This window comes from Hibiscus syriacus, unplaced genomic scaffold (genome assembly GCF_006381635.1).
Source record: "Hibiscus syriacus cultivar Baekdansim isolate YM2019G1 unplaced genomic scaffold, ASM638163v2 tig00000757_pilon, whole genome shotgun sequence".
NCBI lineage: Eukaryota > Viridiplantae > Streptophyta > Magnoliopsida > Malvales > Malvaceae > Hibiscus > Hibiscus syriacus.
Genome location: NW_024061817.1, coordinates 9,428 through 77,773, shown reverse-complemented (window position 1 = coordinate 77,773; position 68,346 = coordinate 9,428). Strand labels below are relative to the sequence as shown.

General features: G+C 33.7%; 4 protein-coding genes and 3 pseudogenes across 4 annotated transcripts; 4 read left to right on the top strand and 3 right to left on the bottom strand.

Moving 5' to 3' along the window:
* Positions 1–2,659: 2,659 nt before the first annotated feature.
* Positions 2,660–4,178, bottom strand: LOC120214154 (annotated as a pseudogene).
* Positions 4,179–13,694: 9,516 nt separating this feature from the next.
* On the top strand, positions 13,695–14,468 carry LOC120214145 (cytochrome P450 86B1-like). The gene has a single exon (XM_039212114.1). It carries the CDS (start codon positions 13,695–13,697, stop codon positions 14,466–14,468), a length of 774 nt encoding a protein of 257 aa, XP_039068045.1.
* A 3,475-nt stretch (positions 14,469–17,943) lies between these two features.
* LOC120214135 (alkane hydroxylase MAH1-like) lies at positions 17,944–19,461 on the top strand. The gene has a single exon (XM_039212105.1). The coding sequence runs from the start codon at positions 17,944–17,946 to the stop codon at positions 19,459–19,461; it is 1,518 nt and encodes a 505-aa protein (XP_039068036.1).
* Positions 19,462–22,980: 3,519 nt separating this feature from the next.
* LOC120214195 lies at positions 22,981–26,964 on the top strand (annotated as a pseudogene).
* Positions 26,965–28,046: 1,082 nt separating this feature from the next.
* On the top strand, positions 28,047–34,186 carry LOC120214164 (sodium/hydrogen exchanger 6-like). Its single transcript, XM_039212133.1, has 22 exons — positions 28,047–28,298; positions 28,374–28,425; positions 28,546–28,605; positions 28,721–28,745; positions 28,845–28,930; positions 29,020–29,131; positions 29,536–29,598; positions 29,702–29,721; positions 29,802–29,899; positions 30,792–30,820; positions 30,916–30,947; positions 31,042–31,089; positions 31,181–31,241; positions 31,323–31,420; positions 31,532–31,607; positions 31,714–31,733; positions 31,866–31,963; positions 32,038–32,147; positions 32,877–32,960; positions 33,286–33,383; positions 33,478–33,560; positions 33,658–34,186. The coding sequence occupies exons 1-22, from the start codon at positions 28,130–28,132 to the stop codon at positions 33,702–33,704; spliced, it is 1,569 nt and encodes a 522-aa protein (XP_039068064.1). The 5' UTR covers positions 28,047–28,129; the 3' UTR covers positions 33,705–34,186.
* An 880-nt stretch (positions 34,187–35,066) lies between these two features.
* On the bottom strand, positions 35,067–39,443 carry LOC120214185 (annotated as a pseudogene).
* Positions 39,444–52,065: 12,622 nt separating this feature from the next.
* On the bottom strand, positions 52,066–57,255 carry LOC120214174 (UDP-arabinose 4-epimerase 1). The gene is made up of 10 exons (XM_039212140.1): positions 57,191–57,255; positions 56,478–56,652; positions 55,953–56,077; positions 55,443–55,556; positions 55,232–55,339; positions 55,025–55,116; positions 53,955–54,096; positions 53,691–53,785; positions 53,206–53,335; positions 52,066–52,816 (listed from the first exon to the last, which is right to left on the bottom strand). Exons 2-10 carry the CDS (start codon positions 56,536–56,538, stop codon positions 52,445–52,447), a joined length of 1,239 nt encoding a protein of 412 aa, XP_039068071.1. The 5' UTR covers positions 56,539–56,652; positions 57,191–57,255; the 3' UTR covers positions 52,066–52,444.
* Between the last annotated feature and the right edge of the window lie 11,091 nt (positions 57,256–68,346).

The window sequence follows — 68,346 nt, the reverse complement described above, 5'->3', positions numbered from 1 at the left end:
GCACATCTTCGAGGTCTACTTCAGTTACAAGTCTCTGAAAATGGTCGAGGACTGGGATGAGACTTCCCTCGAGCACTTGCTGGAGAATTCGATCCATATACGCTGCAGATTTCTTGTTGTATTTTAAGAATGACAGGTATGCCTTCCTTTGCCTCTTCCATACATGTGAATCTGAAGTAGCTATTCCTTCATAAGGCTCGAAGATTTGCTCGACCTCAGGGCCTTTATCGTAGTTTCCATGGTTTTTGCAGAAAATGTGGTTGATGTTCAAGGGGTCGGCAGTGAGAGGAAGTCGGAGCTTGCAAACCAGGGTCTCTAGATCTTGAAAGTGCCACCGTTGGACTTAAGCATATCAGTGAAGAATTCAAGCAATCGATCTGCATTGGAAACCAGCGCAGGCAACATCCCTACAACAGGCCAATTCCTGACGGTGCAGTTTCTGTTCTTATACCTATGAACAAGAAACAGAAAAGAGACAATCAAGAGAAGTGCTACAAGCATGTCGACAACCATAATTGTTTGATGTTCAGTGGGGGTTAAGGAAGATTCCATCTTTTTTTGAAATTGATTATTATAACTAAAGTATTATCTGCTTCTAACAACACGTCTTTTTATAATTTTTTTTTTCTCACCAATAATATTGATTATATTAAAAAAAATAGTAAATCATCAAAACCAGTGATTGCATAAAGTACAAAGTCTCCATCAAAAAAATTCAGCAGATACCTTTAAAACGAGAGGAATCAGAACAACAATGAACATATTCTTGAATTATGAACTTCATTCTAAATTTATCCCTGAAATTTTTAAATATCCAATTTTATATTTAAATTATGACTATTATTATAAATTTGTCCTCAAACTTTGGAACATTTTAGTTTCTTCCCCAAACTATGTCTTTCATTCTAAATCGGTCCCCAAACTTTTCAAACATTTCAATTTCATCCCAAACTATATGTATATACTAATCACATCCCATGTTAACAAAATCGTTAGGCCAATCTATATTATAGTATGTTTGAAAAAAAAATAAAACTGAACTTAAAATATGGTTGTAACTAAGTAAATATTTGGATGGATTTAGGGATGAAATTGAAAGATTTAAAATTTTGATGATAAATTTAGAATTATTGTCATAGTTTAGGGAAGAAAATGGAATTTTAAAAGTTTAGAGATCAATTTAAAATAAAGATCATAGTTTGAGGACATATGATACAATCAACTCTAATTAATGAGTCATAATATTTTTGTTTTTAATTTTTTGAATTCAAACTTTTAATTATAATGATAAAGTGATTTTGTTTTGTTTTGTTTTGTATTGAATACAAATATAAAACATATATAAATTACAAACTATCACCTTCATTTGATTTTTTAAATATTTTATTATTTATTTTTAACCTTTACATTTAAAAATTAAAAATTAATTTTAAAATATTGGTCATTACTTAGCGTAAATAAAAGAAAAAATAATAAACCTTTTTACATTAAGATAAATAAGAAGTTTGGATTTTAATTTGTATTGGTACGGCACATTGTAGTTTGGATGATGAATCATTTTACATGCTAATTCATGTCATTTTAGTTTGGATTCACATCAGTAAATCAGAGTTTCAGACATTTTCTTGGATAGATTTGAGGTGTTTGTTCCAAAATTCAAATGGTGTCAAAAGAGGAGTCGGATCTTTAGATAGATTTTCGTTGATTTTAAGTGGATTTCATAGAAAACTAATCCGAGGAGAAGAAATATGATTGAAATGTATCCTTTTGGTGTCAATCTAGTTGTGAATGTAGACCGGTGACGTTTGATCAAAAGCAACAATCAATCGGTGACGTTTGATCAAAAGCAACAATCAAAAGAGTTGGTAATTGTCTACAAGGGCCACTATGAGTGAAATTTGATCCTAAGTTGAAATAACTAAAACAATCAAAAGAGTTGGTAATTGTCTATAAGGGCAACTTTACCTTTCTAATCTATCTCAGTGAAAATCTGTAAAACTTTGATGTTCTCAAAACGCCACTACAGCCTGCTGCGCCTTTTTTTAAGCTCCAACCACATTGAATTTTATATACCCTTCCGTAGGAAAACACCAGAAAACAGAACACTACGGCTGCTGCATGATAAACAATTTAGCAGAAATTATGCTTTCATTTACTGCTTCGATCCAAAACGAACGAACGCACTTTTGTATAAAAATTATATCCTACAGGGTAATGGCTTTTGCTTTGAAGGCTTTCTCGTTTCAAGCAAGCTACAGGCTCCAAATTGCAGCACCAACAGTGATTAACCACACTGATGCTGAATCATTTAAAAAGCTCGGCAATGAAGCCACAATATTGCCATGGGATAGCCCACCACCTAATAAACCTTTGCCAATAGCATTTTATGATCCAGTTCTGATTAGAAACTCCTTTGTGGGACTTCTACCAATTTTCAACATCCACGAGTGGGATTTGACCTTGGGTACACACGAGTTGAAACTTGCGTAGCTAAAAATAAGCTCATTAGTACATTCGATAGATGAATTCAAGTACATGAAAGGGAAAACTACAACTTTTATTCTTTGTTCTTATTGGAATATAATCATATTATTGAAACCACGAACACTTTCCAAATCCAATTTCAATTGCGTGTGAAGATCGATTGTTTATCTTAAATTCAGAGTCTTTTGTTGAGTTTAACCTTCAAACCATTTTGAGTGGTAAGTGCAAGGACTTTGTTGGTCATTGCAACTTTCTGATTCTCCACAACCTTAACCTCGTAATGCCTAAGAACATTGATGGCCACTGTATTCATCATTTTCAGACTCAAATCCTTGCCTACACAAGCCCTCTGTCCAATCCCGAATGGCAAATACAAGGATGCTGGCTTCTGGACTAACTCTCCCACCTCTGATATCCACCTTTCTGGTTTGAATTCCATGCAGTCCTCACCCCATATCTTTTCACTTCTTCCCATTGAATACAATGAGATCAATACCCTTGTGTTGGGACCGATGCGATCCCCGCTCGGAAGAACGTCTGGTCCGATCGAAGATCTGAAGTCCACTGGTACTGATGGATACAGTCTTAATGTCTCGCAGAATGCAGCACGCAGGTAAACTAACTTGTTCAGCTCTTCCGCAGTTAAATACACCATCGCCCCATCATTGCTTTCTGGACAATTGGCTTTAATCTCTTCCAAAATCTTGGTTTCAACCCATGGATGCGTCGCAACGAGCCACAGAAAACATGTGAGGCCAATAGTTGTAGAGTCCTTTCCAACTGTTAAGAAATCGTGGACAACGTCTCTTAGGAACTTGTCTGATTTTCCCAGCTCACTCATATCTGATCCTTCTTCTTCCACCATGAAAGCTGTCAAGGCGTCGAATTGATCATCATCCAAGGCCTTGGATCTTCTTATCTCATCTCGTCTTGATGAAATGTGTGTGTAGGCAAAATCATCCACCATCTCCAACCCTCTGCTCAGCTTTTTCTCTTTTCCAATTTGAAGCCATTTCTGCAATTTCCATATCATTGGAGGCACAATCTTCCTATGAACCAAAGCGTCATCTATGTGGCCCAAAGCTTCTGTGATTTCAACAACCGGCAATTCGGCGGATAGAGTTTTGGGGTTGACCCCGAATCCCCAACAAGCACATGTAGTCATAGTTGAACCGACCAATCACATCTTGGAGGTCGACTTCAGTTCCAAGTGTCTGAAAATGATCGAGGACCGGGATGAGACTTCCCTCGAGCACTTGCTGGAGAATTCGGTCCATGTAAGCTGCAGATTTCTTGTTGTACTTGAAGAATGAAAGCAATGCCTTCTTTAGCCTCTTCCATACATGTGAATCTTGAATGATTATTCCTTCATAAGGCTCGAGGATTTGCTTGAGCTCGGGGCCTTTCTCGTAGTTTCCATGGTTTTTGCAGAAAATGTGGTTGATATTCATGGGATGGGCTGTGAGAAGGAAGTCGGAGCTTGCAAACCAGGGTCCATGGATCTTGAAGGTGCCACCGTTGGACTTAAGCATATCAGTGAAGAAATCAAGCATCCGATCGGCATTGGAAGCCAGTGCAGGCAACATCCCTACAACAGGCCAATTCCTGACAGTGGAGTTTCTGTTTCTATACCAATGACCAAGAAACAGAAAAGAGAGAACCAAGAAAATTGCTACAAGCATGTCGACTGCCATGACTGGCTTATCTTTTTCTCAAACAAGACGTTAGTTTGTTTCTTTTGGTTCTGCTGTTCCATGGCTTGTCGAAGCTGCTCCTTTTATACAAAACCCGAAAGGGTCTCCTTATTTTATGAAATTGATTATTACAAATAAATTATTAATTACTATTAATAAATCACGTGTTACGAAAACTGATTTGTAAATTTCACATTAAAGTCCTTATTAATCCAACCGCCCATGCCTTGTAATATTGTTTCTAAAATAATGATTCATGTCCCACTCAATTAATTGCAGTCTTGTGTAAGTACAATGAAAACGTATTCATATTGTTTCTAAAATAATGAAAAGGTTTCTGGAAACTCACATTATAATTAAATTCAGATGTAATTATATAAATATGGCATGTTTGACTAACCATTGTGAATTGTAAGTTTCGTTGAACTGAGTGGGATTGGAGGTCTCCGCTTACACTCTTTAATTACGAGAGGAGAGGTCTTCAACCTTATAACTTATATTAGGCTTAGCCAAAAAATAATGATTCAAACTATACTCTTTATTAATTTTTATGTATCTAAATATTTATTTTACTTGTTTAACGTTTTCGATGTTATCTTTTTATGCGCTTGGTCTGTCATGACCGTTAAAAAATCATTTATCTGACATGTGTCATGCTTATAAAATTTTTATTTTAAAATAAAAAACTTAAAATTATAATTTATTAAAAAATCTATTTTTTCTTAAATCTAAAAAAACCCAAAACTTTAAAAAAAAACTAATTCCAAACTCCTTCACCCACGTCACCCACCGTTGATATCGCACTAGTCGTTACCCTTTGATGTTGGCCACTTAATCTAACCGAATTTCAATGTACGATAGGAGAAATCGTCGCTTGACTTGCTAGAATCGTCGCCCTTTGTTAGAACCACTTGGTCCTAGCAAGCGTCCATTTTTTGCTGTAATCATCGCTTGAGTATGGGATTTGGCCGTTGGATGTTCGGGCGGTTGTGCAAAATGATTCAATCTGTAAAGTTTAGCTAACAAATTAGAAAAATTAAAAGTACAGTGAGCAAAATAGGATACAGTGAGAAACGGTGTAATTTACCCCTAAAAATTTATAATTCCTTGTAATTATATGAAAATAATTACTAAGATAGTAGTTATATTCTCATACAATTACACTACAACTTTCAAACACACCCTTAGAATGAACTCTCTTCCAATAAAAAGTAAAGGTTTGAATATACTAAGGATCCAAGACCTATTTTAAAATTTAATCATTATATTGTAATTCTTTGACATTAAATCCTTGAACTATTTTTAATTTGAAAACTCCGTCCCTCACTAACTTTTCTCCACATTACTGGCCTTAATATTTAAAGTAGACAATTTAACCACACTCAAACTTACACTAAGAACTCATTTTACGGGTGAATGAAAAAAAAAGTATAAAATCAACACTAAGAATTCACACTCAAATGATTTTAAATAAATCAAGAATATATAATGATACCAATGACCCCCATACTCTAGGATTATTTCAAATGTGATATATATATATTTTCAAAATATTCGACCTAAGACTTAAAGTTTAATATAATATTCAATCTTAAGGATATTAATATAATGTTTCGTTCAAGGGTTATTAATATATATATAAATAAAATACCTATTTAGAACTTCTAGTTTTAATTTAGTTTGATTTTATCGCTTCCAATTTCTATTGTTAATTATACATTACCTCCTAAATTAATATCATAACTTCATTCCTAAATGTGACACATTCATTGATAAAATTATGTAAGTGACATTTTTAGGTCGTCATTTGCAATATCACTATCCTCTTTAATAGCTTTAAGGACCAGATATTAATTTTTGTGATAGCATTAATATGTATATATATATATTTAATAATTTTATGTTATTATAAATTTTCATAAGTTCAAAAATAATTGTACGTATTAATGTTATGAGGTTCTTGAGCTCTTTAGTTAAAAGTCAACGATGTGACATTAATTATCACATGCCACGTGAACAAAAATATTAATAATATCCGGGTCAAATATTAAACTGATATATAAAATTAATTTTTTTAGTATGAAATTAAATAATTTCAAAGAAAAGGTACCACACTAAAATAAATCCTTAAATATAAGGGAAATTATGCTATTATCCCAAAAAAAACTGCATGGGGTTGATGAATTTATAATAAAACATAACCGAAACTATAATTATGTATTGGAAGATTCTTACCATAATGATTAATTGGGTCCCATGGAATAAACAACTGCACACATGTGTCTCATTTCCTTTGACTGTTAAATAAAACATGAATTAGGTTGGTTGTTTAGTTGGAACAGTCGGTGTTTTATTATTTCCGCGCATCTTAAAAATCAGTACAAAATTGATTCAATCAATAAAAGTGGGGCAAAAAGATTTTTTTTCCTAAATTATTTTTAGTAAAATTATTACAGATATCACTGAATTTTATCCGTTGACTCGTTTATACTATTAAATTTTTTATTTTATAAATTATAGCATTGAACTTTAGTTTTACATTTAATTATGACACTTTGTTGATAAGTCACTAACGAGACTGTGGCATGACTAATGATTGTTGACGTGGCATGTCACACCAAAAAGACGTCGGTTTTGGTGTGGTCGTTCTGATACCTAAAACGACATTAGTTTAGATATTAAACTTTAGGGGTGTATTGATTTTACCGTTGAACTTTTAAACAATTTACTTTTTTGGCACTACACTTTCTGATAACCATCGACAACCAATTATTGCATGTCACCGATCATCTTTCACAGCAAAATGTTTGCCTTTCACTCATCATTTTTCTCGTCTAATTTACTTTTCCACGAAACCCATTTAAAATTGACAAAATGAAACAAAAGAAATCTATCATTTTTTAGATGTTCGGAGACTTTCTTAGATTTATGAGATTTTGGGTGTTTGTTCAAAAATCTGAACTGTCAAACCATTATTTCGAGAACTCGAACAACATACCTCAAAGGTAGCTTCATCGGACGATCATTAAAAGAGATTGGAGTATTAATACGTCAAATTTTTAAACGGATTTTCGTCGATTTTGAGTAAGTTCCGCGGAAAACCAATCTTAGGAGAAGAAAATGGAATGAAATACGACCATTTTGATACCGATCTAGCCTTAAAATATGATTTTTGACGGGCGGTGCTTGGTGATTGAAAAGTCTAGTGCTAAAAAAGAAAATTGTTTAAAAGTTCAGTGACAAAATCGATACACCTCTAAAATCTAGTCTCTAAAACGACGTCGTTTTATGTATTAGAATAGCAGCACCAAAATGACATCATTTTGGTGTGGCATGTCACGTCATTAATTGCTAGCCATGTCATCATCTCGTTACTATCTTAACGGCAGAGTGATTGTTAGCCATGTCCTCGTCCCATTACTGTCTTAATGGCAGTGATATACTTGAATGTAAAACTAAAGTTTAGTGTTAAAATTGACAAAATTAAAAGGTTTGTGGTATAAACAAATCAGTAGACAAAGTTAGTGGTATATGTAGTAGTTTTGCCTTATTTTTATAGTTGTAGAATTTTAAAGGTTTATATTTTTTTAATTATGTAGTTAGTGGTATATCTTTTTAGAATTTCTTTTAGTTTATTGACAACGTACACACCCTACATATATAACTATCTGAACTCTAATCTTTTATGATGATAAATATTCTCTTTTACTACTTAGATCACTCAATGAACTCAATTTTTAATAGTATATCAAAATAATAAACATTTTTAATATAATAAAAAGATATGGATGCTATTAATTATTAGTTTAGTGGGATGAAGTGTTAGGATCCTAACTCCTAAGTAAAGTCAGAAATTTGAATTCATGCTGAAAACGTAAAAAATTAAAATAAAAAATTATCCTCGTAATAAAACTATGTAATATCTAATTTAGATTAATTAACTCATAAAAAGATATGGATGATATTAATTATTAGTTTAGTGGGACGAGGTTGCAGTTATATGATAGAAACAGATAGCGACCGGTCTTCAAACTACACCTCAATATTCGTTGCTAACTAACGTTGCTTATAATAATCAATTATATTATTTTAGAAACAATATAACAAGTCATGGATTGTTGGATTTATTTATAGAAATAATAGTTGATTTAGTCTATAATATGCTTTAATTATTTTTAACAAATATGATAACAATAGATAGAATAAAATAATTTTGGTTTTGATGTCAAATAACGTGTCGTAAATTTTGTTGAGAAAGGTGGATTAGGTTTGTTCAAGAGGAAATAGCCAAGGCGGGATCTGATGGCAGCTTGTCTATTCCTGATTGATTTGGCTGATAGTTGACATACGGGGGCTGTTGCTTCGAGATTCAATTTTCTGTCAGGGCTGTGTCTATGTAGCATTACAAAGGGATTGCAGGAGCTGCCAAATTCGGACATGTAGAGTTTTCTGATTAATGGCTCTCCTACAGACGTTTTCAGCATTAGGAGGGGGCTAAGACAAGGCTGTCCCCTATCCCCTCTTTTATTCAATCTAGTCGGGGAAGCTCTCAATGCTCTAATCATCGTGCCATGTCTATGGATCAATGGTGTTCTGGTTGGTAACAATGGGCTTCGCATCTCTACCTTCAATTTGCCAACGATCTAGTCATCTTTGCGGAAGCAGAGGATGTATAAGTTCACAATATCAAGAGAATCCAGAGAATCTTGGAACTAGCTTCAGGCTTAAAATTAAACATAAAAAAAAAACTCTGTATGGGGTAAATGTAAAGCTTACAAGAGTACACCTGTCCGGTCGAAAATGATTATTACAAATATAATTAACAACATGATTAATATTTTATTGAAATTTCACGTACCATTCATATATGTATGTATCAATAATTTGTTAAAATATCTTTATAAAAAATGGATGTTATAGTCTATTACTTTGACTGTTGAATAAAAGAAATATATCCTAATACGTGTAAAAACCTTAGCGCCGCTTTCCTTTTAATATGACACATTTTAATCCAAACAAAAATACAAAATAAATTAAACTTTTAAGTACGAATTTAAAAAAAAAAAATTAAAGCTAAGACATCACACTAAAATAAATCCTTAAGTTCAAAAATCATGTTATTATTAAAAATAAATAAATGAATGAATGAACATATGTTTCATGGAGTTGATGAATTTATTATAAAGATTTAATGCTTAACATGCCTTGAATAATACGAAAATGAATCATTACAAATATAATTAACAAAATAATTTATTAAATAAAATTTTAAGTATTATTGATGTATGTGTGTAGGGATGAACGAAATTCGACTCGATTTAAAAAATTAAAATTTTCATTTAACTTGACTTAAAAAACCTTGATTTGAGTTAATTCGACTCGCAATTTTATAAATTTGACTCGAATTTTTTTTAAATTCAGGTTGAGTTATACAAAATTGAGAAACTCTACTCAAACTTGAAAATCATTACACTAATTACTAAACAATTTGAGTCACTTGAGTTGTTATTCGAGTTCTATTTTATAACTCAACTCAAGACCTCTAAAAATAACAATCATATTTTTTTTATTAAAAAATAACTTGTAAATAATAAAATCATTCTAACTCAAATATGAAATGTTTTATCAGTATTCTTAACAATCCAACGAAAGAAAAAAATATTGAAGTTTATCGTTACAATTCAACAAATAAATCATCTATGAATATTTAATTCAAACATTAAATTTATAATTATAATTAAAAAAAATAAAAAATATTAAAAAACTAAATAGAAGGACATATTCCACCTGCTATTCAAATTTTAAAATAATTTTTATGTTGTTGTGCTCAAAATTTTCTTATTCAAATCTACCTTAGAACACTAAAGCAGAAAATGGAGTAAAGACAACAATTGGGTTGATGCGAGTATTCACTAAAATGAGTTCCATGTGAAATAAACCCGATTCAATCTTAGTTTAAATAATATTATGAATTAATTTTTTTAATCAAAACATTAATTTATTATCTGATGGAACTTCATAATCTTATTCAAAATTAGTGACCCGAATTAAATAATACAATGGCTAAGATAAATGTTTGAAAGGGATGATCAATCACTCATTTTCTTTTCTTTTTCTTATTATGAATTAAATATGGGAATCTTCCGGGGATTTTGTTTTTGTTAAAGATATTTGAACAAACTATTGACACACATATATATTAATGGTACGTGTAATTTACCCTACATGTAACTTACTTTATACTAATATTAATTGATCTAAACGAAAAATAATGATTAATAAAATTATTTGTGCAAGTATTGTAATAAACATGTAATGGTTATTCAATTTTACATGTAAGTAATAAATTGGTATAAAGGAAGATTTTTTTTTTGTTTGCTATGTTTTCAATATCAGTGTTTGATTAATACATCAAAATATCATTTACAAGTTAATATTTTGTTCAAAGATAAAATATTAATGGATGTATGGTATTTTGAGATTAACTTTAGGTGTCTAAAGAATTTTTTATTAAAAATATGTGTCTAACGTTTTCTCTATTACACTTTTAGATGTCTATGCGATATCGACCGTTAAAAAATCGTTAAGTGGCATGTGTCACGTATATATATATATATATATATATATATATATATATATATATATATATATATATATATATATATATTAAAAAATTATTTAAAAAATGAAAAAAAATCATATAAAAATCATTTTTTTTAAATTCCCCCGCGCAAATCCTTCTTGCTTGCGCAAAGTTCCCCCACCCCCGCATGTGAAAATCTCCCCCTCCGCAGTTCATGCGCGCAGAAACTCAAATATGCACTTAACTCAAATTTAAGAATATTGATGAAGTTCAACCTAGCCTCACTTGGATGGATGGTAAATCAAGGTTGTATCTTTGATTGTTTCGATCTAGGAAAGCAACAAGGATCCTGCACAAACAAGAAAGCTAAAAAAATAGTTAAATGGAAGTAATGAAATGGAAAGATAAATATGGCAGCGGAAAATATATATAAGTTGGTGATATGTTTAAAGGAAATGATGAAGTATGATAATGGAAGTAGAATGAAGGTGATGGAGATGAATATGAAAAGTAGTATCTTAAAGAAGACTCAAAGAAGAACCAATGTTAAAGAACAAAGACCCAGACTTTATATTGCTTATTTAAGGATGGTAAACAAGGACTGTGACCCACTATCTATAATGAGATAGGAACCAGATGTATCAGGGTGAAATAGATAGGGGTGACGCCACAAGCATAAGTTTGATAAGTCAATAAAGTTCACTTAAGAACTAAAGAGAGAAACTCTCACAAATATTTGATTAAACAAAGTCAATTGGTTCTTACAAATGAAATGGAAAGCTATTTATAGGCCTAAGAGATGTATAGGATGCACATACAAGATTTAATGATTGAACATTCATGGATGAATGTTCATCCTTAAGTAGATACAATGTACGTCCCCTATGCAAGTTCATGGACTAATAAAATAAATGAATGTTCATCCATTTAAGTGAATACATCTTCATAGCCGAATTCATCCTCTCTTGATGTGAACATGTTGGTTCATTTCCTTGCATGAATTTGGAGGAATGTTTCATTGTATATTCGAGGCCCCTTTGGAATGCATGCACCAAATGTGAACGTGACTCATAGGCTCCCTTCATGCACTTGGATTTGGTGAATGAGTTTGAAAATAATGCATCCATCTCCCTTAAATGTGAACAAGACCTTTAGCCTCATTGTATGATTGTACACGCCATAAATGGATTCATGAAGGTGGAATTGCATCAGGTGTGAACATGGCTCTTCATTTGGTTGTAAATCCCGTACTTATTTCCAGCCTGTACTGTCTTAATTAATCTGGGCATATATTGAGCTCCCTATATCATATTCATACGATTCAAAGTGCGTTGGAAAGCTAAGAGATAGGGGATTAAATATTAAGAAGACTTCATCACCCAAAGATGCAAGGAACATGTTCAGAAATGGAAATCTCTATGAGTGACGTGAATCTGTCCATTGGATTGCCTTGAATGTACATTGTACTAAAGACAAAATGTATGCAAGTTACAATGCTCAAGGTAATGAATAAGTAATAAGTAACATTATAATGTAACACGTGATGCCATAGATAATATAATAATGCAATTTATATGATAACATAAGTAAGGAATGTGTAATATATGCATGAAACAAGCTAATTAAAGATGTGACATGCATGAATATCTTATAGGATGCAAACATAAGACAATATATGAATATTCAAGCATAGTTTAGAATGTCAAAGCACGTATATAACACATATAAAGCATAAATGAGTAAATAAGTAATAAAATATGGAAGAACTCCCTTAGAATCATCTTGGAAGAACTTCAAAGTTGTGAGCATGTTTTGTTTGAACTTGATGATCAGTAGGATCACATCAAATATGCATAATTGGTGAGAATGAAGATGGTGCAAATGATAAATTTGATAGTATGGTCGGAGATTTCGGTATTAGGTTTAGGGATTTTTGGATTTAAAGGAATTGAGACAACGACAAGAGGGATGGTTGGCAATAGAGACCCAACGACGAATGAGTGGCCGTTCGACGATGAAGAAGGCTACCGATGATGGCCAATGACAACTGATAATGGAGCTAGAATAAGAGAATTTAGAGTTGCAGGAATTTTTTGTAATTTCAGAAAAATTAGATTCTTTTTTAAAGAAATAATAATAACATTAATTTTTTAGAAAAAAAATTCAAAAAATTATAAACATAACATGTCACTTAACAGTTTTTTTCACATAACACGGGAAAAACTTTAGGCATGCTTTTAACGAAAAAATATTTTGGCACCAAAAGTTAACTTAAGATATAATTTGAGCACTTATTTTTACATTAAGTCTTTCTTTCAAACATCTTTATCTTTTAAACATCACGTTCGAAAGTCTTAAGATGATCTTGGAGATATTAGCATCGTGTCCTGAAGATCTTAAGGGTGACCCGAGCTTATTTTAGTTAAATGATTATATTATTTTTTGTAGTTGAATCACACCTAAACTAACAGACGACAACTATGTATTTGGTGAAATCAGAACCGTTGTGACAAAAACAATATAAAAATAACGTGTCCGCAATTTTATTACTTTGTAAACAATATAACTAGGCATGAATTGTTCATTATTGGATTCATAAGGACTTTATGTGAAATACACAAATCAGTTTTTGTAAACAATATAACTAGGCTTGAGTTGTTATTTATTGTTGGATTCATAAGGACTTTAATGTGAAATACAGAAATTAGTTTTCGTAACACGAGATGTATTAATAGTAATTAATAATTTATTTGTAATAATCAGTTTCATAAAACGAGGGAATCTTCCTTAGCCCTTTGAAAACAAATTGTTTCATGGAGACCCCTTCGGCTTTTCTATAAAAGTAGTAGTTTGGATAACCCATGGAACATCAGAACCAAAACAAACAAACTAGAAACCTGTTTGAGAAAGAAAAAAAAAAAGACCAAACAGTTATGGCTTTCGACATGCTTGTAGCACTTCTCTTGATTGTCTCTTTTCTGTTTCTTGGCCATTGGTATAGAAACAGAAACTCCACTGTCGGGAATTGGCCTGTCGTAGGGATGTTGCCTGCACTGGCTTCCAATGCCGATCGAATGCTTGATTTCTTCACTGATATGCTTAAGTCCAACGGTGGCACTTTCAAGATCCAGGGACCCTGGTTTGCAAGCTCCGACTTCCTTCTCACTGCCCACCCCATGAACATCAACCACATTTTCTGCAAAAACCATGGAAACTACGAGAAAGGCCCGGAGCTCAGGCAAATCCTCGAGACCTATGAAGGAATAATCACTTCAGATTCAGATATGTGGAAGAGGCAAAAGAAGGCATTGCTTTCATTCTTCAAGTACAACAAGAAATCTGCAGCGTACATGGACCGAATTCTTCTGCAGGTGCTCCAGGGAAGTCTCATCCCGGTCCTCGAGCATTTTCAGACACTTGGAACTGAAGTAGACCTCGAAGATGTGCTTGGTCTGTTCAACTATGACTACATGTGCTTGTTGGGATTCGGGGTCAACCCCAAAACTCTATCCGCCGAATTGCCTGTTGTCGAAATCACAGAGGCATTGGGACACAGAGATGACGCTTTGGTTCATACGAAGACTGTGCCTCCAATGATATGGAAATTGCAGAAATGGCTTCAAATTGGAAAGGAAAAAAAGCTGAGGAGAGGGTTGGAGATGGTGGATGATTTTGCCCCACACACACATTTCATCAAGACGAGATGAGATAAGAAGATCCAAGGCCTTGGATGATGATCAATTCGACGCCTTGACAGCTTTCATGGTGGAAGAAGAAGGATCAGATATGAGTGAGATGGGAAAATAAGACAAGTTCCTAAGAGACCTTGTATACGATTTCTTAACAGAAAGGACTCTACAACTACTGGCCTCACATGTTTTCTGTGGCTCATTGCAACTCATCCGTGGGTTGAAACCAAGATTTTGGAAGAGATTAAAGCCAATTGTCCATAAAACAATGATGGGAAGATGGTGTATTTCACTGCGGAAGAGCTGAACAAGTTTGTTTACCTGCGTGCTGCATTCTGCGAGACACTGAGACTGTTTCCACCAGTACCAGTGGACTTCAGATCTTCGATCGGACCAGACGTTCTTCCGAGCGGGGATCACATCGGTCCCAACACAAGGGTATTGATCTCATTCTACTCAATGGGAAGAAGTGAAGAAATATGGGGTGAGGACTGCATGGAATTCAAACCAGAAAGGTGGATTTCAGAGATGGGAGAGTTCGTCCACAAACCTGGATCCTTGTATCTGCCATTTGGGGTTGGACAGAGAGCTTGTTTGGGCAAAGAATTGAGTCTGAAAATGATGAACACGGTGGCCATCAATGTTCTTAGGCATTTCGAGGTTAAGGTTGTGGAGAAGCAAAAGATTACAAAGACCAACAAAGTGCTTGCACTTACCACTCAACATGGTTTGAAGGTCAGAATCAAGAAAAGACTCCGAAATTAAGATAAACAGTAACCAATCTTCCAACGGAATTGGAATCCGAATCTGAAAGGTTCGTGGTTTCAATTATACGATTATGTTTCAATAAAAGCAAAGTAAACAGTTGTAATTTCCCCATTCATATGTCTTCGCAGTCGCTGTTATGTTTGTCTTTTCGAAAGCATATATTCTTCAAATTTTTAAATAAACTCTTAAATTCGAGAAAGTCTACATACTCTGACGGTTAAAGAAAAATAAGGCGAGTCCATCACTATTTAGCACGACCACAGATACTAGAGAATGACTAATTTTCGGTGGCGGTTAAAATTAGGTGAAAAAAATTATTAACTCTGACGAAGAAGATGAATTAAAAAATATTCTCACCATAATGATGTAATTGGGTCCGTCGAACAAACAAATGTACTTATGGGTTTGATTTTCTTCCTGTACCGAACAAAAGATTTTCTTTTAAACAAATATTTTTACAATTTAATTGTTGTATAAAATTCATTAAAGTAATATTTATTAATAAAAAATATAATTAGTCGATTTAATTTAACGAAAGGACTCATTAGAGTAATATTTGTTGAAATTTCGCATACCATTAATATATGTGTGTATCAATAGTTTGTTCAAATATCTTTATCAAAACTAAAATTATAAATAATCATTTGATTTAGTGGATGAGGTATAAGATTTTTGAGTAAGATCAAAAATTTAAATTTTAACATAATGAATGAAGAAAATTAGGTTAAAAACATCTCATAATAAATCTTTACAATATTCGATTTGAATTAATTAATAAAAAAATAATTAATCAATAAATTAAAAATTAATGGCAATACAAAAAATCAAAAATGAAATTAGTAATGTGATCGCATGTTATTTAAACCTGTGACTTTGACTATTGAATAAAAAATGAATTAGGTTGTCAGGTTGATTGGATTAATTAATTTCATACATATTTAAAAATTAGTGCAAAATCGATTCAACCTTTATTCATCACTCTTTTAGTTGTTTATACTTTTTATTATTTTATTTTAGGTTAAACTACAAGAATTATCATTTACTTTTTATATTTGTACACTTTTACTCACCAAATTAAAAAAAACTTAACTTTTGATCATTTACGTTCTCGTTTTATTAAATTTTGGTCACTGAGACGTTAAATGCTGTTAGTTAGATGATGTGGCATGTTAGTATCAGAGTTTAATTTTTGTTTTAACCCATGAACTTTAGATGAAATTTTAACTAAGGGTCTTTTGTAAACCTAAAATAGTTTAGGGATAAATTTTGAGTTTTCCCTTTTTTATTAATATGCTTTTCTTCTTGCCGAAGCCCTGGCTCTCCCTCCCCCCCAACTTGCACCGCACACCCCCGTCTTGCTTTTTTATACCTCAAGCTGGTCACCAACGTTGACGACGACGGATTGTTTTATTCGAAGTGTTACAAGGTTAGTTAAAAACTCTTGCCATTGATAATGTATGCTTACGATTTTTTCAATTATTCTCAACCATTCACCCGTGACTAAATTCAACCACCAGGCAGAGATGGATGGGTAGATATGAAGCTCATCTCTCGGACAACAGTTGCAAGAAGGAAGGGCAAACCAAGAATGGGGAGCAAGGTTTGTTTAGAGTCAAACCATAGACATTTATTGTAACCAATTGGATGTATTCGTTCTTTTGACTGCAATTGTTGGTCCATCTATCTTAATGACCTTACTCGTGTCATTAATTCCTCCTTGTCATGCTCGTACTTCTCGTTGAAGCTTTTTGAATCAACTCGTGCAATTTCGATTTATCTTGGTAAGCATTTTCTTGATCGTGGATGCTTATCGTCGCCGGTTTAAGGAGGGGGTGTGCGGCGCAAGGGGAAGCTATGGTTTCGGCTAGAAGAAAAGCACCTAAACTTATCGTGCTTGATCATTAACTTATTAATAAAGTAAGCACCTAATTGAAAGAAGCTAAACTATTAGGCTGAACTATTATCTAATTTAATAAACTAGGCACCTAATTAAAAGAGACTAAACTTATCAGGTTTAATTAGGACATTTAAGGCTCAAATACAAACATTAGGACTATCTGCAAGCCTTTGTACAATTAATAGATTTCTGTTAGTGTATAACAGGTAAATGCATTAAAGGTATTGCTAACTTTATACTAATAAACTATACATTCAAGTTACCGAACATGTGTATTCATATGACTTTCTAGTATTTGAACTTTGATTCATACAATGATTTCTATAAACAATTTTACTCTATTTATGCACTTATTTTATTTGATATGTATGTCTTTAAAGTATTGGACATTACCGATACAATATAGGTGGTTAAGTAACGCGATGCATATATATAATCATTAGTACTTGCTTATTTGAGTTTCAATAATAAATGTATTAAAATAACATTTCCAATACAATAAGTACAAAATATAAAAAAAGACACGAGTTGTTGGAAGCAATATAAAAGTAATGCGTCAACAATTGTATTAGTTTAGAAACAATATAATAAGGCATAGGTTGTTGGATTTGTAAGGACTTTAATGCGAAATTTGCATGTGATTTCTTAATAGTAATTAATAATCAATTTCATAAACCGAGGGAATCTTCCTTAGCCCTTAGAAAACAAATTGTTTCATGGAGACCCCTTCGCCTTTTCTATAAAAGGAGTAGTTTCGATAAGCCATGGAACATCAGAACCAAAACAAACAAACTAGAAACTTGTTTGAGAAAAACAGATCAAACAATTATGGCAGTCGACATTCTTGTAGCAGTTATCTCGACTGTTTCTTTTCTGTTTCTTGGTCATTGGTATAGAAACAGAAACTCCACTGTCAGGATTTGGCCTGTTGTAGGGATGTTGCCTGCACTGGCTTCCAATGCCGATCGAATGCTTGATTTCTTCACTGATATGCTTAAGTCCAACGGTGGCACTTTCAAGATCCACGGACCCTGGTTTGCAAGCTCCGACTTCCTTCTCACTGCCCATCCCATGAACATCAACCACGTTTTCTGCAAAAACCATGAAAACTACGTGAAAGGCCCTGAGCTGAAGCAAATCCTGGAGCCCTATGAAGGAATAATCACTTCAGATTCAGATGTGTGGAAGAGGCAAAAGAAGGTCTTTCTGTCATTCTTCAAGTACAACAAGAAATCTGCAGCGTACATGGACCGAATTCTCCAGCAAGTGCTCGAGGGAAGTCTCATCCCGGTCCTCGACCATTTTCAGACACTTGGAACTGAAGTAGACCTCCAAGATGTGCTTGGTCGGTTCAACTACGACTACATGTGCTTGTTGGGATCAGGGTTCAACCCCAAGACTCTATCTGCCGAATTGCCGGTTGTTGAAATCACAGAGGCATTGGGGCACATAGATGACGCTTTGGTTCATAGGAAGACTGTGCCTCCAATGATATGGAAATTGCAGAAATGGCTTCAAATTGGAAAGGAGAAAAAGCTGACTAGAGGGTTGAAGCTGGTGGATGATTTTGCCTACACATACATTTCATCAAGACGAGATGAGATGAGAAGATCCAAGGCCATGGCTGATGATCAGTTCGACGCCTTGACAGCTTTTATGGTGGAAGAAGAAGCGTCAGATATGAGTGATCTGGGAAAATCAGACAAGTTCCTAAGAGACGTTGTATACGATTTCTTAACGGTAGGAAAGGACTCTACAACTATTGGCCTCACATGTTTTCTCTGGCTCGTTGCAACGCATCCGTGGGTTGAAACCAAGATTTTGGAAGAGATTAAAGCCAATTGTTCAGAAAGCAATGATGGGAAGATGGTGTATTTCACTGCAGAAGAGTTGAACAAGTTTGCTTACCTGCGTGCTGCATTCTGCGAGACACTAAGACTGTATCCACCAGTACCAGTGGACTTCAGATCTTCGATCGAACCAGACGTTCTTCCCAGTGGGGATCGTATCGGTCCCAACACAAGGGTATTGATCTCATTGTACTCAATGGGAAGAAGTGAAGAAATATGGGGTGAGGATTGCATGGAATTCAAACCAGAAAGGTGGATTTCAGAGGTGGGAGAGTTTGTCCACAAACCAGCATCCTTGTATTTGCCATTTGGGGTTGGACAGAGGGCTTGTTTAGGCAAGGATTTGAGTCTGAAAATGATGAACACAGTGGCCATCAATGTTCTTCGGAATTTCGAGGTTAAGGTTGTGGAGAACCAAAAGGTTGCAATGAGCAACAAAGTCCTTGCACTTACCACTCAACATGGTTTGAAGGTTAGATTCAACAAAAGACTCTGAAGTTAAAGATAAACAGTCCTCAATAATTAATAATATGGTGAATGATGAGATTATTGTTAGCTAGGCAAGTTTCAACTCGTGTTTTTCGTGTCAAGAATGTCATATTTTATGTGTTTCTAGTTCTGAATCCTTGTGTAGCCTGATAGATTTGTTTCGAATTGAACCTTTAATTTATCTATTTATGGAATTGAATTTTGATTTTAACTTCAATTAAGTTAGTAAGCCATTAAATTTTAACGAGGCTATGGCGACGACATGAACAAAATGACGTCGTTTTGGTGACAATGCCTACAAAGATATCATTCTAGGCATTGAATTATAAGTGTGTATCAATTTTGACACTAAACTTTTAAGCATGTCCATTTATGGCACCGCACGTTTTCAACCATTACCAAAAGCTAATCATCGGTCGTCTTTCACAACAAGATTAATATCAAAATGTTCGCATTTCATTTCTCTTTCTTCTCCTATGATTGGTTTTCACTTAAATCCACTCAAAAACATTGAAATTTTATTTAAAAGTCTGATGTGCATGATCTTTTTTATAACCGTCCGATGAGACTCATTGTTAGATATGTTGTTCGTCTTTTCGAAATAATGTTTCTCATCGTTCGAATTTTCGAACAAATGTCTCAAGTCTCTCAAATCTAAGTAAGTCTCCAAATCCCTAAAAATGATATTTTTTTATTTAATTTCGTTGATTGTGAGTGAATTTCGTGAAAAATAATCCTAGAAGAAGAAAAATGAGTGAAAAGTGAACATTTTCATATTAATCTCATCGTGAAAGACGACTGGTGGTGACATACAATGATGGGCTGCGAAAGTTGCTAAAAAAGTACAGTGTCAACAATGAAACTGATTAAAAGTTTAGTGACAAATTTGATACACCCCTAAAATTTAATACCTAAAACGACGTAGTTTTAGGCATCATTAGTCGTCACCAAAATGACGCTTTTTGTCAACATCATCATATTGTTTAGGTTATTCAGTAACATAATTAAAGTTAAAATCAAAATTTAATGTTATAATTGATGAAATTGAAAATCCAATACTCTAAATGATATACCACCTAAAGTCCAATGATAATGGATGTAGTTTACCATATCTTTTATTCACTCAAATTTATAATTGCGTTGGCTTTTAAAAACAAGGCAAGTTGCTGATGACGTTTGTGTAAAGATTACAAGCCTTGCAATTAAATTTGTTTACAATAATATTTTTGTTTAACAATGAAAATAATACAAAATTAAGAATCAGTGTTCTTTTATCTAATATTATGTCAATTTTTAAGTATTTCTATTTTTACCCCTCATTAAATTATGAATACAACTTATGGTATATAATTTCATAACACTTTAATACTTATGACACGCGTAATATAATTGGTAACTTAATTTTATGTCATACTTTTTGTGTCACTTAATTGGTAGTTTCACCTAACTCATTTTTGGGATAAAACTCATATTTGTTCCGTCTCAACATAAATACATATAGAAAATTTTATTTTTGGCAGATAAAATAGGAATCTAATTGAAAAAATATAGAGATATTATTACAATTATCACTAAATATATAATAAATAATTAAATATTTATCTCGGGTTTGATTGAAGAGTTTTCACCCTAAAATCGAACTTGATATGACCAAACCTTATACTTAAAAAAAACTTGACCCAAATCCAAAATTTTAAAAAAAATACGATTCCATAAAACTAGATCATAATCCGTCGAATTTAAATCATGTGATCATTTCTAATTATAATATCTATTTTATTATAGTTTAAAAAATTTCATAATCATTTTATAACTTTAACAAATGATCCTTTAAATATAATCGTTTGATTTGAATCTATCAAGCGATCTCAATGATAAAATAAAACATTGTTATCTTTAGAGGTGTTGACTCCAAACAATTAGGTTTGTTGAATATGTATTATCAATAGATTAAGAAAATTCTAAATAAATATTATCTTATAATCACCCTAATTCAAATAATTAGGTTTGTTAAATATGTATTGTCAATAGATTAAAAAATTCCAAATAAACATTATCTTATAATCACCATAAATTATTAAGAAAAAATATATAATCTTTTATTTTTCAACTCGCATTTGGATATGCAAACTAGTTGTATTCTTTAAACTATTATTACGTAGTTAACTAAATTATACTACACGCATTGATTATCCCAGACGTAGACGCATTAAAATTAAGACCTGCACTCTATCCCTTTCTTTTCTTTGCTTGTCAAGGACATTATTCCATAGCTGGCTTTTAAATTAAATTTGATTAGTAATTTTGGGATAAAGTAACTTTCAGCCTCTGAATTCGAGATTTGTTAAATTTGGTCCATTATCTTTTTTATTCACATTAGTCATTACACTTGAATTTTAGTCATTTTGATGAATGCAAAGAAAAATAACTATTAAGTTCAAGGGGTAATATGGACAAAAAAAATTCAATGACTACATTGAGAAAATGTCAAATTTGGAAATTAAAAGATTTGAGGTCATCCTTCCTATATAAAATAAAATATTTTAAATTCCCGTATTCCTAAATAACTATATTATTTACGGAAATATTTAAATCCACTCGAACTTACAATCTTCGAAAACATGTAATAGTATCGTTATCAACTGGCATAAATACACTTTTATTTTATCTGGTATGCTCAATTTTCAAATTTAGTCCATATACTTTAATTTTATATAATTTAGACTCTTTAGTTTTATAATATCATTTGTTAATCTAAATATTTAACTATTCTAATTAAAATGTTGCCTGGATTTTTCTTTAAAACATCCGTTCCAACATAGAGGAATAATCCACGTCAGTATGATGAGTTAGAAAATGTATATTTAAGGGGGAAATCAACTTTTGATGTTAGTTATTGGACTAATTAATAAAATTATAAAAATAATTGGACCATATTATGTTAAATTAAAGTATACAATGACTTAATTCCAAAGTTGATATCAGAACTAAAAATTTGGCTCTTTTTTTCCTAAAGAGTTAATTACATTATACATCCCCAAATTATAATTCTCATTTTAAATTGATCCTCAAACTTTTCAATATTTTAAATTGATTCCCAAACTATGACTCTCATTATATTTTGGTCCACAAACTTTTGAATGCTCCAATTTCATCTAAACTTTTGAATTATTTTTGGAATTATTATTGGAATGTTGAAAATTTTGGGGATCAATTTAGATTGAGACATAGTTTGGGATGTAATTAAAATATTTAAAAGATTAGAGATCAATTTAAAATGAGTCATAGTTTGAGGATGTGTAATGCAATTAACTCTATCTTAATTGGAAAGTTAATTTAAACCTCAAATTAAATAATATTAGGATTAGGATTAGGATTAGGATTAGTCTAATAAATACGAAAATGAGGGCATAACTGTAAATTTGCTTCTTCCTCTTATACGTCCCATGTTTCAAGCGTACCAGTCTCTGCCAGTATTGAATTGAATGCTTCTTTATTTCATCTTTCTCCTCTGATTCGGTTTCCATGATTGGTTCATGTTCCAACGGTTTTCTTATATATATTATATATAATTAAACAAGGGAATGTTCGAGATTCGTGTAGTGGAAATTTGATATCAATTTCTTTGTTTCATCGCCATTGGGTGCCGATCGAAGATTTGATATCCATTCAGGTAAGTCAATATACTATATTGGTACATTGTTATTTGTGGTGTGATTGAGATTGAGAGATGGAATTAGGTGGAGGAGCGAATGAGCAGCAGTAAGCGAAGAACAAGGGAGGAGAAGAAGAAGAAAGGGATTCTGCAATTAGGGAATTACGAGTTGGGGAGGACGCTCGGAGAAGGAAACTTCGCCAAAGTTAAATTGGCTAAGAACCTCCATTCGGCTCTCCCTTTTTCTGTTAAGATCCTTGATAAGTCCAATCTTATTCAACTCAACATCACCGATCAGGTCTTCTCTAATCTATTTTCAAATTTTCGATGTATATGTGGTCTCTTCTTCAATTGATTTTGATTTTCTTAATGGTTTTTTGCAGATAAAGAGAGAAATCTCCACCTTGAAGCTGCTCAAGCATCCCAATGTGATTCGTTTACATGAGGTATTCTTCGAACATTCGAAAATCAGAATTTAGTGTTTCTGCTTGTTTGCTTTGAAGATTAAAGTCCATTTGTTAATGGCGTTAATAGCAAATTCATCAATTAGACTTAATTTTGCTGCAGTTAAAGTAGAGGGACTAAACTTCATGTGTTTTAAGAGTAGAGGGACTAGATGAAAATTAGACCTTATTGACTAAGTTGTTGTCTATACCAATATGTTAAGAATGGTATTGATGCTAATAAAGATAAAATATTTGAATTTGAAAGATATGGCTGTCTTTCATTCTCTTTCTTTTTATGGACCAAATTTTCTATATCAAGTTTAGTATATACTTTATCTAAGAAGGAAAACGATGATCTTGTTACAGTTATCATTTGAAAGTTATAATCCAATTAATAACACTGTTACTGGACTTGGGTTAAATTTGAATATATGTTGTCAATTAGACTTTCTTTTGTTGAAACAGACAAGTAGAGGTATAAATTCCTGGAACTAAAAATATAGAACTGAATTTCAAAAGTCCAAAGAGTATAGGGACTGCATACATAATTATACCAGGAAAAGTGGTTCATAAGTTCTCACACCAGTTGACACCTCTCAGCACTAAATTTTTTGCATATATATATATATATCTTCAATTATTGTGCTCTATAAATCTGGTTTGGTGTTTTATTTATTAGAATGGGACCATTTCTGACTAATATTGGCCTGGCCTGGCTTGGTTCATCCACCCTTTGTGCGTCGGGGCCACAGCCGGGATTTAAATAGCAGTTTGCTATCGGAATCGCAACAGTTATATAAAGGTAATGGCATCGTCCGAAACTGTTATTACATGACCGTGATATCCACAATACGTAATGCGACCGCAACTGCAATTTAAATCCCTAGGCACAAGCCATTGAATCCCACATGTCACTGCTAGATTTCACGTGATAACCTAACTCAACTTGAGAAGTGTGGTATCTTCTCTGAGAAAAACTAAAGAACAAAAAAGGAAAACAACGAGAGAGACGAGATTGCATCGTAAAATACCTGCGAAAAGGACCGAATACTATTTTTTTTTTATAAAGATCGAATACTATATGTGTAGTGCAAATGGGGATGCTTCATGCTAGTTGTTCTGTTGCATAAATGGAGTAACTGTACTTGTTATTGAATTGTATAGTCTGATAACCAATACAAACTACTATTAGTTCTACTTGAGATTAGCAACTTTTGATAGATCATATATGAAGAATGCTAGCATGTGCATGCATGCTCATCTCCAGCTGAGTTGAAATCAGCTAATGACTCGTGCAATGCGTTTATTATCATGAACATATATGCAGGTGTTGGCAAGTAAAACCAAAATTTACATGGTCTTGGAATATGCAACCGGAGGGGAATTGTTCGAAAAAATTGTAAGAGACTTGAAGTTCTGGGATTTCTTCTGAAATACTTAATTACATTGATTAGCTGCTTCTTGTAATACAGACTTCCGAAGGGAAGCTTTCTGAAACTGAAGGGAAGCAAGTTCTTCCGGCAGTTAATCAATGGTGTTGGTTACTGCCATGACAAAGGTGTTTTCCACAGGGATCTCAAGGTCATTTCCGTGTCCTTCGAATATCTTTTTGATATGTTAATGTAAAAAACAAACATGTTATATGAATTTGATGAAGTTAATCTGCTAAAATCCGTTCTTTTTATGTTTCAGCTCGAAAATGTACTTATCGATGCAAATGGTAACATAAAGATATCTGATTTTGGCCTCAGCGCATTGCCTCAGCAGTCAGCATATTAGGGTATAGTGCTCTTCTAGACAAGAAAATCATGAAAATGAGAGTGCTTGTTCTACTTTTGAATTCGATTTGAAATATCAGGAGGATGGCTTACTGCATACAACATGTGGAAGTCCTAACTATGTTGCACCAGAGATTCTTGCTAACAGAGGATATAATGGTGCCGCCTCAGACATATGGTCATGCGGCGTCATCTTGTACGTAGTTCTCACAGGATATCTCCCTTTCGATGATAGAAATCTTGCAGTTCTCTATCAGAAGGTATTTGAGGACTATATTTGGTGGTTTCTCTTGTCCTTATGGACTCCAATGTCTAATCTTCTAGTGAGATTTCAGATTTTCAAAGGGGATACTCGGATTCCTAAACGGTTATCATCCGGTGCCTGGAACATGATAAGGAGGATTCTTGATCCGAATCCCATTACCAGGATAACGATGGCGGAAATAAAAAATGATGAATGGTTCAAGCAAGATTATACTCCTGCCGTACCTGATGATGAGGAAGAAGATACATACATTGATGATGAAGCCTTCTCAATGTCTGAAGAGGTATGAGCTTCCTAATAATGTGTTTAACGAGTTCTTCGCTTGGAAATTTTGAACGTAATTGATAGAAGCATTATTTTTATTTTTATGAAGGCGTATAATGGAAGTACGAGTCCTGATCACCTACTTTGATTAATGCTTTTCAGTTGATAGGCATGTCCTCCTTCCTTGACTTTTCTGGTTTCTTTGAGGAGGAGGTAAGTAGTGTAATCTGTATGCAGTATGGTCCCAGTTTTATCACTCCGATTCCCATCCTTTTTCCGAATAGCTTATCGTAAATTTATCCGTAGGATGTCTCTGAAAGGAAGATCAGATTCACATCCAATCATTCTGCTAAAGATTTGCTTGCAAGGATCCAAGACATTGTGACGGATATGGGATTTCGAGTCCAAACGAAAAACAGAAGGGTTAGTACATTGTGAAGTCTCGCTTAATGCTTTAGTGATACCGATACACACACACAGGCGCTCAATTGGTTGTAACATTCTGGTATGCTGCATAACAACAGAAACGTATAGTGCTAAACTTTGTGTATGTTCCTTTTATTTCAGTTAAAAGCAACACGAGAACACCGAGGCCACAAATGCGTCGGCAGCCTTTCAGTTGCAGCCTCGTCAGCTCTGACTTGAATTCTGCGTGCTTTCAGTCGTTTCTAACTAATCGAACTATCTTTAGTAAATAAATAAACATGTACATGTCACTGTCAGGTGTTTGAGATAAGTCCATCATTGTATGTGGTTGAACTAAGAAAATCGTACGGTGATTCCACGGTTTATAGACAGGTGCACCATTTTATTTCCCGTTTTCCTTCGCTCGAGAGCTCCGATTGTCTCGTCATACCGTTTGTTATTCCGGTTGTAATCGGAAAAAAAAACGATGTACTTGCAGTTATGTTCAAAGTTATCGAAAGACTTGGGCGTTCCTCGGTGTCAAGGCCAAGGCTTGTGTCCATAGAAGCCTGATGGACTGGTTGCTGGTTCGGCTTAGCTTGCTCAAGCAAACATATCTTGTAAATAATATAAACTTAGGCTATTTATTGTAAGTAATGTTTTTCATATTCTTTTTAATTAAAATAAAACTTAAGCACATGATATGTTGAGGAAGCAACACTCTAGGCATATACTTTTTTATGAAGCAATATTCGATTAGTTCGTATTATTAATTCAGTCAGAAATTTTATAATAAGTCTATATAATTTGTTGAGTAATTATTGATGGAATTTATACTAAATTAACTTGTGATACTAAGTCAACTAGAGATTATATATATATATATTCTCTTAAATTAAAAGCAAATGCCCTATTTTTATTCATTTATGAAGCAACATTTTAGAAGGGCTTTCAAGCAAGGTAAATATTTTACGGGGCCGAGACACAGATCGAATTTTTGTGACCTGAAAATTTCGAGTATCCATCATTTTTTGTACCTGAAAAATGTGGGTACTCGAATTTAAACATCCATAATGATTAGATCTTAAACTTTATAACTGTTAGATTAGTATTTAAATATAAATTAAACTAAAATAGAGATAATTAAACAAGATGTCCCCAGACTATGACCTATGTTATGAATTGATATTTAAACTTTAAAATATTCTTTATCAATCTCTAACCTATTATCTATTCTAAATTAATCCTTAAATTTTAAAACATTATATATAAATTCTCAAATTATTAATATCACTTCATTTTAATCTTTATGTTAATGTGAAATTAAATCTACTCTAAATAATTTAAATATTTTGTTGATGTATAAAGAGTAAAACATAGATCAAACCGATTAATTATTAATTCATTATGGTTGTTGTTACAACATTCATGATGATATAAATTCAAACAAACTTAATTATACGTAACTCTTCGATTTAAAGTTTTTTCTTTATTAATGATTACATTTAATATATATTTTAAAGATTTTTAATTATTTTATAATAAAAATTTAAATATCTTTACAGTTAAATAAATAATAGAGATCGAGTCAAAGTCGAATTTAAGTTTTAACTTTAGTTTTTTAATATATAAAGGAAAAGGGGAGTGAAAAGTAAGCGGCATCGAGTATCACGTCTCTTCTTATTAAACTAAAATTTATTAGTATTAAAAATTACTTAACCTAAGCATAAAAAGACGAAATATTAGTAGAAGTCGAGTATCAGCGTCATCGGAAAAATTCGCCGTCGCTGAGGCCGTTATCGCAGGTATTCCTCGATCGTTTGATCCCTGTGAATCGTCTTCGTTTTCTCAAAATTGTAAAGATGGAGAATTCGACGGCTGAGAAAGGGATCCCTGGACAAGAGCAGCAGGCCGCCGGAGTTGGGATTCTGCTTCAAATTATGATGCTCGTTCTCTCTTTCGTTGTCGGCCATGTTCTTCGCCGTCACAAATTCTATTATCTTCCTGAAGCTAGCGCTTCTTTGCTTATTGGTTAGTCAATTTTTTTAAACTCGTCTTTCAGATTTCATTAGGTCAGAAAAAAAGATATATAATTTTTTTTGCCAGGTTTGATTGTTGGTGGACTTGCTAACATCTCCGACACTGAAACAAGCATCAGGTCTTCCATTTATTTTCCTTTTGTTGTGGTTATCATTGTTATTATGTCTTTCTCAGTTTTCCATTTTGATAAAATTGGGAAAACCCTGATTTCATTTTTGGTATTTTATAACCTGGGCAGGGCGTGGTTCAATTTCCATGAGGAGTTTTTCTTCCTGTTTCTGCTGCCTCCAATCATCTTATATCCTTTGCATTTGTATAGATAATTGTTGGTTTGCTTCCTACTTTTTCCTTTTTCAACGTAGATGCTTCCCCTGATATCGAACTGTTTCCCCTTGACTTATCCTTTTCGCCACTCAGTCAGGGTTCAGCTTATCACCTGTAAGTATTATTAACTCCTATTACAGATAACATTATGTTTACAAGCTCTGTTATTGGTCTTTCCTGTAATTCTCATATCGTTTTCTCTTGTATTGGCAGAAGCCCTTTTTCTCAAACTTTGGAGCCATTGTCACATTTGCTATTCTAGGAACTTTTATAGCTTCAGTTGTTACGGGAGTTTTAGTGCGAGTATTTCTTCATTACAAAAATATCAGTTTTTTTCTGTTCAAGAGTTATCTTTTTCTCACTACTTGTTCACCCTCTTATGTTACAGCTATCTTGGTGGTCTGATGTACCTCATGTACAGACTTTCTTTTGTTGAATGCCTAATGTTTGGTGCTCTTATATCAGCAACCGACCCTGTTACTGTTCTTTCCATATTTCAGGTTTTTTTTTCTCCCATCTTCGCTATCTATTGTTGAAGGGCTAAGGCTAATCAAAATCATAAATATACTAATAGTTAGGGCATACATCTCCAAGACCAAATACTGCAAACAGTATAATCGTATTCCCTCAATTCTCCTGCTTTCCCATTCATTAGCTGCTTAATTTTTGTAAATATGCAAGTCAATTTTAACTATCTGTTGCAAGTGGTATTCAAAGAGTTTTTTCTGTTACTCTCTGCTACTGGTTCTTCCACTTAATTTAACAAAATGTCAAGCTGTAGGTATAGCGGTTGTGAAAAATCAAAGTTCTTTTCCCTCTTTTACCTTTTCAGGATTTATAACACTAGTGTTTAAGCCGTAAACATATGAACTACGTGATCAATGTGTGATGATCTTAACTGTAGGAACTTGGCACTGATATGAACCTTTATGCTTTGGTCTTCGGGGAATCTGTCTTAAATGATGCTGTAAGTTTTTGTAGCATTCTATCATTGGTCCATTCTTTCATGTTTTTAATATATTTTGCTGTGCATGCACATTACTTAATGGGTGAAATGGTTCTTTATGCAGATGGCAATATCTTTGTACAGGTAAATTGGGTACTGCATTTGTCCTTTGTGGTGAGAATGGTTAGTTTGGTTTTTAAATAAACTGTTTTTTCTATATGCAGAACAATGTCTATTGTAAGGAGTAATGATCCATCTGGGCAAAACATCTTTATGGTGATTGTTAGGTTTCTTGAGACTTTTGTTGGCTCTATGTCTGCAGGTCTGTCTTAACCTTTGGTCTTGCTGAGATTTCGTATATCTTTGTTATATTGAAACTTATATCTACATTAATGGATAAAGAAAAGAAAATTTTGCTAAGCTTCATCTTGCAAGTGAATACATGGTAAATTGCTGTCCTTTTGCCATCCTTATTGTTACTTTATTTTAGGCTTTTTACGTCCTAGTTACCAATGTATTGTTAATCATTTTAGATGTGGCCTAAATGAGCAGTGTTTTTCCTTTTTTATGGTAGCCTTTATATATACATGCTTAAAGTCCTAAAACAGGAAACTGACACTAAGCATGAGGTGTGTGGCTAAACAAGGCTTTTAGTGCTAGGACAGCTGCAAATAAACAATCCTTTCTCTCTTGTAGTAGTGTACAGCCAAATAAGAGAACAAAATAAAAAGCCAAGCTCCTTTGAGGTGTGTGGCTAAACAAGGCTTTTAATTCTAGGTCAAGTGCAAATAAACTTTTGGTTTATTTCTGCTTAGGTCCTTGAATTTAATCGAACAATCAGATTAAATCTCAAAGAAGTCTTAATTACTTCAATTGATTCAATCTAGTAATGTATTTTTTTAATTTTATTAGTGAAGACTGAAGAGACTAAAATGTGTTTGTATTGTTATATAATTTTTCATCCCAAGAAATACAACAAACAGTAATGTTGTTTTTCTTTTTGATTAACTAGAAATCTAGCAGAGTACAAACACACCTCAAGGGAAAAATGGAAGATTTTTTCTAAACCAAAAAAACGGGAAAAAAATGAAAGAAAAATGCTTTATCTCAATTTCCCAATGCAGTTATTTTCTGTTACCGATTGATCTTCTACCCATTCCATACTTTTATGCACTTTTAATCACAATAACTGAGATTCTTTCCATGGTGTGCAGGTGTTGGAGTTGGATTTACTTCTGCTCTTATATCCTTCCTTATCTGTCTTTTATATTTTTATAAAATGTTTTATACCATCAACTCGAAGTTGTTTTGTGCTTTGAAAACTTTAACTCCTAGAACCTCTTTAAGTATGCTGGATTAGATATTGACAAGTAAGTACTTGATGTCAACCTTTTGGTTCCTTTATGAAGTGTATTTTGATTCTGGAAATTCCTGACTGGTATATCTCATCATTACTGTTTTCAGTCTTCAAAACATGGAGTGCTGTCTTTTTGTTCTTTTTCCTTATTTCTCGTAAGTAGTCTACCCTTTATGATCTTTTTTCCCCACCTTTTTATTGTTAATGAACCCATTGGGCAGTTAATTATGAAAATATATCTTCTAGGTACATGCTTGCGGAAGGTCTCAGCCTTTCCGGTATTGTGTCAATATTGTTCACTGGAATGGTAAGTGAACTTACAGTGCTCTGATTGAGTAGTAGTAAATTAAAGGTTGATGCGACATGATGGACTTTTTTTTTCTTTTAGGTGATGAAGCACTACACATACTCAAATTTATCAGAAAATTCCCAACGTTTTGTATCCGACTTTTTTCACTTAATATCATCACTGGCTGAGACTTTCATGTAAGAAATTTACCCAAGGGAGTTATCTTTGTTGAATGGGAACTGATTTAACTTCTTGTCCGTGCCATGACTTTCCATTGTGAATCAAGATTATTTTGTACAATTTTGCAGATTTATATACATGGGTTTTGATATTGCCATGGAAAAGCACAGCTGGTCGCATGTGGGGTTTATCTTTTTCTCAATTGTATCCTGGCATTATTATTATTATTATTACTTTTTTTGTGAACCTAGATTTGGTGCTAAATTATGGTCTCATAGTTATTCCTTGACTTCCTCCATTATCATGTCAGTTATTTATTGCAGTTGCAAGGTAAATGAGCTATATATGATGATATCCTGGACCTTCAAAACAAAATAACTATTGATCATTCAATTTTTGAACTATTTGTTGTTGATGGATCTATATAGAATAATCAATGAGATTGTATATTTAAATCTTTAGGGCTGCCAATGTCTTTTCTTGCGCGTATCTGGTCAATTTGGTTCGTCCTTCACATAGGCAAATACCTTTACAGCACCAAAAAGCACTTTGCTACAGTGGTAAGAGAAATACTAGTTTCATCCTAGTTGGATATATACCTTTTCAGAAACTAAACTACTATCTTCTCGACTAGGACTTCGAGGGGCAATGGCTTTTGCTCTTGCTCTGCAATCTGTTCATGATCTTCAGGATGGACATGGTCAGATTATTTTCACTGCAACAACCGCCATAGTTGTTTTGACGGTATGTGAGAAAATCTCTACTCTAATTTGAGAATTATATGCTGAAAATTTATTTTGAATTTTAGCTTCTCTAGGTGATATATTTTGTTATTCATTCAGTGCTCATTGCTTAGACATGAAGGCAATATTAATTTGCTTGACTCTGCGATACCATTTCTATCTTTTGAAATTTTCGGCTTCTAGTGGTAAAGATAACTTGAAGCATTGGTTCTGTAGTTCTATATGGTCCCCGCCCCCAGGCCGCGGTAGCTTGGAGAAGAAATTGGCATTTAGTGTGGATAATGAAGTGTATAAGTTAATGTTGACACTAATTATGCTACCTTCACTATGCATCTAATACTAATATGGTAGTCGCATCTTATACTAGTATCATTATCAAGAGTTGTTGGCATAACTGGTTTGTATATTAGTGGTTTCCATTTGAATTAAATTTGGTTCTCAAATTCATTCTACTTCCAACATGCATTACTGATTCACTAGAAATTCAGTAACTTGCTTTTCATTATAATCTTTATCCTCTGGATTAGATAACCCACAAAAGACAGTTTTTTTTTATTAGCTATATGAGTGTTAAACTAACGTGAAACCTTGCATGTCCAATGGTATGTAGATAATTGCATCTTCTGCATCCGTACTTATTTCAAGAGTTGTAAAATAAATACATCATGATCTTAGTGTGGTTGTTGATGCTTATCTTTGTAGTAACATTTTTTTTAAATAAATGTGGCAGGTATTGCTAATTGGAGGTTCAACAGGTACAATGCTAGAAGCTCTGCAAGTTGTGGGGGATGGTCATGATGCCCACTTAGGAGAAGTAAGTTCCACAGAAACTATGCTATCTATATTAAATTAATATTTTACGATAAACTCTCCCCTGTTGTAGATGTTTTTACGTCTAGGAATGTGTGCGTGTCTGTTTCAGAATAGGGGGAGGCTCCACTGCATCTTCCTTACCTGATTGATCATTTCAGATTTTGTCTGAACTGCTAATCAACGAGAATCAAGTAAAAATGTTGAATTAGGAAACTGCTGCTGCCATCATGATGATGGCCGTGTTTTGTTGTGAATATTAAAAAGAAATTGATGAGCGTTTTTTAGTGGTTTTCGCATAAATAACAGAAAGCAATAATTTCTTGCAGGGCTTTGATGGTAATAATGGATATATTCCTACAGCTTGTGATGAAGATGGAACACCGGGGAACAAGATAAGGATGAAACTGAGAGAGTTCCACAAAAGGTTATATGTCGATATTTTTGCCTTTAATCATGATCAAGGATCTATCAATTAATCTTCTAATTTTTTATATTGAAAACCATTTTGTACCCTGCAGTGCGGCATCATTCTCTGAATTAGATAGGAATTACCTCACCCCATTCTTCACAAGCCAGAATGGAGATGATTATGATGAAAAGGGTAAAATTTGCTTTTTCCTTTCTTCCATTGACACTGTTAATCAGTTGTGTGCATTGTGGTCCATTTCTGTTAATGTCGGTCCTTTGAAATTTATCAGATGACCCGATGCCCAGTTCTAGAAGTGGGGGATTCCGAGGACAATAGCTAATCCTACAAGACAAGCAGATGATGACACATAAGCTGGTACATGGAACTAACTTTACAAAATACTTTACAATGGATTTCAATGCACTGCGTGTCCGGTTTGGGGGATGTACATATAATTAAAGATCGCCTCGTATCCGTCCTACATTATAGGGTAGTACTTTGTTATATAACGAAATTTTTGTTATGAAGATGGATCTATGGCATGCATTGTGTTGTATCGGTGCCATTATTTTCCGTGATGTCGGTGAGGGATTACGGTTATAACATGGTGTGATTGTTCCGGAGTTGGGGAGTTACGTAGGAGATAATAGATGTTAACAGTGATTCTCGTGTTGATGAAAAGATGGAAATTCATTGTGTGACTTGTAAACTAACTCGGTGTTCGAGATATGGTAGGAAGTGTTTTTCTTAGAAATAGAAACATATGATTTGATGATTTATTGTCTACTCTGTATCTGCATGTTATATATGCAACTTAACAGCTTTTCTCTTGAATTCTGTTATCAATCCTAATGGACGTGTTAAATTTCGAAAATTCAATACATAATCAACCAATTAGGTAACATATAATGGCTTCATAGCATAAGTTGTTTTATTGACATAAACATTACACAGCACAACATCCCTTCGTGGCCTTATACATCATGGTACACATCAAGATTAGAAATAACACTGGCAAGTGTCGCAGTTATACAACATTAGGACCTTGCTCTATTAACAATGCAACCAAAGTTTGTCGTTTTGTCAGCCGGACAGTCTTTCCACTCGCATTTCTTCGACTACGGTGAACCTGTGAGAATCAATTCCGGATGTAAACTTTTCCCTTACTTAATACCGTTTATATTTACACCACCTTTCTCAAAAACAGGAATTTAAATTTCTGAATGAATCATAAACTTATCTTGGAGGGTAAATCGCTCATCTACAAACACTTGCACAAATCATTGTTTATTTATTTGTGACTGTCGTTGTGTGCTAACGGTATAAAGTACTAGGAATTGTACTCCTAAGAGTCTTAGTAGCTGCCGAATTGTTTGGTGACACACCACACATTGAAGGAAACACCGACTAGCATTGGTCTATCAAAATTCTTGCCCTCTCTTTTCCGGAGATATTTCTCGTATTTTTGTGCGGATCACTATTCGAGGCGGCACATATAAAGCTTATGGTTTGCTATAACTCTTGCTTGGTGGCTTTGGTCGATTGATACTCTACGAAGATACAAGGTATAGATCCTACACTTTGTGGTTATGCTTCTACTATAATTTTAATTTTGATCTTAATTCATGTTTATATCAATTCCCAATGGTATTTACCTATGATTGACCTTACAAAGTGATAAGCTCCCAATCCTCTTTCGACAGATCAAGAAATCCAACACAACCGTTTTCAAGCATACCTGCAACCACATAGAAGCACTTGACCTGCGTATCATCGGTTATACTTGAATGAAAAAAGGAAAAACAGAAACTAACCGTGTGCTTTTTTGAATACTTGTCAAATCGTTTAATAATCCCGAAGTAACTGAAAATATTCAGTCAGAAATGAAATTTATAAGTTTCTGCGTAAACAGGATAAGGAACCTACAACGCATAACGAAGACAAAATAACAGCAGAAGAAAAAATAATAAAAGCTCAACAGAAGTTATTCAGCCATCATTAATCATGGTACACCCAACTAAAAGATGCAATTCGAAAAACTTATCCGACTTCAGAACAATTGGAATGACTTATTTTCTGAAACCTTATATCGCTTAAAAGAGCAACACAAATGAAAAGGACAGATTCTAATTCTGATATAGTTTCCTGGTTTCTTCTTTCTAAGCCAACTAGTAACTTCTTCCATATCATAACTTAATTCGGGGGGGGGGGGAAGAAATTAATCATAAGTACACGTCATTTAAACAAATAAACCTAACCCGATATTTGAAAAGTCAAATCTTTCATATGCACCTATCATTTATTGGAAGAGACATTTTTATCACTTCACCGATGCAACATCGAAAACTATCCGCCGCCGATTATAAGCATGCCGAGAAGTTCCTGAAATTAAGTGCCAGCTTCAAACATTTGATCCACTTGAAGCAGTTAATATAAAAGGCGTGGAGAAAGAGCAATTTACTTACCGACAGGCAAACTTCCATTCTGCTTAACCCAAGAAAAAAGGACAATTAGTTCAAGTGTTTGCCGAAGTGTACGGCATGCATATAATACCCAAGAAAGCAGTGATTCAATGAAATGCTCAAACCACAATACATAACCAAAATGAATAAAACAACTCGGTCACAATCGATAAGTACTAGCGCAAATGTAATAGAAACTAGCAATATAAGCAAGCAATCATCAATAACCAAATCGAAAAGGACAGAAATTAAACCATAAACACAAAGTAAATAGAGAATACATGTTTGAATTTTGAAATGCATATTGTATTCTTGATAGTATCAAAAAGGTCTCTTAATGCATACATCTTTTCCAAATAGCACAGCTTTCAATGTCGGAGAGGACACTGCCACTTGGCATGCTACTAGCTTTAATGCAGCAGCATCTAATGACATCTTCAGCTTGCTGGGTTTGATGCCCAGTTTTCGCCTGCAGCCAGCTGCACCAAATTGAACAATCCTGCTAAATTTGTTAGATTGTACTCAGACTAAAGGTTTCAAAGGAACCATCAGCAGTGGCTTCAGCATTTCATATGAAGAAGGATTGATTTAAAACTTCAGATTTTACTATCAGTGAATGAAATGCCACAGAGAGTTGGGCAAGCACTCATACTGATAATCATAGGTCAGAGGCTCGCCCTTTTTTATATCTCGCAATGCAAATATGCCAATCCTTGTTTCACCATCAATTATCCTGAGGTTAAAAAACAAAACAAAGAGGTGTGAGATCAGCATATCACTTAAAATCAATGCAAGTCTACTAATATGGATAGGTATAGAACCATTTCTGCATCTCAGTATTGGGGCAGCAACTATGGTTTATATATCTGGATTTGTTCCCCTTGGACATGGCATCAATTACCATATCACGATTGATTTCACATAAGTAGAAATTGATTTCTCCATGATGCTTCATCTTCCAAAGCCTCTCCTCACATGTTTTGTCATCAATAACTACAGTGACAAAAGATTATCCAAAAATTTGCAAACTTCAAAAAAATAGAAACCTGATTATTATAGGGATAGCAACTACAGTGGATAGGGCCAGAGTTCTGTACCTTCCCCTACATACTCTATTACAAACTCTCCATGCTTAATATCTTCATCTGCCACAACGCGGCCCCACATTTCTCTGTCTACAAGTATTACCCTATTTAACTTCACACTTCAAAGAGTACAAACAACAAACGACAATTGAGAGTGGCCGGTTTCCAACAAAATATATAAGATTTTTTTATTAACAGTGCTATGTCAACGAATCCATGTTATACTCTTCAAATAGAAAAAGAGAAGGTAAAATAGGAAAGCTTAGCTATTATTTGGAAGAGATCAGCTCTTTCCCATATACTCCTACAGATCCTAAAGGGTTTCAACACTTGCAATAATCCTGGTCTGATGAGAACTTCAACAAAACACAAATTGAATCAAGATGATAATAAAGAAAATCAACACTATACCTGGATCAATTTCAATTTTTTGGTAGGTCGGCATTGGAAGGGTTTATTGAGTCATGAACTCCCACAGCTGCAGTCAGAAGAACAACTAGACAGTAGCATCCTGCGTATAGCAATAAAATTAAAAACGCAACTCCATACTACTTGTGCAGAGTAAGAATATAAATCATAATAAATGCACGAGTATGAAACATTACCAAATCGCATGTTACACCTCCACCCAAAAAAATAGTCTATCTGGTTTGTGAAGGTATCTAGGTAACAATGACATCAACTTCTAAAACAGTATTGATTTCAACAAAAGTGGCTGGGATTTTTTTTTCCTTTACTGGTTCTTTCTCAGTAACTCTCAATTCTTTGCTGATACAGTAGATTAGGTTGATGTCCACAACACTAAAAGATCAAAAAAGAGTTATCTACATACTAAATTTATAAGCTATGTTACTCAAACTAGTGTGAATGTTGTACATAGAGAGTATCTCACAAAGGTAGCTTCAATTGGTTCTAAATTTTTCCATGTATTATTTTGAGGGTCTGTTAAGGGTCACATCCCAAATCCCATGATCAGAAATGTGTTGAGCACAAGTGTCAAACACGGGTCCGAATAAGGTAGTTTATTAGAACTGTATACTTTCAAAGTTCTAAACCCTTATCCCGTGGATGCTATCACCAAAAAAAAACTCACTAACAGGCAAACACCCATCTAATTGCTGCAAAAGTTTACCAGCAATCGTAGCCAGACAATATAACAACCCTAGTTTCTACCAAGATGATAAAACATAAGCAGAAATTTCCCCAAACTTAACCCACTACAAATCCATAAAGCCGGGTTAATCAAACCTTCCACATGATATAATGTAAAAGAAAAGTACATAAGTAAAGATAAAAGCATCTTATAACAACAATTTTAGGGGCACGGTAGTCTTGTGCTGATATGGGGTTCTCATCCAATTATGACATACGATTTAAGGCTCAAGATGAAATACACTTCAACAAATCCAAAAAGAATCACTTATAATGTGGTTCAATAGTGAATTCTGATCAACAAAGACAAATCTTACCCACAGTGGCAATCTCTGCCACACACAGAGGAACCAGATGATGAAGTGCAAGAACAGAAGATACCATCATCGTCCAGGCGCCTTTTAATCCTCTTTGTGAGATATATGTCTTAAAGTTGTTAAACCAACAAAATAATAGTATATAGAAAAATATGATCAACGAAAAGTCAAATCTCTTAGAAAACAAAAATGGAAACTACAAGATAAAGGTCAGAGGGCATGATAAGGGCCATTCAATGATAAACCTGAGTTGTGGAGGAAGAACAGTTATGAACTTCTATGAAAAGGATTCTGTGCCTTCTAAAGGTGTACGGTGTAGGTTTCGACTTATTAAACCAATCTGGTAGTTCAAAATCAACTAGATGTCCAATTTTCTTCAACAACTTATTGAATGCGTAACCAATGTGACTGCAATCAGAATTATGGTAAACAAGGAAAATCCAATAAGAAAATTTACCATATCTTTAACATATATATATATATAATTGCTTCAAAAATCCAACAGAACCACAATGTACTGACTGCTAAATTTTTTAAAAAAGAAGAAGTAGAATTAATGAGACCAATGGCAGGCAGAAAAATGTAAAGTAAACCTTCTTTGTAGCAGGCATGGCCTCTCAAGTATTTTAAAGGCAAAGAATATCTAACAATAATTACCTACACAAACCAAAATGAAAGAATCAGTATTCAATGGCAAAGTAGAAATGTTACAAATAGTAGCTGTGTGACTCAAAATCAATAATTTTACAAATTCCCACGACAGATTCGGTTTTCCCGGGGCAAAAAACTCTCTTTTTAGCCAAATTTACACCCAGAAGTGCAATTCCTAACTTATGATAAAAAAGGACCCATGAACAATAATAATGCAAAGAAAATCAAAATCAGCTCATAGTTAAGATAGAACTCACAATTGCCGGAGAACTTAGGGGAAGCTCAAATACAGATTTGTATACTTAAAGCAGCCATTTTTTTTCAGTGGCAACAAAAAATGGGAGTGGGGAGGAGGAGGAAGTGAAGTTGGTGGACAGAGAAGAAATGTGTGGGTTATCGGTGTCGATTTCGATACCAAGGTTGAAGAAGATGAAAAGTGAAAACTAAGGGAACAAGAACGTAAATCTACGAGATCCAAACTACATTGGAAACCGGACGAGTTAAAGCACCGTCGCTTTATCTTTGTTTTTTTGGGTTAATTACTGATAAAGCCCTCGTAATATAATTAAATAATTAATTGAGTCTTTCTAGAAAAAAATCGGAAAGAGTAGCTTCAAGTGTTATAATTACCAAATTTCTATCGCCTAATTCAAAATTTCTTCTTTATTTCTTTCGAACTGTCATGATACCCTCACTATTATAATTACCAAATTTCTATTCAAATTAAAATAGATGAATCGTCATCCTCTTCTATTATCATTGTCTCTCTCATTAGACATCAACACTCACTACATTAACTTAATAGTTTAATTAAACATACGTCAAATTTAGAAATATAATCGTTTGCATTATCTATAAGGAAATAGCATTCTCTATAACTCATAAGTCTGCAAAGTATCATTTGTTAAATAATTAACCGTGAATTCTCTTAATAGGTTCGATATTATTTTCTCGAGACGTTTATGTCATTTAAGAAATATCATATGATTTACGGTATGTGTTCAAACCTCCTAACAGTAAAAACTTTTAATTTTCCTTAACAAGGTTTCTTGCAACTCTTGACATGATTCTAATTATGTAAGTTATCTTAAATAATTTTTTTACGTCTTTTCTATAATATAATAGATAAAATCGAAGTTAAAACAGCACATATACAATTCGAAAAGTGTAACCCCCTAGACCCGGCCTATGCGTTTCGACTAAGTCTAGTAGATCACATTATGATTATTAAAGACATTTTCCGAAACCGTTATTCCATCAATATAAAATCACATTATAAATAACATGAAATTATAAACAAATTATACTATCAAAATCCAACTCGTAAATATAGTACCCATAAATAATAATTTAATTTAAAACATGTCTTCAAATTCAAAATCACAATAAACTGAGCAGTAATAGCAAAAAGAGTTATCATTATAAAATCCGATATTTTAAAATAAGGTCTATGTCACCAAAATAAAGTCAACTTGCAAGATAAAAACATTACAATTTGATTTACTTCAAGAGATATGTTGATCCTCCAAGTGCTCGAACCGAGGTATCTAACCAACAGTATCTGAAAGGGGGAAAACATTTTCAAAAGGTGAGCTAGGCTCAATGTGTCCCAACATTTCCATAAAATCACAATAGGTACAAATCATAGTCCAGTAATCTCACAAATTCGTAAAAGAGTTTAACTTTTGAAAATCATAGTTTAAACCCTTTTCTGGTACACACCATCAGTAGTTCCCAAAATTATTTTCCATATAGCTTACTTTATGCACATAGCAAAAAGAAAGCCGACTTAAGGATAGGCTCTGAAGCTTGTATCCTTAAGCCCAAGTCAATAAGTCCATATAGCTTACCCTAAGCACACAGCAAAGGAAAGCCGACCTAATGAAACATCTTGGGGCCCTCAAGAGTCACATTAGGCCCATTTAGCTTGATCAGAGCTATTCCATCGTAATTCAATTCCAAAATTCAATTGCACCGTGACATAAATTCCATAAATCCAAAAACATGGTAATCATATACCATTTCAAAACAAAAATTAGATAGCAGCCATATTCCATAAATTGTCACATAAAATTGGTGCATCCATAAAACAATAACCAATGAATTCGGTGTACCACATATTAAAACCAATAAAACAGTTCAGTAATAAGTAGGGAACACACCTCGACAATAGGTTCAAATAGCAAATCTACTGATTGCTGGTTTCACCACGCTCTGCTACAGTTTTCGAACGCGTGAATAATGGCACACGTGGTTTAACTGATCTAGAAGAGCTGGGTCGAGCTGTCGAACGATCCGGAGAGTCTCTTGTACCTTCAAACAATAATAATCTATCAGTCCCAAATACTATTTAATTGTTCAAAAACTAGACTTCTTAAGTATATAAGCATTTTTTTGGGTTTGACTATCAATTTGGGGTATTTCGAGTCTGAATTTGGCCAAACGGATTGCGGAATCGGAATCAGGACGTCAAAAACATAAAGTATGACTTTTCGAAGATTCAGATTCTTGGTCAAAGTCAAAGTCAACCACTTTGACCGTCGATTTGGAGGCCTCCGGGTTCGAATTTGACAAAACGGACAGCGGAAACGGATTCGGCACGTCGAAAACTATCAGAATAGGTATACTCAGAAAAGATTAACGGTCGTTTAATGCTCGATCAAAGCCATTTTAAGTTTTGGTCAAAGAAAGTCAACGGTCGGGTCAGACTGGTTCAGACCGGTTCAGACCGGTCAAACCGGTTCGAACCGGTCGAAACCGGTCAAACCGGTCAGAACCGGTTAAAAACCAGTTAAACCGGTTTCCAGCAGCCACTCTCCCTACGGCGGCGCGTGTGGCGCGTGAAGCGTCCTCCGGGGCCCTAAAAATCCCGGAAAAATTTCTAAAAATTATTTTGAGCGATTTAGAGATACTTACAATGATCGGTTCAAATTTTTGAACGGCGAAGAGCTCGATTTCAAATCGGCCGAATCTTTGACTGCACCACCTCCTCACGCGCCCGCCGTTGGCGGCGGACAAGGTTGACACCGGTGGACTCGAAACAACACAAGGAACACGATGGTGCAGGAGGTGTCGTAAACTGAGCAACGGTCGGCGGTGAATTTGAGATTTTCTCGGTGATAGAGCTAAAAAAAAACGTCGATGCTTTGACTTGAAATTCCCGACGTTTAGCAGCGTTTCGCTTCAATTAATTTAAGGGGATTGTTCCTGACTCGATAATGAACACGATGGTGGTTTCAATTTGACGATCGGATGTCGAACGGCGTCGGAATCGGACTTGAAAGTCGAGGTGCGGGAGGAGTGAAAGTTTAAGAAAAGCTTTTGTGTTTTCTGATTGAAATCAGAAAACACGTTAAGTTATAAACCAACCTGCCGACACTTTTAGGGGAAATTCAAGGCTTGGTCCCTGAATTTCCTTTACTTCGAAAATGGCATACAAGTTTTCATAAATTATACTTTAGTCACTTAATTTCACCCATTTTCACAATTTACCTCCAATTTCAATTAATATTATTTTGTAAATAGTCGGGTTGTTACAATTCTCCCCCTCTACAAGAAATTTCGTCCTCGAAATTTACCTTATGAGAATAGTTGAGGAAACTGAGCCTCCATTGACTCCAATGTCTCCCAAGTAGCTTCTGAGGGGCCTCGATTACTCCACTGAACTTTGACCATTGGAATTTGCCTATTCCGAAGAACTCGTTCATCTCTCTCTAAGATCTGAATGGGCTCCTCTTCATATGACAAATCAGGTCTCAGTTCTACTTCTTTAACCTGAATAATGTGACCTGGATCTGGACGGAATCTCCTCAACATTGATACATGAAAGACATCATGAATACGACTTAGCTCAGAAGGCAACTCAAGCTGATATGCAACAGGTCCTACCCTCTTCAAGATACGAAATGGTCCAATAAATCTTGGACTCAATTTACTCTTACGCCCGAATCTCAATACTTTCTTCCAGGGTGAAACTTTCAAAAAGACCTGATCTCCTACCTCAAACTGTATATCCTTCCTTCTTTGATCTGCATAAGATTTCTGCCTATCAAATGCCTCTTTCAGACGGTCACGGATTAATCTGACTGTGTCCTCCGTCTCTCGCACTAACTCAGGTCCCAACGTTTTCCTATCACGCAACTCAGTCCAATATATCGGAGTGTGACATTTACGCCCATAGAGTGCTTCATAAGGTGCCATACGAATGCTGGTCTGATAACTATTATTGTAAGCAAATTCAGCCAACGGCAAAAAGTTCTCCCAACTACCATGAAAATCGATTACGCAACCCTGCAACATATCCTCCAGAATCTGAATTACTCTCTCAGATTGACCATCAGTTTGTGGATGAAAGGATGTACTATAATCCAATCTTGTTCCCAAAGTCGTATGTAACGCCTTACAAAATCTCGAAGTAAATCTCGGATCTCGATCAGAAGTAATAGACAATGGAACACCATGCAATCTGACAATCTCTGAAATATACAATCTTGCCAGCTTATCCAAAGTATAATTTACTCGCACAGGAATGAAGTGAGCTAACTTTGTAAGTCTGTCAACAATCACCCAAACTGAATCTTTTTTCGAATGAGTCATAGGCAAGCCAGTAACAAAATCCATAGTAATACGCTCCCATTTCCATTCAGGAATCTTGATAGGCTGTAAAAAACCTGATGGATGTTGATGTTATGCCTTAACTTGCTGACAAGTCAAACACCTAGCCACAAAGTCAGATATGTCTTTCTTCATCCCAATCCAATGATACCTCTCTCTCAAATTCCGGTACATCTTATCTCCTCCGGGGTGCATAGCATATGGACTACTATGAGCCTCAGTAAGGATAGTCTGCCTCAACTCAGCATCATCAGGCACACAATATCTACCTTTAAAGCATAAAACTTCATCCTGATCAATTATGTAATCTGAGTTTGTCCCCTGCTCTACTTGCTCAAAGATGGAAAGCAATGAGCTATCAAGGGGCTGCTTAGCTTTGATCTCATCAACCAAGGTCGGCTTAACTTGCAATTCTGCTAACAAAGTGCCATCATCATATAAATTCATCTTGGCCATTAAAGACCTCAACTCCGATACTGTCTTTCGACTCAAAGCATCCGCTACAATGTTAGCTTTACCAGGGTGGTAATCAATCACGCAATCATAATCCTTTAGAAGCTCTAACCAGCGACGCTGTCTCAAATTAAGTTCCTTCTGGGTCAGAAGATACTTTAAGCTCTTATGATCCGTGAAAATGTAACACTTCTCTCCATAAAGATAGTGTCACCAAATCTTCAAGGCAAAAATTACTGCTGCCAACTCTAAATCGTGAGTAGGATAGTTACTCTCATGCGGCCGCAGTTGACGGGATGCATAAGCCACCACCTTACTTTCCTGCATTAAAACACAACCAAGTCATGAATGTGAAGCATCACTATACACTGTAAAATCCTTCCCGGACTCTGGTTGAATCAACTCCGGTGCTTGAGTCAAAACCGCCTTTAATTTCTCAAAGCTCTCCTATTGTGCCTCGCCCCAGTTAAACGACACATTCTTCCTTAACAACTTTGTCAAATGAGAAGCAATGATCGAGAAGCCCTCAACAAAATGTAGATAATAACCAGCCAAGCCCAAGAAACTGCGGATCTCAGATATGTTCTTAGGTCGTTTCCAATTCATAATAGCCTCTATCTTGCTGGGATCGACCTGAACACCTCGCGCAGAAATAATATGCCCCAGAAACGACACTTCTTGAAGCCAAAACTCACACTTGCTTAGTTTGGCATATAGACGATGCTCTCTCAAAGTCCGCAGAACGATCTTCAAATGCTCGTCATGCTCTGCCCCAGTACAAGAATATATCAGAATATCGTCAATGAAGACCACCACAAATTGATCCAAATATGGTCGGAACACCCGATTCATCAAATCCATGAAAGCTGCAGGAGCGTTCGTCAAACCAAAAGGCATCACTAAAAATTCATAATGACCATATCTAGTGCGAATGGCCGTTTTTGCAACTTTAGATCCTTTAACTTTCAATTGATAATACCCCGAACGAAGATTAATCTTAGAGAATACAGTAGCTCCTCGCAATTGATCAAATAAGTCATCAATCCTGGGTAATGGGTATTTATTCTTGACCGTCATCTTGTTCAATTTCCGATAGTCAATACATAATCTTAGCGACCCATCCTTCTTTTTCACGAATAGAACTGGAGCTCCCCATGGTGAAGTACTATGTCGGATAAATCCTCGATCGAATAATTCTTGCAATTGGACTTTCAACTCCTTAAGTTCCTTTGGAGCCATACGATAAGATGCCATAGAAATAGGTGAAGATCCCGAATAAGTCTCAATCTCAAACTCTACCTCTCTGTCAGGAGGTAACCCAGGCAACTCCTCCGGAAAAACATCAGGAAACTCGCTAACTGTACGAATCTCCTCGATCGTGGACAATGCACCTTTGGTGTTCAAAATACAAGCAATAAAGGTCTCATATCCCTTCTGGATCATACGATCAATTTCCATCGCTGAAACTATATTGGAGAGATAACCACGCCGTTCACCAATTAACACAACAGTCCGACCATCTGAAGTCTTCAGAGTAGCCTACTTGTATTCGCAATCCAGCTTTACCTTGTGTTTATTCAACCAATCCATTCCAAGAATTAGATCGAACTCCCCTAAAGGAAGTTTCATAAGATCAGCGAGAAAAATTTCTCCCTGAACCTCGAGAGGACAACGCCGAAATACTTTATTCACTAATACCGCTTGTCCTACTGTACTTGTAACTGTAACAGTATTTTCAGTGTTCTCGATCGGAATCTGAAGGTTTCGAGATACTGAGCTCGATACATAGGAGTGAGTGGAGCCATTGTCCAATAATGCAAAGTATGGGGTAGAATAAATAGTAAATGTACCTGCAATAACCTCAGGCTCATCTCTGTCATCACGAAGTTTAGTTGCATAAACCAAAGCTGGATGTCTAGCCTCAGAAGCTGTTGGCCCTCTATTTTGCTGAGTTCGGGCTCTACTGTCTGTCCTGGACGTTGATCCTCGAGTCTTTCTTTGACTACGATCTCTAATTGGGGTCTGTACTGTAGTCTGCGAACGCACAAGAGTTTGGGTAGTGGTCTACTCAAACAAAACTAGCTGAGGACAATCCCTCCGATAATGACCACTAGATCCACACTGATAGCAAAGACTCATCTTCTTACGATACTCTCCTGAGTGCTGTTTACCACAATACTCACAAAGGGGCCCATTATAATACGACGAGTAACCGCCTCGACTGCCAACTAACGGTGAGGATGTTGCAGGCCTGAAACGTGTATTGCTTCTCTGAGGGGCTGAAGTACGAGTCCTCTTCCCGGACTGTGCTGATGACTCCATCGGGCTTGAAAATTGTTTAGATCGTTCCTGATCAACACGCTCTCTACCAGAAGCTAAAACCTCCACCTCTTCAACATCTTTGGCTCTGCCCACCAGCACATCAAATATTTCATCCTGATGGGTTACAACTTGCCTACGCAGCTCGTATCTGAGTCCAAGGGTAAATTTACGACATCGATCTCTCTCAGTAAGTACCATACTGAATCCATACTTCAGCAACTTCAAGAACTCGATCTCATACTCAGAAACAGTCATGTCTCCCTGAACCAAGTCTTGAAACTGTTGTCGTCTCTCAGCTAAGTAGCGCTCTCCCAGAAAACGACTCCGAAAGCGATCCTTAAAGAAATTCCAGGTCAAACGATCGGTAGGAACACTACTGATCACTGACTCCCACCAAGTGTAGGCATTACCATCTAACATTGCTACAGCACCCAGATATCTCTTAGTTGAGTCCAAACCCAACTGATCCATGCGTCTCACTGTATCCTGGAGCCAATCCTCAGCTTCAGTAAGAGCTCCACCAATCTATCCCCCAAAAGTTCTAACTCCATTGGCAATCAACGTCTGCGAAATAGGAACCTCAGATACAACACCAGTAGCTCTAACTGCTCCCTGTATTAACTGCAGAAACTGTCTACTAAAATTCTCATCCAATGCAACTCCAGTAGACTCTGAGTCAATATCGGTCGCTCCTATGATCGGTGTAGTCATGTCAATACCATCGGTAGGTAGCATATTCGTTGGGGTCGTAGGAGCAGGATCACCTATCGGAGGTGGGGGATCTACTCGTATCTCATCAATCGGATCTGCAAATCTAGCCACTCGACCTCGTCCACGACTAGTTCGACGACCACGTCTAGCACTCATTTTGGTAGATCTCGAGATTACTACAGAAGATAAACTTAAGGTTAGATAAGCACTTGGAGTCTCGAACATAGTTAAAATCTTAATAACTTTGTGACATGGCCTTAGTAACTCGTTTTGCAAAATATTTCAAAACTGTATTTTCAATGTGGACTCATATACAGTCCGAGGGTTAAAAACCAAAAGCTCTGATACCAATAAATGTAACCCCCCTAGACCCGGCCTATGCGTTTCGACTAAGTCTAGTGGATCACATTATGATTATTAAAGACATTTTCCGAAACCGTTATTCCATCAATATAAAATCACATTATAAATAACATGAAATTATAAACAAATTATACTATCAAAATCCAACTCGTAAATATAGTACCAATAAATAATAATTTAATTTAAAACATGTCTTCAAATTCAAAATCACAATAAACCGAGCAGTAATAACAAAAGAGTCATCATTATAAAATCTGATATTTTAAAATAAGGTCTATGTCACCAAAATAAAGTCAACTTGCAAGATAAAAACATTACAATCTGATTTACTTCAAGAGATATGTTGATCCTCCAAGTGCTCGAACCGAGGTATCTAACCAACAGTATCTGAAAGGGGGGAAAACATTTTCAAAAGGTGAGCTAGGCTCAGTGTGTCCCAACATTTCCATAAAATCACAATAGGTACAAATCATAGTCCAGTAATCTCACAAATTCGTAAAAGAGTTTAACTTTTGAAAATCATAGTTTAAACCCTTTTCTGGTACACCATCAGTAGTTCCCAAAATTATTTTCCATATAGCTTACTTTATACACATAGCAAAAAGAAAGCCGACTTAAGGATAGGCTCTGAAGTTTGTATCCCTAAGCCCAAGTCAATAAGTCCATATAGCTTACCCTAAGCACACAGCAAAGGAAAGTCGACCTAATGAAACATCTTGGGGCCCTCAAGAGTCACATTAGGCCCATTTAGCTTGATCAAAGCTATTCCATCGTAATTCAATTCCAAAATTCAATTGCACCGTGACATAAATTCCATAAATCCAAAAACATGGTAATCATATACTATTTCAAAACAAAAATTAGATAGCAGCCATATTCCATAAATTGTCACATAAAATTGGTGCATCCATAAAACAATAATCAATGAATTCGGTGTACCACATATTAAAACCAATAAAACAGTTCAGTAATAAGTAGGGAACACACCTCGACAATAGGTTCAAATAGCAAATCTACTGATTGCTGGTTTCACCACGCTCTGTTACAGTTTTCGAACGCGTGAATAATGGCACACGTGGTTTAACTGATCTAGAAGAGCTGGGTCGAGCTGTCGAACGATCCGGAGAGTCTCTTGTACCTTCAAACAATAATAATCTATCAGTCCCAAATACTATTTAATTGTTCAAAACTAGACTTCTTAAGTATATAAGCATTTTTCGGGTTTGACTATCAATTTGGGGTATTTCGAGTCTGAATTTGGCCAAACGGATTGCGGAATCGGAATCAGGACGTCGAAAAACATAAAGTATGACTTTTCAAAAATTCAGATTCTTGGTCAAAGTCAAAGTCAACCACTTTGACCGTCAATTTGGAGGCCTTCGGGTTCGAATTTGATGAAACGGACAGCGGAAACAGATTCGGCACGTCGAAAACTATCAGGATAGATATACTTGGAAAAGATTAACGGTCGTTTAATGCTCGGTCAAAGCTATTTTAAGTGTTGGTCAAAGAAAGTCAACGGTCAACGGTCGGATCGGGTCGGGTCAATGGTCGGGTCAGACCGGTCAAACCAGAACCGGTTGAAACCGGTTAAATCGATTTCCAGCAGCCACTCTCCCTGCGGCGGCGCGTGTGGCGCGTGAGGCGTCTTCCGGGGCCCTAAAAATCTCAGAAAAATTTCTAAAAATTATTTTGAGCGATTTCGAGATACTTACAACGATCGGTTCAAATTTTTGAATGGCGGAGAGCTCGATTTCAAATCGGCCGAATCTTTGACTGCACCACCTCCTCACGCACCGCCGTCGACGGCGGACAAGGTTGACACCGGTGGACTCGAAACGACACAAGGAACACGATGGTGCAGGAGGTGTCGTAAACTGAGCGACGGTCGACGGTGAATTTGAGATTTTCTCGGCGATAGAGCTAAAAAAAACGTCGATGCTTTGACTTGAAATTCCCGACGTTTAGCAGCGTTTCGCTTCAATTAATTTAAGGGGATTGTTCCTGACTCGATAACGATCACGATGGTGGTTTCAATTTGATGATCGGATGTCGAACGGCATCGGAATCGAACTTGAAAGTCGAGGTGCGGGAGGAGTGAAAGTTTAAGAAAAGCTTTTGTGTTTTCTGATTGAAATCAGAAAACACGTTAAGTTATAATCAAACCTGTCGACACTTTTAGGGGAAATTCAGGGCTTGGTCCCTGAATTTCCTTTACTTCAAAAATAACATACAAGTTTTCATAAATTATACTTTACTCATTTAATTTCACCCATTTTCACAATTTACCTCCAATTTCAATTAATATTATTTTGTAAATAGTCGGGTTGTTACAAAAAGATAATATAGACCTACGGAAGGGTTTACGACTAACTTACTGACGAACATAACTACAGAGTCTTCTCTCAAAGGAGTCAAAGAATTCCCCTCAAGGGGACTAATTTATAATTTCAAAATTTGTTAAGGGATTGAAGCAAAAAAAAATTCATTTTTTGGGGAATAAGACACTGCTAAGTGCTAACCCCTAACAGTAACACCCTTGCATGTCCAGGTATGGTTCGTATAGACTGTAATTCTTATGATCCCCTATATGAGGTTTAATTCTTCCTTCAGTCCCTATGCTCTTCGCGCTTCTAAAATTTAATCATATACTGATCTCTCTATCTCCTTATCTGATTAAGAAATTAAATTTTAAATTTAAGTTCGAATTAACAATACTACCAACAATTTTTTAATTTAAATAATGACATTTTAATATTCAAATATCTTATTTAAAAATCAAAATCAATTGATAACACATGAAGTACTTAAATTTAACAGAAATTAGTTGACAGTATTATCGATTAGATTTTAGTTTTTAATTATACAAGTATATAGTGTAAACTATTGGAATATAGGGGTTGAACTTTGAAAACCCTAAGAATACAGGGACTGGAACATAATTAGACCTACTATATAATCTATTAGTCAGCAAGAATAACATAACCAACTTCTTAAAAGATGAAACTGCTTCCAACGACAATTAACTGACCGGAAGAAACGAATATATTCCACCCTTTGCACGTCTCCACGAATCATTAACTTTTCTTTTTTAAAATCACATATATTAGTAGATTTATAATTTTTTTATATAACCATCGATATTTAATTTATTGAACAATTAATTCAAATTACGTATTATATAAATCTTTATTGTATAGACAGATATTTTTTATACCTTCAAATTAACGTCCCCAAAAATGTGATGCCACCTCATGAGCTACTTCAACCAATGGTCCTGACTCTCATTCATTATTTTTTGGTGTTACTTCGACTATCAAATTTGATAACCAACAGTCGTATACACACAAATTAACAGTCCACTAACAGTTATGGTGATCCTAAGTCTAGCATCAGCTATTCTTCGAGTATTTATACTCTAAGAAAGACTAAAAAGAAGATTTCTCTTCTAGTCTTCATCAAGATATATAGTTCTCTACGTAAAAACCCTTTTTACATCATCCTCAAATTGAAACTCATCAATGGACTGTTGTTTTATTACTAGTCGCGGTTCTCCGTCCAAATAAAAAAATATGAACCGTCAACAATTGAAGAATCAAATTTGTTCCATCAACAATATTAAATTAATTATATTGATTGGATGTACAAGTGATGTGGAGGCTAGGTGAGCTGAAATTATTGCTAGAAGGTGTTACTGTATATGCTTCCGGATTAGCTTTTAGGTGGCATGACTCTGCCAGATTCTGTAAGAAACTGGCATTTATGAACTGAAATGTTTAAAAGGTGTAAGCAAATCCGAAGAAGCCTTGAGGGTTGGTAGGTTGTTGTCAATAGTAAATGAAGGGCAATAGCACTTTGGCGTGGAAGTTTGTAATTTCGGGGTTTCTTATAAATGGAAATGAAGATTGATGTCCTGCAATGCTTGAAAATTAAGCTTCTGAATCTGACTAGTGAGGCTATTAGCCTGCACCAAATCATATAAAATAAGAGAAAGCCACTAGGGAGTAATTTTACTCAAGTGTGTCCGTCAATCGTAAGATCATCATGGTTAATTATAGGCTGGCCAGCTAGCTGAATGTGGTAGTCATACTTTAAATTTTGTTCTAACACATCACGTGGGCTTGTTCGGGGTATAACACAATTAATACGTCACTGTTAAAGTTATTGACCTGCTGCTGCTGCTGCATGGACATTTGAGTTGGATGGTAATTCATATAGCTATAGACCTGCTTGCTTTTTTCTATCTTGGGCCTTGGGGTTCGGCAGCATTGTGAACGTATAGAAACTTGAGTTGAGTTGAACCAAGGGAACAAACTCAAGAGGCTAATCTTCAGCCATCGTTGAAGAGCTGCTTCTCACTTGTCATACACCATTGTTACTGTTGTATTTACCTTTTAAATATTATAAATGTAGAGAAACTTCAAAACGCACCTTTTGTATTAAAAGTTTTAAAACATTTTTATGATTTCCTTGTAAATGCAGGTTGCTAATCTGTTCAGTTTAACGCATCAAAGACGAGATATAAAATAACAGAAATTTAGCACATCAAGCTCTTTTCCTTATTTAGTATTTAATTTAGCTTTTGCTTCCATTAAATTTCAAGATTTTGTAAGATCCCATGGCTGGTTAATTATCAGTAGGCACAAAGGCAGTCTTATAAAAGGAAATGAAGCAAAAAGAATCACTAAAAGCAATACCTATGCCTGACCATCAATGTTATTAAACTACCACTACCGCTTCAAGTACATATATAATCAACTATCCAAATAATGTAGAACAGCAATGGAAAATATTTTTCCATCTCGAAAATTTTCCAACCCATCTTCTATATGATGGATAGAATAGAAGAATAGAAGAAACACGGCTGATGTCGGGGGCATCCTTGGTCACTATGTGCTGGTCGTTTCATGTAAAATGTTGGTGATCCAATGAGTAAGCCGTAACACTTAAGAGGCTCCATATCCATCACGATGCGCCTTTTGCCATCTCCATGCAGTCTTTAAACTCTCCTCTAGATCAGTATGTTGAGCCGTCCAGTTCAGCTCACGGTAGATCTTAGTTGGGTCGCTGAATACTTCTGCGTAATCTCCGGGTCGGCGGGGAAGATAGTCAACTTTTATCTTTACCCCTGTTGCTTTCTTACAGGCCTCTACAAACTCCTTCACCGATCTACCTCTCCCGGTGCCGACATTGTAGATTCCTACGTTTCGAGGCTTTGACTTTTGAAGAGCTTTAACATGAGCATCGACCAAGTCGGTGACATCGATATAATCTCGTATGCAAGTGCCATCATGTGTATTATAGTCTGTTCCCTTGACCTACATGAATGACCAAAAACCGGGTTAGCAAAATCAGAAATTTAACATTAGAATACAAGCAACGAATGCCACCAAAGTAACGAACACGGTACACTCAAAGCATCAGCATTTACGAAATCATCATCTACAACATGTTTCAAGCAAAAGATGAAATGCAAATGTAATAAATGTTCATCGAAATTTCCCTGGCTGGAAGCTGTCAAACCATAGAGTTTTCGTTATTTAGTTTTGAACATCTCTACTAGTTATATACTGTATATCAGTTGCATTCTATAATTTTTATAGTTATATACTATATAACTAGTTTGCTTATCGACCCCAAGTTTAACTAGAAATACAAAGAAATCACTAGAGATGAGAAACATAAAGTGGTAAAAGAAATCGAATACCTTTAGACCCGGAATGATACCACGAGCCGCATCAAAACAAGCACCTGAAATACGTCCATGCTCACGCAACTCAGGTCTGGGAGCCTCTCCTAATCGTCCATCGGGATCTGACCCAATCACATTGAAGTATCTGAAAGATATCAACAAAGATATATGTGAACTCCTAACCAATGGAAAATTGTCGGACTATCAAAAAATACTCGTATGACCAGAATAAGCGACATCCTAAGCTTTATTTTACCAACAATCTTGAACTACAGATTGCCGGTGTCACAAATACTTGTATATGCAGCCTAAGGCTTCTGTGTATGTCTTATAAATGCAGTAGATTTGGTTGAAGATGTGGAAGATATTTTATATTGTTAAGTTCCAAAGGTTATGCACTTTCACAGAAAGAAAACAAAGGAATAAGCACGAAAAACATGTCAAGAAAAGCTAGCATGGATTACGAAGGTTCACTTTCAGAGCTAAACAAATATACAAACCTTAGGATCATAACTGCCATGTCTGAATTCTTGGAGAAATCCAGGATAATATCTTCTGCCATCTTCTTAGCTTTTCCATATGGATTGATAGGAACCTGAGTTGGTTTGAAACAAACGTTAGTTCTCTTGCATTATAGCCGTAAATGTCTAGATAACAAGATGAAGAACCTTCAATTTATTGCCTCAAACAAAAACCTATTTATTGCCTCAAACAAAAACCTAGAGAAAAAAAATAACTCGACATTAAACCAACTTTAAACTTGCCTGTGGGGTTACTTCAGTGATCGGCATCTTTTCGGGCTCCCCATACGTGGCACATGTACTAGAATATATTAGAGTCTTAACACCATGAGCAGCCATTGCCTCTAACACCACCAAGGTGTTTGAAGTAATGTTGTGATAATATCTGAAAATCAAGGCCAGACACACCATAGCGAACACTTTAGATTAAATTGTACAGATTGAGAAGTTTCAAATAATACCAACTACCAAGTAATTAATCGGGCAACAACATTTCACAACTGCAGATCCAGAAGTCAGTCTTAATGATGATGATGGATTCAATTCACCCTGAATCCTTACAAGAAAATGTATAATCAATTTTGATGCTTTTTCCAAAAAAACAAGTGTTAAAACATTGAGATCTTTTAGTTAATGAAAATAGTCGGAGGATATGTAGAAGATGATATCAGTGGCAGTGCCAGTAGGTTGCTGAAAAGCAGAAGTGAAGGTTGTGGCTCAATAGTGAAGGTTGTGGCTCAATAGCAACGGTTGATTAGAAGAAGGCATCTAGAAAAGACACAATGAGCAAACCTCCATTCCAAGGTCAATTTCTTTTCATTTTGAGCCGTTAGGTTAGAGAAAGAAAGGAAAGTAGACAATTCAAAAAGCTTTCTACATAGATGTCTGGATGTTATAATGTTTGCTCGGTAGAATAAGTCCATCTACAGATCCACCAAAAGAAAACAAATCCAAAAATCTAGTGACCCAGAATAGCTCTTCTCTAAACTGCACTTGCAGTGATGCGAAATTTTTAGCTCCATTTATAGCGCTCTCGTAACAAGTGCAGCTACAAAACTTAAATAAGCAATTAAAATGAGTTGACCTTAGAGGACGGCATTACTGCATTGTAACATAAAAAAAGTGTCCAAGCTTAGGTTTCCCTACACTCATTTTGTGGCACTAAAACACACGGTGAAGCTCTTCAACTAAATCAGCTCTTGCCGATTTATCAATTTTCCTTTAGCTTTAAACATCAAAATGAGCAACCTACTATTTCACAGCTCATCTGACCTATCTAACCATGCCAATCATAAATCATAAAGGAAACTTACTTGATAGGATCCATTGTACTCTCCCCAACATATGCCACAGCCGCAAAGTGCATTACAGCATCAAATGCATTCTCTGAAAATATTTTATTTACCTAAAATATAGAATCAAGGAAATAATACACCACATCCATATTTCAAAGCCTTAAAGTGATCATTATTTTTTTAAAAGAAAAAGAATATTCATGACAAATTTCACTAAAAGGATACAGCTTTTGCATCGCCGAGATCAGCATAAATGAATTGAAGCCTTCCAGGTTCTGGAAATAAGTCTTGCAGAACCTTGACGGCACCTATGTTTCCACGTGAAAGATTGTCCTACAAAAGTGGTAAATTCTTCCTTTAAAACCCAGACCAATTATGCACAAGCTGTGAATGATTACAGAAAAAGATAGTTGCATATCCTGAACTACAAACATACCACAATAGTTACACGGTATGACTCCCTTAGGAGTCGTAAAGCAGCATGTGAACCAATATAGCCAGCACCACCAGTTACAAGAACATGAGTTACACCTTCTTCATGTTTGGAGAACTGTAAAGACAAGAGTCAAGAAATTGAAGAAAAAAATTGTCAGAAGTTGAAAAGGTATATAACTAAAAACAGTCATTGCTACGGAAACAACAGATGATGTTATTAACCATATGCAAAGGTCCTATAATTGCTGTTGGAACCCTAGAAATATATCCATACATACACTAACTAAAATGAAAACAATAGCAATAGTAAAAATAATTGCTGATTGATCTTCAATTATCAAAGCTAATCAAATATATGCATGACAAACATTCGGAACAATCCTTTTATAACCGATTTTCAACAGAGAACAAATAGTTTGCACCATTATCAACCGTTCTCGTGCATTTTTAAATTTGGCATTGCAGAATAGAGAGGGAAGTGGGAAAAATAGAGATGGAATCAAGAAGGTACCTGACTTGGAGTACGGAATGTAGGGGATTGCTTGAGCATGATAATGCATAAGGCTGTAAGGGCTAGAGCCATAAGGATTTTCCCTACGAAATTGCTCTTCCTTTTGGGATCATGATGTTCCACGCCTACATGCAAAACACGAACAATAACTGTAAATTCAGAGAACATTTTTCCCGCTTTTAAATCATTATAAACGCATTAGTGCAACTAAGTCAAGCTCCAAATTGTAAATAACTTAATCATGTATGAAATTGCGAACATAACAAAATACATATTTTTCTAGATTCAGTAACAAAATGTTACTAAGATTTTGAAAATAAAAGGTAAAGAGAGAATGAAATGAAGTTTCTTTCTCTTTCTCCCCTTCCTTTTAAAAAATGTAAACTTCGTAAATGAAATGGTAGGATTAAATCCCATGAAAATGGCATTAACAACAACAGAAGCAGCAAGAAAAAGGGTATAAATCATAAACTAAAACTAAAAAAAAAACACTGGGTCATAATTGAATAAGAGAGAAAATGTTACCATCAAAAGGCATAGATCTGGTAGACCTTTGCTGGCTTCTTCCTCTGGCAAAATTTAGCATCTGGAAAAACAGCTTCTTAGGACTTGTCTTAAGCTGGCAACAACCTGAATTTATGTCTCAATTCCAATGATCAACCAAACACCCTTACTTGGAAATGATGTTCTGGCTAATATGCTGCAAAAAAATAAACCAAAACAATAATTAATAATACATTTCAGAAACATTAAAAGATCCATTGAATTTATAAAAGAACAAAAACCACCGATAAATTAAATACAAAAAGTAATTTTAAAAACAATTAAAAGCAGAAAAAGAAAACCCAGGGCTGCTCAAGCACAAGAATTCAAAGTCAAAAATAATAAATATTAATCCAAATAAAAACAGAGAATTTGATAATCAAACATTTTATTTTATTTGTTAATGATCAGAAACCGACCCAGATAAGAAAATCAAGTTAGAAACCCAAATCATCAACGAAAACAGAAAAAGAAAAATAACCCATCAACAAAATTTGATCGTTCTCAACAAAGAGAAAGAATTCAAAGTAAAACAAAGAAATTTACCTGAAAATATAAAGATCGGTTGAACTGGCATCAACAGAAGGATCTAATAAATCATATTTAATACATGCAAGTGTACAGTGCAAGAAATTTGCTTTAATAAAACAAAAATAAAGTAAAGGGTAGCTTAATTAGAAAGAAGAATAACCCACCCACGATGATTGACGGCATGAGAGCGAAACAGGGGGAAAAGGAACGAGCAGCAGCCGGTCTTACGCGTATGTTTGAATAATAAGATAAGAAGAAGAGCCCCAGAATAATAAATAAATAAAAATTAAAAATGAACATTCTGTGAAAATAGGCGGAATTTTCTCCTTGTCCATGGGTGATGACAGGTGCCAACTGGTGAACCGATGAATCCAAACCAAAGTTCAGACTTTGGGATTAAAGGTATCTGTGAATCGACTATTGAGGTGTAGTTTTATACGTCATAAAATATTGGTCCAATTCAATAGAAGGTCCTTCTACTATGTGTTTTGATGAATTTAATCCCTCTCGTGTAGTTTGATCATTTGTAATTACAAAATATAAATTAGATTTTTGAGGAAATATATACAATATGGATGGAAAGTTCTAGGTATATATACAATAGTATTTTGTAAATATGTTAAATAATGTATAATTACTTTTAAAATATTTTGTGTTGGATTAGGTCAATAATTTTTTATTATAAACTTGATTCTCACTATTTCTCTCAACGTTTGTCTTGGCCCGCTTTGAACTCAATTTTTAAAAAAAATTATTCTACAAGAGTTTGATCAGATCAAAACTTGTCGAGTTCATGATATTTGACCATTCCTAATGTCACATGTTAACTTTTTTATTAGTATGAGGTGAATAGGAGATAATATTTGTTTGAAGACTCTCAATTATTCGACATCAAATATTCATACCTCTATATACATGTGTTCGAACTCGATACCTCAAAAAAATAACAAAATTTCATTAACCAAGGTTACTTTAAATATCTAAATAAAAATATATATATTTTTAAATAAATATTTTAATATAAAAATTAGTTGAATATCTAAATAAAAAACATCATATAACTTAAATATATATTTTAAAATAAATCATTTTTTATTAATTTAAGGCGATTACAAAGTAGTATATGTTCTAAAGATTCTCAACCATTTGATATTGAATGTTTAAATACCTTTATATTTCTAGATGCTCAATCCTAATACCTATAAAAAAATAATCATCATTTTAACCACCGAGATAACTTACTTCGTGTTAAAATAAATCATTTTTAACATGTAATTTCCCTCAATTTCTTCATACCATGAAACTAAGATTTCGTTGGTCATATTAATATATAGTAGTATGATATTAAAAACTATTAAAATAAACCAAGTGTCTAGACTAAAAAAAAACATTTATAATTAAACATTAAAAACTGTTAAGAAGCAATGATGGTGCTATGAATAGGAAATAAGATGCACATAAAATAAAGGTAGAAACGATGGTGGCGGGACTATGTTTCCTCTACCTATTTATACGACCCAACGTGGCCCTTTTTTCAAAAAAAAATCCCCCAATTTCATGCTTCCACGTTTTTATTAATATATTTAAATTCAATTAATTAATATATTAGGATTAGATATTAAATTTTTAAATAAAATTTAAATTTTGAATTATGGCACTTTAAATAAAATAAAATAAGTCGCTCAATATTTTAAATTTGAGTCGCGTACCATATCTAAGTATAATATATGAATTTGAGATTAAATATATTTTTATTTAAGTCTTGTAAATTATCAACATGGTTGTATATTAACTTTTATCGAAGTTATTCAATTTCTTTATCAAACTTTGATGGAATTGTACGTAGGTGTACTTATAAGTGAGTTAATCGCTAGTTGGGTGGTGTTTGATTTATGTTCGTTAAAGAAAATTATTTTTTGACTCGATTCCTTACTTGTTAAGTTTAACAAAATTTTAACTCGACTCGTTTTCATAAAAACTTGTTGCTCGACTGACTTGTTATTGTTGCTTGACTCATTACTTGTTAAGTACTCTAGAATTTTTATCTTTTTTTAACTATGTGTAAAATCTAATAAATTAATTATTATTAATTAGTAATTTAACATATATTTGTCATATATTAGTAAATTAGTAATTATTAATTAGACTTTCTTTTTAAATGAAATATTTTGTTAAGGTGACTATTAAAATATTATATAAAATATTAATGATATGCTTAAGAACTTATCGAGTCAAGTTTAACCTTACTTAATTTAACTCGTTAAAATCTCGAGTCTACCTTAAACTTGAATGAAATCAATTTAAGCTAAATATTAACTAAATCAAATTCGAACAACTCACGAGGTACTCGTACTATTAACCACCCTGATTTTATGTATTTTGATCACAATTAAAGCTTGAAATTTCTTCCATCCACTTCTAAACCGAATCGACATTTTTCTGTGATTTTGCTGATGTTTGGGGCTTATTTAAACTATTTGTTTATTAATTAGAAAGGAATCTGAAAAGGTCCACAGTGAAGGCAGACAGTGGAGTACCAATTAATCAAATAGTTGTATCTAACAAGTTTGACAATACACTGCCACCTCAAATCTCCTTTCCTTTTTATTTTTTTTACACTAGGGGGTGAAATATTTTATTTTTGGGGAAATGACTTTTAAGTCCCTCTAATTTCTAAAATTGGGTGAATTGTTAAAGTTTTTGAAGAAATATTGAGGGTTAAGTTTGTTGATTCTGAATTATTGGAGTTAACAAAAGTTATAAATTAATCATTTGTTTAGAATAAAAATGGATTAATATGAATTAAATTAATAAAATACTAAAACATTAAGAGTTAACTTTTTAGAATTCGACCATTTTATAATATTTCATAGCATACTATTTAACCAAATAAAAAAATATATAGAGTTTAAGGGAAACCGACATGATCCGAATGTGTTGGAAAGATTGGACCCATTACCAAAAGGACGTCCCCTAGGTGTAGGTTGCCACATTATTACATTTTTAGGCAAAAACAACATTAAACCTCTATTTTGAAAATCGGACCGGATCGGTCGGTTCAACCGATTTAACCGGAAATCGTTGCTTAGTCCGGTTCAATCTAAACCGGTTGAACCGCTATTAGTGAACCGATCAGAACCGCTAAACCGTTCGAACCGGATCGGCTGAAAATCAGAAAAAACGGGATTTTTGTTTTTAAAAAAAAAAAAATTAAACCAAACAACGTCGTTTGTTAAACGAGCCAAGACGAACTCGAGTATTGCTGAGCTCGACTCGAACTTGAAAACTTTAAAAGTAAGCTCAACTCAACTCAAACTCACAAGCTAAAAATTATCAAGTTCAACTCAAACTCGAAATATAATATTGAAACTTGAACTCAACAATGCTTGAACTCAAAAAAAATTAGAAGCTCGATTGAAGCCTAAAATTCGAGCTTGATTGAAGTGAAAGAATAGTTATATAATTATAGTTATATAATTTTTTAATGATTTTTTTAACCCCAAATTTATTTTTTAATTATAGTTATATAATTATATTTATTATTTAATATGTTTTACCTTAAATATTATGTTGTAGTTAATTTGAATAATTTTATTTCACTTGATTTTATGGTTTTTAACTTATATATATATGTTATGACTTGCTTTAAAAATGAATTGTGATATAAAAAATTATTTTTTATTAAATATTTTTGATATTTTTATTTAATTTTTTAAATAATTATGACATCGTCCGGTTCTTCTGACCGGTCAGACCAATTCAACCGATTGAACCAATAAACCGGTAGCATAACCGGTTCACTAACCGGTCCGGTTCTGAAAATCATGCATTAAACTAAACAAAACAAAACAAACTGCTACATTTCTTGATTTCCTAAAAACCCTTGGCTTCTTACCACATTATATTTTTGCCGTCCGTTGAGTTTTCCAAACCTTAGACAATTATATATATATATATAGAGTAAAATACATAAATGATCTCTGACTATATGATATTATTTTTTGAGTCATTCAATTAATAAAAATTATAAAATAATCCTCTTACTATATTATGTAGCATTGTTGAGTCATCTGACTATTATAAGTTATAAAATTGTCACTTGACTATCCATAGGTTATAAACTCATAATTTTCAGTTAAAAGTTTGACGGTCACCTAAACTAGATGTTAATCTACTGGCTTATATATGATAAAATCATATTTTAATGATGTATATTAACAATGTTATTTCTTTTAAACATTGGCTCGATGATATAATGTAAATATATACTCGATCCATTAAATATAACTCAAACGATTCTGGATCAGATTTTATCATATCTCAATGAACAAGTTAACGTCAAACTCAAACGGTTGTCAATTTTTTAACAAAAAATAACAAGTTTATAATATATGAATAACCTGATGACTATTTTATAATTTTTAATAGTATGTGGACTCAACAAAATAACACTCTATAATTAAAAAACTACTTTATAATTTTTAATAGTTAAATGATTAAACAACGCACCACATTAGAGTAATATTTATGTACTTTACTCTTATATATATACACACTTTAATGATTACAGAAGTAAGAGTTAAATTATAAACTATATTTGAATATGGGTTCTTATTTATAAATACTACCATACTAGTGAATCTATGATCGATTAGCATGTAATATGCTATGTGCGTATTTAAAATGAATAAATTTTAGATTTTATCACACTCGTGATATGGGTGAACAAATATTTTCTATAAATATATTTGTTTTCTTAATTATACCTATAAGGGACGTTTGGTTCATGGTATCTCATATTATCAGGGGAATGGAATGTTATTTCCCTGTTTGGATTGCAAACATTCTCAACCCCCGATAATAAGTTATTCCCAACAGTGGTATTTTGGGGTATATTACCGGAAATGTGATTCCTCCTTCCCTTAGGTATTGTTACATTCTCGGTGTTTTGTACTAAAATGCCCTTAATTTTTTTTAAAAAAATATCCTTCTTCTATCGTTGAAAAAATTATACGAAGTTTAAATTACAAATTTATCCTTAAACTATTTTGGATTTACAAAAAAGTCCATAATTAGAATTTTATATAAAATTCAGGAGTTAAAATAAAATTTTACCATTTCATTAAACCTATTTATCTTTTCAATTTTGTATTTTTAAAGAAAATATATAAATTAATTATTGTAGAATTCAACTTGTTTAAAAAAATAAATATATAATAAGGACAATTTGATAAAACATATATTCCAATAATTTTTTATTCCTTTAACCAAACAATGTAATCTTACATTCATGCTAAACGAACCAAACACAACAATACAACATTCCCAATAATATTATTTCCGCTGATAATCTTACATTACGTGAACCAAACGCACCCTTAGTGTTATCCTGTCATGTCAAGAAAAATGTTGATTGTTAATTGATATGATTATCAGTTGATTATAAAGAAAACTTTTGTAAAAAATTAAATGTTATAACTTAAATTATCAAAGGAAAATAAAATTAAGGACCTAATTAAAAAATGAAAAATGTTGATGATTTTTTATTATCATATCATTTTTAAATATTAATTAAAACATGTGATAATTTATTAATTATACTTGTGAAATTAAAAAACTACACTACCACTAAGTCAAGAACCCATGTACCTTTATACATCAAACATTTAGGGTTACGCTTAAGGGTCAATTAAGCATTTAATTGAAAACTTACTCAAAGGGCAATTCAAATTTTTTTGTTTTAAAAAATAATATACAAAATAACTTTACAAAACAATTAAGCATTTAATTAATTCGTTGGTGAGTCCTCTAAAAAATATAACTTGAAACCTAAAGATATGATGAAAAGTGCACATTCAAAATTGAAAAAAAAACTTTAAAAAATCTACATAAATTTATAATTATAAATAACATCCATAATTAATTAGTAGAGTAAAATAAAGGTTGTTAAGCAATAATGATACATTTATCCCTTAATTTTTATAAAAGTTATTCTAGAAATTAGTTTTTAAAATAAAAGATCTACTGAACTAATTTTTTTTTTACTTTTTTTACAACGATAATATTCATACTCTAATTTTTTTAAAAGATTTATCGACATTTAGTTGGTCTGGTGAGATAAAACACTAGATCCTTTAAGTAATATTAAATATTCGAATCTTGATATTTACGAATAAAACTATTGAGTTAGGGAGGTAGTCATTGTCTATGTATTGTTCAATCCGTATTAATTGATTAATAAATATATAAATGATTATGAAAAAATAAATAATTTATCACATCAAATCAATCAATAACTAATTAATTAATCTTGATTTGATTTCTAATAAGTTGTGGAAGGCCCCATGTTAGGTAAAGTGTCAAATACTTTTTTAGAAGACACTTGAATATAAAAAAATCTGGCCAATTTGATTTTCATTACATTTTTTCACAATCAAACGAAATTAAAAATTCTATAATATTCTAATATTCTTAATTTGATTAATAATATAGGTTAGGCCAGGCTCCATGTTAGGTTTAGTGAGCAATCAATGAAATTTCACATGGTTTGACTTTTACCAAATAAATTAGAAGATTCAAGGATCAAGAATATATCAAGTTTCCTTAAAAATTAGCATTTTAAAATATCAAGTTTACTTGAAAATATCATTAGTTGAATTCGTCAATAAGCTTAAGTAATTAAAAGGAATATTATTCTTTATAAAAGTTTTAGGTTCGAGCAACTGCGTTAAAATATAATTTTATGTTTAAATATTATATATACAAAAAATTATATCTATTAAAATTTTTAAACGTGTGTAATTGAAAATAAATTAAAATTTCATTTATATATAATTATATAAAATCAAAATTTATAGTGGGTAAATAAATCGAGCTTAAATTAATAATATTATATTTATATTAATTTGTTTATTTTTTAATATCTTCATGTTTAATATGTGTTTATTTAAATTTTTTAATATATGTTTGTATGTGTTTGTTTATTTTTGAAAATATCCACATTCAATTGATTTAACGTTTACGAACACGTTCATTCATATATTAATTTTAAGGTCCAATTCGAAAAAAATTCATAAGATTCTTAGGGTGATTCATAACTCACCCAAGACCTAAACGAAGTAGCAAGGACATGGTTAAACCAGTGCCATAGGGCACGAGTTTGAGTCCCCTCTTCAAAACAAATTTTTTATCCTCTTATTTGAAAAAGAAAAATGGTGAAATCACACAACTATTTCTTAAGCTCTTTAGACTTTACATTTTGAATTTCAAAATTTGTGATATATCTAATTTGACAAAACTCACGTAATAATGCATTGAAAATAAAAAATTCACCAGATATTGCTCTCGAAGAATTAATTGTTGAAATGGGACGATTGCTACAGTGATCTTGTTGGTCGCCAGGTGGTCCAAATGTCCTATTCAAGTCGCCATGGAAGTCATGCGACCTTATAGGTCGCCATGCAGGGAGTGCGAGCTCCTCATCTTTTTGTTTTGCTAACACACGTTAATTTATTATATTATTATGGTGGGGTTAGAATTAGATAATGTGTTATGTAGTGGGAGTAACATCCTCAATACCGGGTTAGTGACCAAATTATAAAGTTTCAGAAATTGGTGATTAAAGTAGGATAATTGAATAGTTCAATGATTTATTACAAATATATGATGAAGGTTATTTAGTAATTATGGAATGAATTAAAGGGTAAAATGGTCAATTGACAAATAAGATTTTTATTCTTCCTTTATAAGAAAAGGGAACCACGTGGAAATGGAGAGATTTCTCAAGAGTTCTCTTCTTCTCCTTTATTCTTCTTCTTCACGTGGAAGCCAAGAGCAAAGGTAAGTTTGATTTAGCTGTTGATTTCTTGAATTTTTAAGTTGGATTTGAGTCTTTGGGGGTTATATAAGCTTAAGAAAAACTTATATAAGTTTAAAACACCAAGAATAGAGAATTAGAAAGGAATTTCTATTACGAGTTTATAAATGAACTTTTATTATAAAAAGGTTTTTGAAGTTCTAAGGATGAATTTGACTTGTCAATGGTCTAATTAAGAAGTTAGAAATAATAGAAGTGAATTTGGAACATGTTGAAAATTTAGTGTAATTCTTGAATTACATATGGAGAATAGGATTTTGATGTTAAAGAGGTGATTAATGAATAGAAATGAGTTTGAATATGAGTATGTAAGTTAAGAATAAGAAAGAGGATGAAAGATGAAGCATTTGAGTTGATTTGAGTAGATTTTTGAGCTTAAAAATGAATTATGAGTTATGTGCATCGATGTACATTCAAGGTGCACCGATACATCAAGGGTAAATCTCCAGAAATTGTTTAGTGTGTATCGATGCATAGGAAGTGCATCGATGCACCCCTTAAAATGGAAACATCGAATGCAAGTAGTGCATCAATGCATAAGGAGTGCATCGATGCATCCCCTTAAAATGAAAACATCGAATGTAATTTGTGTATCGATGCATGGGTAGTGCATCAATGCACATGTTAAAGAATGCATCGATGCACTGTAGAATGCATCGATGCACTTCAATGGGAAATTGAAATAGACATTTTGTTTGGTCTAAGAAACGATAGATTAGAGTATATCAATGAGATACTGATATGTATCAATGTATAATTATGTAGATTCAGAGCCTAATCAAGTTTTAGAATCATTGACAAGTAAGATCGATCAAGGGGAAAGATAAGATATTGGAATTGACTAGTAAGGCCAGGTGAGTGCATACAAGTTAGTTTATGATGTTTAATGGAAATAAGACTTGCGACAAGTCTATTTCCTATAATAGAAGGCATGAATGTATGATCATATGCATATGTTTGATTTGGGTATATGTGATATATGCTATAGTATGTATTAAATGATTTATGTGAATGCATGTAGTGTGATAAGTTATAGGAATTAAAAGAAATGATCTATATGATTTCATGGGAATGTGAAATAGGTTATATGATAGGTGACCACAAATGTTACATAGTAAATGTGATTTTGTGAGAAATGATAGAAATTATATGAGAACATGTATATATGAATTAGCTTTGTAATTAGGTAAATATATGAAATCATAGCTATGAACTATGAGATGTAAAAGTAATCTATGTGATTATATGTTATATGAATACAAGAACATGAGATATGACATGTGAATTATATGGAAATGATCTACGTGTAAGTAAACTACGTGACTATGTGATTATATGAAAATGTGATAATGAGCTATGTGAAAAAAAAACTATGAGACTACGTGCCTAGGTAATATGAATATGTGAACATGTGAAATGACATAAATGATAATGCTCATGTTATGTGTCATGAGAGCTAGGGTTATAGTTGGCATGCCAAGAGTCGAGGGTCTACGCGGTCCTTGGGGACATATATGTATCATTTGGAACATCTATGAGGTCTTTTTGAGATACATACTTGGTCCTTGGAATATGTGTATGGATCTAAAGGAATTTTCTACGTGGTCCTTAGGGACATCTTATATGGCACTTCGGTGCATTTCTACGTGGCACTTAGGTGCAATTCTACGTGGCACTTCAGTGTATATATACGAGCTGTGGTGACAGCATTAGTGCACAACCTCTATAGACTCACATATATATAGTTCTCACATGTGTACATGGGCTAATAAAGAAGATGATATAAAATAACATTGTATGATATTATGTGCTTTGTATGTAATCTTTATGATGAGAAATGATATATGTGATATGATGTTGATGTGTATATAGCTTGGTTAAGAAGAATAGATACAAGAACATCTGACTAAAAGATAAAAAATGAAAATAAGACTATTAAAGAGATAATGATAAATATATTACATACGTTATATATGCTTTGTGTTAGGAAATATATTATCAGAATTACATGATGATATGTGTGTTTCTTGTGAAATAATGTATATATATGCGTTTATGTTTGGAATCATCTTATAGTTTATCCTGATTACATAAAATGTGTATAATAGGAATTAGTTATGATATACTGTAATCAGTTTATTTATGCCTCACTAAGTCATCGCCTTAGCATGTGAATGTTTCACACGTAGGTTCCTGAAAGCTAGAAGAAAGGTTAAGAGGAGCAAGATAGGTCAGATTCTCATTTTCACAATTCAGATTAGAAATATGTTTAAATTATATGTATTTTGTCATATGAAATGTAGTTGGCATGTAAGATAAAAGATTTGTACTGGATACGCTCTAACCAATTTGTAAAACCATACGTTTCTACAATAGAAATTATTTGGATTTTATAGGAAATGTCTAACTGAATTTCATTAGATTTTGTCAAAGTAAAAGTTTTGAACGGTCAATGTGACACCTCGGACTCGTATTCAGGTTGGGTATGGGTTGGGGGAAATTACCTTCGATGTTTTCATTTTAAGGGGATGTATCAAAACACTCATTATGCATCGATGCACCACTTGCATTCGATGTTTCCATTTTAAGGGGTGCATCGATGCACATGCTAAAGAATGCATCGATGCACTGTAGAATGCATCGATGCACTTCAAGGGGAAATTGAAATAGACATTTTGTTTGGTCTAAGAAATTATAGATTAGAGTATATCAATGGGATATTGATATGTATCAATGTATAATTATGTAGATTCAGAGCCTAATCAAGTTCCGGAATCATTGACAAGTAAGATTGATCAAGGGGAAAGATAAGAGATTGAAATTGACTAGTGAGACCAGGTGAGTGCATACAAGTTATTTTATGATGTTTAATGGAAATAAGACTTGCGACAAGTCTATTTCCTATATTAAAAGGCATGAATGTATGATCATATGCATATGTTTGATTTGGGTATATGTGATATATATTATAGTATGTATTAAATGATTTATGTGAATGCATGTAGTGTGATAAGTTATAGGAATTAAAAGAAATGATCTATATGATTTCATGGGAATGTGAAATAGGTTATATGATAGGTGACCATAAATGTTACATAATAAATGTAATTTTGTGAAATGATAGAAATTATATGAGAACATGTATATGTGAATTAGCTTTGTAATTAGGTAAATATATGAAATCATGACTATGAACTATGAGATGTGAAAGTAATCTATGTGATTATATGTTACATGAATACAAGAACATGAGATATGTGACATGTGAATTATATGGAAATGATCTACGTATAAGTGAACTACGTGACTATGTGATTATATGAAAATATGATAATGAGCTATGTGAAAAAAAACTATGAGACTACGTGCCTAGGTAATATGAATATGTGAACATGTGAAATGACATAAATGATAATGCCCATGTTATGTGTCATGAGAGCTAGG

Bases quoted from the DNA above. Each gene is read 5' to 3' on its own strand.
- LOC120214145 (XM_039212114.1), top strand. From the start codon at position 13,695: ATGGCTTTCGACATGCTTGTAGCACTTCTCTTGATTGTCTCTTTTCTG.
- LOC120214135 (XM_039212105.1), top strand. From the start codon at position 17,944: ATGGCAGTCGACATTCTTGTAGCAGTTATCTCGACTGTTTCTTTTCTG.
- LOC120214164 (XM_039212133.1), top strand. From the start codon at position 28,130: ATGGAGAATTCGACGGCTGAGAAAGGGATCCCTGGACAAGAGCAGCAG. The intron at 28,746-28,844 runs GTAAGTATTATT...TTGTATTGGCAG, and splicing joins CAGGGTTCAGCTTATCACCT to AAGCCCTTTTTCTCAAACTT. The intron at 31,090-31,180 runs GTAAGTAGTCTA...TATATCTTCTAG, and splicing joins GTTCTTTTTCCTTATTTCTC to GTACATGCTTGCGGAAGGTC.
- LOC120214174 (XM_039212140.1), bottom strand. From the start codon at position 56,538: ATGCTAAATTTTGCCAGAGGAAGAAGCCAGCAAAGGTCTACCAGATCT. The intron at 54,097-55,024 runs GTAAGTTTCCTT...CTTGATTTTCAG, and splicing joins AGTACAATGGATCCTATCAA to ATATTATCACAACATTACTT. The intron at 53,786-53,954 runs GCAAGTTTAAAG...AAACCAACTCAG, and splicing joins TCACTGAAGTAACCCCACAG to GTTCCTATCAATCCATATGG.